This window comes from Gymnodraco acuticeps, unplaced genomic scaffold (assembly GCF_902827175.1).
Source record: "Gymnodraco acuticeps unplaced genomic scaffold, fGymAcu1.1, whole genome shotgun sequence".
Classification (NCBI taxonomy): Eukaryota; Metazoa; Chordata; class Actinopteri; order Perciformes; family Bathydraconidae; genus Gymnodraco; species Gymnodraco acuticeps.
This window is the reverse complement of record NW_022992053.1, coordinates 1271897-1343985: the sequence shown is the minus strand read 5'-3', so window position 1 is coordinate 1343985 and position 72089 is coordinate 1271897. Positions and strand designations below refer to the sequence as shown.

The window sequence follows — 72089 nt, the reverse complement described above, 5'->3', positions numbered from 1 at the left end:
TGCAGTCTAAGATGTGAATAGTTCAATTAAAAGCAGCGACAAAAAGAAAAGTCTTCAGCCTGGATTTAAAAGTAGTCAGAGTTGTAGCGGACCTGCAGGTTTCTGGGAGTTTGTTCCAGATATTTGGAGCATAATAACTGAACGCTGCTTTACCATGTTTAGTTCTGACTCTGGGGACAGAAAGCTGACCAGTCCCTGAAGACCTGAGAGATCTGGATGGTTCATAATTTAGCAGGAGGTCAGAAATGTATTTTGGGCCTAAACCATTCAGTGCTTTATAAACCAGCAGCAGTATTTTGAAATCTATTCTTTGACACACAGGAAGCCAGTGTAAAGACTTCAGAACAGGAGTGATGTGATCCACTTTCTTAGTGTTAGTGAGGACTCGAGCAGCGGCGTTCTGAATCAGCTGCAGCTTTCTAATAGATTTTTTAGTGAGACCTGCAAAGACACCATTACAGTAGTCGAGTCTACTGAAGATAAAAGCATGGACAAGTTTTTCCAAATCCTTCTGTGACATTAGTCTTTTAATTCTAGATATGTTCTTTAGGTGATAGTAGGCTGATTTAGTAACTGTTTTAATGTGACTGTTGAAACTCAGGTCAGAGTCCATGACTACACCTAGATTTCTGGCTAGCTGCCAGATAACAGTGATGAAAGTAAAAGTATATATTGCAAAGTTATTACAGATTGTGTTACAGTAATAATATGAATTATAAAGTGTTTTATATATATATTGCACATAAGTGAAATTGCACACCACATGAGGGGGTCTACCTGGTGCCATGGTTGTAAAGTCTGACTGCTGGCAAATTAATGAGCAAATATATTTCACAAAAATATACTTTTGAATGTAATTGGTATACACTGTCTTAATCTTAAACATTTGGTTTAACTACAATTGTTGAGTTAACATGAGGTCCAGTTAACATGAGTGGGTTTCCTATTTGAATTTTTCCTTTCTTTTTTAAATATAGGGAAATGATCACATGATCACGCAAACTGATGACATGACAACAAAAGTAGCTACATTTAGGGCAATACATCTAAATTGAGGGAGATTGGCACTTGGTATTTTGTATGAAACTGCCCAAGTCTAAGTGAACAACAACAGCATATTCTGTACAAACAAGGACTATGTAGTCTATTTGAGTCTAAAGGAATGTTTAACCTGTTAAGCCCCAAGCCTGTTTTTCAGGTCTCAGGCTCGAAAATGACATTCCCAGAACAAATGACCAGATCTTCCCTTCTAAAAGGGTTACATTAATAACTTTTTTTCTCAAAGTAATGATAAACCTGTGAGTTGGATGTAGAAGAGTCAGAATCAATATAGATGTTTTTTATTTTAAAGAAAATTCAGATTGAACATGTAAAATTCATGTAAATTATAGTGTCCGTCCAACAATTATTTTTTACTTATAGTGAAAACCAGGGTTCGAGTTATAAACTGAGCTCTATGGGTGTCAGGATTCTCATGTTTTGTCACGTTTGTAGTTTTGTATGTCTGGTTATGGGTATTTTCCTCCTTGTATATTGTCTGGTCCTTCTTCCTGTGTTTTTCCCCTGTCATTAGTTTCCCTGGTGTGTCTAGTTGTCTGATTGTGTTCACCTGTGGCCCTTGTGTTTCTCCTCCCCTGCCCGGCTGTTTCTCGTCTTGTGATTACCCGTCCCTGTATTTAGTCTGTTCTCTTCCTGTGTTCAGTGTTGGTTTGTCTTGTGTCATGACTAGTTCGTCGGTGAGTGTTCTGTTTTGTTCCCTAGCCTTGAAATAAAGGAGTTTTTTCAGTTTATATCTGCATTTGGGTCCTGCTTCCAACATACACCGTAACATTACGAACCAACCCTCAAATGGACCCAGCAGATGATCCATGGGAGGTAGAATTACAGCATTTTACCTTCTATCTGGCTTGCTGCTTCGATTGGTGGAAGGGAGCGTCCAGTGTTCGGCAGAAGAGGGCCGCTCTGGTAGAGGCGCACCGGTTGGCAGCAGAGAAACTATGTTTTGTTGAATTCTTACCTGACTGGATTTTGGACTTCCTTGAAACATGTGATTCCCAGCCTGCTAGCCCCAGGCATGCTAGCTCCATGTCTCCCAATTCCCAACCTGGCACCATACGCCTTGGTGGATTCCGCCTGAAGTCAACCCGTGCTTCTGCCCCAGTTCCTGCTCCTGACCAGGAGTTGTATTCCGGAACTCGTCTGGCTTATGGAGGTCCACGCAGTATTCAGGCGGCTGCTAAGAGGAGTCGTCGCAAGGCCAGGCTAGCAGCCCGAGCCCCAGCAGCCATGGTTCCGGCCCCAGCGACCATGGTTCCAGACCCAGCTCTGGCCCCAGTTGCCACAGTCCCAACTCTAGTCCCATCTCAAGTTCCCTCTCGAGTCCCCTTTCAAGACACTTCGCAAGTTCCCTCTCGAGTCACCTCTCGAGTTCCATCTCTAGTCACTTCTCAAGTCCCTCCTCTAGTCACTTCTCTAGTCCCCTCTCTGGTCCCTTCCAGAGTCCCTCCTCTAGTCCCTTCCCAAGTCCCTTCTCTAGTCCCATCTCTAGTCCCTACTCAAGTCCCTCCTCTAGTCAATTCCCTAGTCCCATCTCTAGTCCCTCCTCTAGTCACTTCTCTAGTCCCATCTCCAGTTCCCTCTCGAGTACCCTCTCCAGTTCCCTCTCGAGTTCCCTCCTCTAGTCCCTCCTCTAGTCCCTCCTCTAGTCCCTCCTCGAGTCCCCTCTCGAGTTCCCTTCTCTAGTCCCTCCTCTAGTCCCTCCTCTAGTCCCTCCTCTAGTCTATCCTCTAGTCTCCTCTCGAGTCTCCTCTCGAGTCTCCTCTCGAGTCTCCTCTCGAGTTCCCTCTCGAGTTCCCCCTTGGTTCCCCTCTCGAGTCTCCTCCCGAGTCACGTCTCAAGTCCCTACCCAATGTCCTGGTCCGTTGGAGGTTCCGCTGGGGGTCCTGCCAACTCCATGTCCTGTCCCGTTGGAGGCCCCGTCGACTACTCCTCTGCCGGGGGTCCTACCAATCGTATGTCCGTGCCGGTGGAGGTTACGCTGGAGGTGCTGCCAACTCTATGTCCCGTCCCGTTGGAGCTTCCGCTGAGGGTCCTGCCAACTCCATGTTCTGTCCCGTTGGGGGTCCCGCCGACTACTCTCCTGCCGGGGGTCCTGCCAACCCTATGTCCTGTCCCGTTGGGGGTCCCGCGGACTACTCTCCTGCCGGGGGTCCTGCCAACCCTATGTCCTGTGCCGATGGAGGTTCCGCTGGGGGTCCTGCCGGCTCCATGTCCAGTCCCGTTGGAGGTCCCGTCGACTACTCTCCTGCCGGGGGTCCTGCCAACCCTATGTCCTGTCCCGTTGGGGGTCCCGCCGTCTGCGCTTCTGCCGGGGGTCCTGCCAATCCCGTGTCCTGTCCCGTTGGGGGTCCCGCCGTCTGCGCTTCTGCCGGGGGTCCTGCCAATCCTGTGTCCTGTCCCGTTGGGGGTCCCGCCGACTGCTCTCCTGCCGGGGGTCCTGCCAACTCCTGGTCCTCTTCCGTGGGGGATCCTGCCGAGGCCTGTCCCACCAGCTCCGGTTCCTGTCCGGCCGACACCGGGTCCTGCCCGGCCTCCGGCGCTATCCCATCAGCGCCTTCCTGCCCAGCCTCCGGAGCTGTCTGGTCTTCGCCCTCGAGCCCTGCCCCCTGAGAGCCGCGGTCCTCGCCCTCGGGCCCGGCCCCCTGACTCTTCCTGCTGCTGCCTTCGCCCTCTGGGCCGGCTCCCTGACTCTTCCTGCCACTGCCTTCGCCCTCATGCTCGGCCCCCTGAGTTCGCCCGCTCTGGCCTTCGCCCCACCTTGGACTATTCCTTGCCCCAGGGCCGTCCGCCCGGGTCCCCCTTTTTGGACTCTGCCTTGCCCCCGGGCCGTCCGCCCGGGTCCCCCTTTTTGGACTCTGCCTTGCCCCCGGGCCTTCCGCCCGAGTCCCCCTTCTCGGCTTCTGCCTTGCCCCCGGGCCGTCCGCCCGAGACCCCTTCCTGGTCCTCTGCCGTGCCCCTGGGCTGTCAGCCCAAGACCCGTCCTCAGACCCCCTCTACCCACCCAGGTGGCCCTAGTTTTGCGCAAAATCTTAAACTCTGAATATTGATCATATTCTTTCCAGCCTGAGCATGAAACCAGCTATTCAATCCATTTTGATTTGCAATGATTTTTTTTAAAACTACACGTTTCAAATAATATACATTATTTACAAATGTACAACAAGTGTGCATCAATTTGCCATAGATATTATGGCCAAACTGATACTAAATATTTGCGTCACAAACCAATATTGATATGTGGGTATACTGTATAAAACACAGTCACACATAAACATCTCCTCATAAGCGCTCCCAAAGATCTGCATCTCATTGTGAGGACGTGGGAAAGCAGACAGCAGCATCACTTCACTTCCTCACTTCTCCTTGTTTAACTGGACTTATAACATTTACACTGTACATTTTATATTTATATTTAATTGAATATTCCATTCCATGCACACTTTATCTAAATAATATCCTGCTTATATTGTGTTAACGGAAAATTGGCCCTTCAACAGTGTAAGACAGTTTATAGATGTGTTATCTTCACGGTCATCTGTATATTTTTCTTACTCTCTAATTCTGGTTTATTTGTATTTCTATTTTGAGATGTTTAAATATTATAATTATTTACACTCTTTTAATCTGTTATTATGTGCAATGCAACGAAAAACATGTCCCAAATTTGGATTCATAAAGTACATCTTATCTTATTTTTGTCTTATCTTATCAGGAACATGCTAACTCTTTCCTGCTGCAGAAACCATGGTAACCATCAAGTGACCATGAGTCTCTGGAAAATAAAACTTGTGCCAGTCAGTTCCAGACATAAGAATATTGTTCCCTTGTTGTGTCCCTCAAGGAGGAAAATGGTCCCAGATGATGAGAGAAATAAGGAAATCCACCATGTAGTGATGACAGGAATATCACAAGGTAGTGCGGGAACAAAGATCTGGGAAAAAGTGCAGATCAGTGATGTAACAGAGTCAAAGTCTACAGAGGTTACCAAAGTAAAACCACTAGCAGCTCTGCGAGGCTGTACTACATTGCAGTGCTATGAGCTAAATGCTAATATTAGCATGCTAAGATGTGTGTGCAAAGACAATAAACACAACTATTTTAGTAAAAGGCTTACCAAATGTAATTCATAGTTAAAGCTGTTAGCAAACTTGAATTTGCTAATGACCGATAGAAACAAAGTACATCTGTAAACTGATGGCATGTCATCAGTTTTTTAGATATTTGGTCGTAAACTGAAGTGTTTGACCTCTTACCATCCGAACCTGTTTGTGTGCTAGTGGGAGAGTGAGAGGATCACTGTGAGATTGATCCTCCCAGGCCCATTTGTAAATATCCATCCAGTATTTTTTAAATTCTGGACCAAAGTGTAACATTTTTGAGAAATGTTCGATATTCTGAAAGAAGACATGTTTAGATCTTAGGGAAGCCAATTAGCCCAACATCTACAATAATTGACATGAGCTTCGCTGGCCTGGCAGAGGTCAACAACAGGTAGAGAAAAGGACCCTGTGTGAATCAGATGTTGGTCTTGTTCCAGCAGTGGGTCAAGCACCCTGAACCCTGCAGATAAACACACCTGCCTCACGCTGTGCTGCCCACTGAGCCAATGGACATTGTATTGATTTGAAACAGCTGTCAGATGTTTACCGTTTCATTCCTGGGAAACAAGGCCTGTCATTTTGGGTAAGGTGTCCAGGTCACCACAGCCAGACAGTGACCTTTGATGTTTATTGTCCTCTGGTGGAGCTCTCAGGCACATATCAAAGTCTTAGGGTCAGCGGTAGATATCCACAGAAACAAAAAGACCACAACACTGTTATGCTCCAAAAATGGGTAAAGGTTATAATTATAATCATTCTCATGTTTTTTCTATGGCTGAAATGGCGGTAGTCTTACTGAGCCCAGTGCCATGAGACCTCAGCAGCCCAGTCTTAGTTATTCCATTAAATATCAATGACATTGTTGAACCCAGGGAGTTGAACAGTAATATCTTTATTGTAACAAGAGCTCAGCACAAAAGAAGAACAGAAGCCCTGCATGAAGAACAGATGAATAACCTCACACAGCCACACGTACATGGTCCTTCAGGAGAGATTTCACATCCTCCCTCCACCTTTAGCTGCGGCTTGTGAGTGTCAGACATCTTAAGGCCACAGGAGGCAAGTCATTCTCATATTTTGGTACTGGAAGTTCAAATATAGCCGACGTAAACACCCCTTGTTGTTCCTCTGCCGGGCTGAAAAAAGATCCCGACATACCTGCAGGTCACATGGCCACAGAATGACCGAGCAGCAGCCGCCTGACCGCTGATGACAGGATGGTCCCTGAGCCGGCTGACACACTGGCCCACTAATAGTGCGGCTGCTAATCTGTTTGTACCTGCTCAATGTGTGCAGACTTTCAAATGGCCCAGAGCGCTCTGTGATCCTTGAAAAGATCACAAAAGGAGAGCAGTGCCTATTGTCATCACTTGGCTCAAAATATGGGCTTATGTTAAGTGTTGATTCTGTTCCTTCATAGGATGAGATGGCAGAGTAGGAGAGAGAGGAGGTCTACTTGTTGCTTTGGGCCAAAAAGAAACTTACGCTAGTATATTTTCAACATGTCCAACAATATAACACGTTTAGTAGTGAACCAGCAGACTTCCACAGGCATTTATGATACTACAGGCAAACATATAATACAACTTAATATAGCAGACATTGTTTAGAATTTTGGCAATCAAGCTTAATTGCTTTCTTACAGGGAGTTAGAATAGAAGATTGATAGTACTCTAAAGTCTTTCTGCTAAATACAGGCCGTCCTTAAAAATGCAGATATTTGTCTGTGCAAGCAACTTAATATGATCCATATTATCATTTTGTCAACATATTTAACTTAAGTAAATTAAGTATGGGGCCTAAATTGCATAACAAACATATTTTGACCCAAACCATGATTTTTCCCAATACGAAACCAAATGCTTTTGTTTAAATTCCCTACAACTGATTCATTACACATGACTGTTGCTGATACTCTCTGGCGGTCTTACATTAGATATCACTTTACGAGTCATTGGCAAACAACCTATTCTGTCTATAAGGTACAAAGACGTTTTGACTAAATAGAAAGCTACTTTCTTGCAATGGTTGCTTAGCTTAGCATAAAGAATCTAATTGAAATAAACAGTTGCCCTGACTCCAAAATATCCAAAAGGTTCACTATTTAACACCCTATAATGTGTTTGTTGTTGTTTTTAGTCTGTACCAAACCAAAGAGTAAACATTATAAACCGTAGTTTTATATTGGAACACGTTTTCTTGGCCTAACAGTAACTCTCCGCTGTGCCTATAGCAGTTGAATAGTGACGACGTATTGCAGTTGTTTTTACATCAGTCTTTTTAAAAGGATTAAAGAAAGTTTGATAAAGAGTTCTTTGGAGGTGCTGGCTGGAGGACTTTGTTATCTTTGCACAGAGCCAGGAGAGCGTTTTCCCTGTTTCCTGTCTGTCTTTACTCCAATGATATGCCAAAAACACATTCCTTGAGAGCAAACGTGAGTTTCCAGTATTGATATTAACACTAGGGATCTTACTCAGCTGACAAAGTGTGGTAAAGTCCACTGTGATTTGAGATAGAGTGTGCCGTTGAGGAAACATGTTGGCCATGTACCAGTGTTTTTCACCAAGGAGCACTCATCCATGCAGCCTGTAATTATAGCTGTGATTCTGTTCTGTTGACATAGGTGGACAAATGCAAGTCATCCAAATGTGTGATTTTACAAACATTTTCTTTGTTCACTTTAAGCTCTATTGCAACAGACCTCGGGTAAACAGCCTCACCAGGTCAAGGCAATGACCAACTGCTCCAGTTTGTGTTGTGTGGCATCAAATGCACAGGCGGGCTCAGTTCATCTTTAACCGTTGCAATCTATTTACTCTCTTAAATTTGTTTTTTTTATCACTATAATATTGTTCCGTTTTATTTCATACATACAAGGAAAGTGTAATGTGACAATATTGGTTTTGGCAAAAGAGGAGCTCTGAAAAGATTTAAAAAAATGTTATAGCTCTGAATGAATCAATTGAAGCGTTACTGATGATGGCTATAGTTTAATTAGTGACAAAGTCTGCTGTAAATTTGACCTATAACTGGCAACATAAAGTCATAGAACAACTGGAAACATCTGTAGTATAGTGTTACAGTCAGTCTGTTATGGAAAGTCACTGAGTACACTTACTTATTTAATACACATACTTTAAATATTTTAATTAAGAATAAAATATACCAGAAAAGAGGCAAATATACCAGAAAGAGGTAAATGTGGTGATTTCTTACTGGAAACGGAAATGTTACTAAATGAAACTTCCTGACAGCATATAAAGAGGTTACTCTTAATACCACCTTGACCAACTAAAATATTTAAATTATAATAGGCTACACATTATTGCATCAGCAATAATATTCAAATATAATGTAAACCCATGTTATTATTATATATACTTTTCTCTTTCTTTATTCCCTTGTTCCTCAATTGTTGTATCTGTTCTGTTGACTATTTATCTATATCCTTTTTCGTATGCTCTGTAAGTATATAATTCCACACACACAAAAAGAAGAAGAACACTGGGTGCCAGGCACGTGCACACATACATCAAAGTGGGCTTGAGCCCCTGCCCTTTTTCTTCCTCCAGAGAAAGTGCCCTTCTTTATTTTTTTTAAATAAATGAATATATATCTACTGCTGTTTGCGCACAGTTTCCCTTTCCAAAAAGATATTGATTGAATAGAAAATAAAAAGGTCAGGTCAAGGACCACTTAACCAATAAAAAAACACTCGCGGACCACCTAACTCCACAAATATCCAAAATCACATCGTTTTTCTAGAACAGATTACAAATAACCTGAAAATGGTACAAACAAGTGGCAACATGTGTGACGAAGGTGTTGCGCTGGGCTATATCATGCAATCGAAAGTGAAACTTAACGGCCCGTCCACACGGCGGCGTGCATTGAAGCTTGCCGTGTCTGAAACTCGACCAACAACCAATCACATGAATCTCCCGCCCCTGACACACAAGCAGCGGTTTCATTGGCTAAAGCTTGTATTGGCATATGATTCGATTGGCTGACGCTTCTGCCGAGGCTTAAAAAGTTGAACATTGCTCAACTTTTGCAGCAAGCCACGGCAGCAAAGCTCCGCGTCGCTTCCTACAATGCATTTTGACGAAAAGTGTCACGCCATTCAAAGTGAATGGTGAAGCTTTCAACGCACGCCGCTGTGTGGTAAAGGTGGGGTAGGTACGTTTGAGAAACCGGCTCGAGATACACTTGTTATATTCCATGGAATGCTCTTAACATCCCGATAGCAATGAATATCTGAAGTGCTTTGTGACTGTCAGCCTTCCATCTGTGCACAAACTTATCTCGTGCCCTCATTGGTCATGTGCGCGTTCGTGTGTGTTGGAGGAGGGGCTCTGTAAGGAAGTGGCAGATTTTTTCCGGCTGTGTATTTTCAAATTCTAGCGCACTCGAGCTGGTTTCTCCAAAATTACCTACCCCACCTTTAAGCTCGCTCCATTGCGGAGATATTTCCGCGAGAGTGCGGAAAAATTACATGTATTTATTTATTTCAAATGTGACATTTTACCAATATATTCACGGACCACTAGGGGGCCCTCACGGAATACCAGTGGTCCACGGACCACACTTTGAGAAGCACTGCTACTCCCTCCCTCCCTCCCTCCACGTCTCCTGCACAGCGGTGCGGACATCGGCAGTAGTTAGCAGCACCTCCCACTTTACAGTCCCATGTTATGTCGGCTTTTCTTGGGCTTGTTTGAAGTTGAGTGGTGATGAACAATTGACTAAGCTGCCAGTGCCTCGAGTTTACAACTAATTAGCTAAAAGACAAAAACAAGTAGGCCTAACTAAGGTAGGCTACTAGCTAATGGATACGTTAGCTCAAGGTTTAGCTAAGGCAATTTATCATGGGCATACAGGTTATGTGCTGTACTTAAGGAGAGACATTTAAAGTGAATACAGTAAAATGTGTATTGTAGTGCAGAGAGAAGGGAGTCGGAGGCGGTGCATCGAAGGTGCATAGTTGGCTTTATTGAGCAGCAGAAAAGCACATGTTGTCCGGTTGCAGTCCGGGAAGAGAAGGGGAAGAAGCCAGGAGGGCACACAATAAGTACAGTCAACAACATATATGTCCGTGCGGAAACAATACCCCCAACCTGTAGTTCCATGAGTGAATTATGTTAACTAGTTAATTAGTGATCACTACACAAGCCCTCCCAGAATTCAACCATGGACACAATCCTCGCGTCAGGGAGGAAGCACCACAGGGGCCGAGGAGGGTGGTACCACAGGCGAGGGCCGGGCCACGGAACGGGCCGTCTTAAGGGGGCCGCAAGGGGCCGCGGTATGCGTCGTGGTGAACGAAGAAAACATCTGCCAGCCGCAGAAAGCTGGGTCGCTGTGCTGCGACGTGGGGACGGGCGTGAATATCCCGGTGGTCCTCAGCAGGGAGGAGCGCTGCCCGGCCGCAGGCGAGGGCACAGCGGCGGCGGGCACAAAGTCCTCGGGAGGAAGGAGCGGTATCCCCGGGAGGCAGGAGCAGTCTCCCCGGGAGGAAGGAGCCGTGGACAGGGGAGAGGCGAGACGGGGTCCAGAAGAGCGCCACCCAGGCGGCGATAACAGCGTGGGCGATGTCCGAAGCCGCCGTCGAGGCGAACCGTGAGCCGCGGAGAGGAGAGGCCAGGCAGGGTCCAGAAGTGCGTCACCCACGGGCCGACGAAGGCGTGGGCGACGTCCGAAAGCAGTTGCCGAGGCAAGGGAAGAGGCCAGAAGTGCGTCACCCAGGCGCCGATGAAAAGCCGCATGTCCCGAAGAAATAGTTCCATAAAAAAGAAGTCGGGCTCTTCTGTACCTTGCAGGTCATGTATCGTCTCCATGTGGTCGGGAGGCTTGCTGTCCCCAAGTGCCGAAACGATGTGGGAATGGCGAGCGACGTCCTCGGCCATTCCGCGGAGGGCGCACCGAGCCTCAGTCCGTGTGCACGAGGCAGCCACGGACGTCTCCAAAAGTCTCCGGCAGTTTGCGAAAAACGGCGTTTCTCGCCATGTTCGGTCCAGTCTCGGAAACTTCTGCGAGACTTATGTCAGGGTCACCAATGTAGTGCCGAGAGAAGGGAGTCGGAGGTGGTGCATCGAAGGTGCAATGTTGGCTTTATTGAGCAGCAGAAAAGCACATGTTGTCCGCAAGCCCGCCTTAACCTGCCATCAGGCCCTGGGGCTGATAGGTTTTGTAGGCCCCCTATTTAAACAACAAATCAAAGTCATTTATAGCCTCGGCAGGCTCTGTGATCACACTTCTCCACTCTGCTCTACCTGCGCCTGGTCCTCTCCTTCAGATGAGTGATGTATCGGGCCTCCCTCATGTATTTGTCCGGTTGCTGTTGGCTCCCCTCCACGTAGCAAGTCCTCGTCGTCCTCTCCATCTCCTCCAACGGATAATGTCCCTCCTGTCTGTTTTTCCTCTCCCACTACTCCATCGCTATCAGAACCAGACGGCCTACTTGGCTCCGAGGCCCCGCGGCCGGCACCGCTGCCGCTCGGTACAGAACTCATCTGTCCTTCCTCCTCATCCTGGCCTACAGGTTTAAAATAACCTGTAAGCTTCGGCATGTTTTGTAATAGCTGCTTGTCTCGAAACTCCTTTTCCCTCAACAATTTCCTTTTCCGAGCGCCACTCTCAAACTTTTTCTTCTCCGACATTTTATCCTAAACAACCTTCATCTGTCACTCAATCACTCGCAATTTGAATAAATCACATGTGAAGCATATTCTCATTCTGATTGGCTGTTAAGTGGCGCCCACTGACTGTTACGGAGTCATAATTTTTGAGAAAAATCTCTGGAATCCATCGATCTGATTGATTAGCGGAGCAAATGATCAAAATACTACGGAGGGAAGATATTTGCGTTTGGATTACTGGTCTGGGGGAAGCTCACGAGTGTGTGTGTGTTTATACGTGTGTGTGTTTGTGGAATTTTGTGTTTTTGTGTATTGTGTTTGTTTCCCGGGGAAAACACTCACGAGAAACACCGGCTGTTGTTGTGCCTGCTGTGACGTCAAGTTACTCCGTTCTCCGCTTGTAATTATGCCGTTACAAGCTTCAAAGTTGTATTTATCATCTGAATTTGCCGAAACAAGTTTAATATTCTGAAAGCCAAGACTTTGTTTATTTGAAATCAGATGAAAACAAACTGTAACGGACCCTGCCGTGTTATATCTATGATTACTATACACCTTACATTCATAATTTCAGCCGGAGGGAGGGGGGGCAGCGCTTTGGAAGTGCAGGGTAGCGAGTGAGAGCTGTCATCTTCCCTTTACAAGCTTCAAAAATGTATTTATTGTGTGATTTTGGAAATAAAAGTTTCATATTCTGAAAGCCAAGACTTTGTTTATTTAAAATAAAAATAAAACACCTGAAAAAAAAATATATATTTGAATTTGTTTTTATTCTTTTAAATGTATTGGCTCATGATAGGCCCCCGATCTCCGTAGGCCCCTGGGCTTCAGCCCAGGTCAGCCCGTGCATTAAGGCGGCCCTGGTGTCCGATTGCAGTCCTGGAAGAGAAGGGGAAGAAGCAAGGAGGGCACACAATAAGTACAGTCAACAACATATACAGTATGTCCGTGCGTCCCCAACCTGTAGTTTCATGAATGAATTATGTTAACTAGTTAATTAGTGATCACTACAGTATCTAATAATGTCATCACAATCACCACATTGATATGCAAATTAGGCGTTAACTAGGCCTAATTAAAATTGCAGCATGCAGTTACAAAGGATAAAACAAAAAAACACATCACCTCACAACTTCCCCAGATAGTTACTTACTTTAAGTCAGTATTTTCCCCTGAAATGTTATGTTTAAATATGCAGATTAACTTTAAATCTATAGATGAATTCAGACATGGTAGTAAAACGTACACCATTTATTTGTGTTTTTGGAAGTTTTCTTTCCATTTGAGTGAAAGAAAACAGGGAAGTAAAATAGACCAAAATAACAACATTTACAAGTAGCCTACATGAAAAAACGATCTTTTTATAAACAGTAACTTCATAATTTTGATTGTTGGCTGCTCATTTAATAACTATTATTTCACTATTTTGTTGTCTGCTCTTGTGCGTATAGTGAATAATAAAGAAGACCGTCTGTGTTAGCTGATTATTTTGTAGAATTCTGTTGAGTATTAAACAATTGCGTGAGTGTGAAGGTATTCAAATAAATTGGTCAGTAAGTCAGAGAAGTGCAACTATATTTCACTTTTTGTTTTAAAACATTTTTCTATAAATGATTATGGGAAGTGCCCTTTTTCTCACTTGAGCTCCCGCCCCCCAAAATGTCGCGTGAGTATAAGCGGGAGGTAAACAGAGAGAGCACAACTCAACTAACCGTCGGCGGAGCGGGGCTCTTCAGCTGTTAATCGTGTGCTCGAGCGATCAACCGACCTTTTATCCTATACAACTATTTATTTCCGACTTCAGCTACAGTGATAGCTAAGTTTGGAAAGGAGGAAAAGGGAGAAACGCGGTGTCTTTTTGTCGCTGATAGTGAGACCCAGCTGGAGCCGCGGTCCACCACAAATCACAAAGAGAAGACAGCGTAAACAGAGATATTCACTCGGTCATTTCTGCCATTCACACAGCTTTACCATGGATAACTCTGGACCCAAGAAGACATGCTGTGGTAGGTTATGTTTCATTGCACTCTTTATGACAACATATTCCCTCACACCTTACATGCCTGGAGAGGATGGATAACGTCTTTATTCTATCCTCAGAGTCTGTCCGGGACTTCTTCACTTCAGCCAAATTCCTTATTTACATGGGACATGCCCTGTCTACATGGGTAAGAGAGACACACAATATGACAATTCACATCACATTATTGTCTATTTAAAAGACACTCCATCATATCTGTATTCTCATGATGACAGGGTACATATGTAGCGTTTCTGTGTCCAACATGAATGTGTAATTGTTGCATTGTGCCATTATACCTGTCATTACAAAATGACATGTTTTCCCTGTTTCGCTCAGCACACAATACAAATCGCTGCACAGGAAGGTGAAGAGGCTGTTGAAAACAGAGAGGATTATTATCAGCCCTAACCTGCATGTCTTATTAAACATCAGCATCGACTTAAAATAACCAGGATCTAACTTTCCAGGGGGACCGAATGTGGAACTTTGCCGTGGCGGTGTTCCTGGTGGAGCTGTACGGGAACAGCCTGCTGCTCACGGCCGTGTACGGGCTGGTGGTGGCCGGCTCCGTGCTGCTGCTGGGGGCCATCATTGGGGACTGGGTTGACAAAAATCCCAGACTTAAAGGTAAGACAGCACAAATCAAAGGGAAGATGTAGGGGGTGTTGTAACATAAGGGTGCAGGATAAACATGCCAAAAGTCTTTTCAGATCTTATCCTGATACAGCACTTTCAAAGGGACTGGCATTACAGTGTTGTATACAGTGTGAACATGAGCTATTATCCCCCTTTCCTCATGTTCACAGTTAAATGCACCTCGTGTGCCATGTTTATTCAGAGGAATGTGCCATTATTAGATCAGATAAGGGAGTGTGAAATGCAGCCAAGCATCTTGCTGAAGCGCTCTAATGAACTATCAGACAGACATCTGTTGTCTTCGATCAGGTTTCTGTCCCTAATGTCCGTCGTGGTGTTTCCACAGTGGCCCAGACTTCGCTGCTCGTCCAGAACAGTTGTGTTATCGTGTGTGGGATCCTCCTCATGGTTGTTTTCCAGTTCAAAGAACAGCTTGTGGAGCTTTACAATGGATGGATTCTGGTAAGGTCCCGCCTGTGCTGTTTCTAACACTCACACTGTTTCAATCACATCTGATCGGGGTTTCAACCGAAAGCTTTTTGAACCTTTTTACCTCAAGTACAACACTCTGACCCTGGGATTGAAAGTTGCTTTCTTTTACTGATATGGCTCCATGTGATTTTATGAGCACCTGAAGAGCTTTGACAGATGAGCAAATGATTGTAGGTAACTTCCAGAAGACCTTTAACTGTTCCACTCAAAAAGTCGTCCTTTTAATTACTGTTGTTATTGCTGTATCAAAGAACTTAGATCAGGGTGTACAGGATACTCTTGCAGTTCAACAATTACAGCGTAGCAGTCGTTGGAAATACAAATCTGATGAATGTACTTAAAAAAGGGAAATTCAAGCACAAAAAAGCAAATTAATTTCTACGTCTTAAATATTGCTTGTATTGAATTCATTTCATTCACAAACAGTTTAAAAGTAAAATTGTTGACATAATGGAGATGTGTGAAATGGGGCACGCAAAAAACGATCTGAAGCTTTAGTATAGGGTCCCAGACACTGAATAGTAACTAAATACAATAGATATTACTAACACTTCTAGAATTAGAAAGTGTTCATATATTAGACAAAAAAACATATTCATCTAAAACACGAACCAAATCATTCATTAAACTAATGTAACCGTAGTGGTCCCAGAACATCCATGTCATCAGTCTAAACACTAAACAAACTTTGTAGTCATTATTTTAAACTGTAATTCAAAGGTATAATTGACAGTATTGCAAATAAATAAACTGAATGTAAAAGCAATGTTGGAAATGTAAAAACATTCTCATTTTATTCAATTATTGCTGAACCTGAACTTTTTTTAACCAAAAACAGAGCTTTGTAAAGAATCCTAAATAATGAGGTAATGTTACAGACATGTGATGCCTGGGAGGTCATCCCACACCGGTTCTTCTTCTGAAGTGTGTGTGTGTGTGTGTGTGTGTGTGTGTGTGTGTGTGTGTGTGTGTGTGTGTGTGTGTGTGTGTGTGTGTGTGTGTGGATAAGGAGTGTCTTGTTTACACTTGTTGAACTATGTGTCCTGAGATCTGCCTCCAAACAAAGACCGGACTCTGCAGAGCCGTCGCGGTGTCAGGTCGAAACAAACGCCTTTCTGTTGCCCAGAATGTCTTCAGTGTGGCCCTCTGCATTTGTAGGACTTCCCAGAGAAAGAAGGGATTTCAGCCATGTGAGAGTGTTCAGAGGGATGTGTCTGTGTGGAGGAGTGTGAAACAGGAGATTGAGTGTGCAGTTGAAGGCTGTGTGTAGTCAGCAGGTTCTTCAAGACCCGTCACATGACAGAGGGAGAAATGTGGCCCGGCCTGTTGAAACATTTCTGCTGTTTCTGAGCTTCCTCACAATGTTGTCCCACAGTTTCTTTATTACTGCAGCGGTGGAGGTCAAATTCAATTAGCTGTTGTGCTCCTTTTTTATCAGCAGCTATTGTTCACAGTGGGTTATATAGATAGTTATTGATTCCTCTTTACATTACAGATGACATGTGATAATAGTTTGTGGGATTTGTATAACGTATCTTCTTTACTTGATTTCATTTAAATAAAAAGGTTCAATCTTACATAACACACCTCCAAAATGTAGGTTACTTTCACAGGAGTAAATACCACTTTTGTTCGGGACTATATTTAGCAGTGGATTAATACACTGTGCAGATTCACCCCACCTCGAGGGTGGGGTGAATCTGAGGCGTCCCAAGATCTTTTGCTTGTGATATACTGGAGCCTTTCAATCCATCCCTCCGTTTTGGTTCAACTCATTTCAATTCATGTCAAATCTTTAACATTGTCCAAAGGATATTTGAAGGGGTCACAGACCAAAGCGCTCAAGAAGTACAGCATTAATGAGTATACTTAGACAGCAGGAGAGTGTGTGTGGAATTGAGTCAAAAGGAGAACTACAGAGTGTTTTCATGGTAATGAAAGAATCCAGTGCAGCTTTCATGTGTTTTTAATAGTTTGTGGTATTAGCAATATAGACCATGCTGTATATATTAATGATATGTATTCGTCTTTTGTTTCATACTGACCAGATATTAATCAAATGTAATAGAAAACATAAAAATATCCTCTTTTTCTTTTTAGACCACGTGCTACATTCTGGTGATCAGCGTCGCCAACATTGCAAACCTAGCCAGCACGGCCACGGCCATCACCATCCAGAGGGACTGGGTGGTGGTGGTGGCGGGGCAGGACAGCAGCACGCTGGCAGGTCAGTGTTTCTGCCGGCTTATCACCCAACCTCATGTGACCTGTTATCAGATGACTTTAGTGAGCAGACTTTGAACCCCAGATATTGGCTCACTCTGTTTTACCCTTTATGTCCCTGCAGTTTCCCCCTGATTGTTATAAACTATTTCAAAGATTTGAATAACCTCCATGAACCTGATGAGCTATGACCATCAATCAAACCTGCTGTTATATGAATGTCAAACTTCATATGTGTTAAATCAGCTGTATGGAAACTCTCTTCCACTCTTGTACTAAACAGACATGAATGCCACCGTACGGATTATCGACCAGCTGACCAACATCCTGGCCCCCATGCTGGTGGGTCAGATAATGGCCTTCGGCTCTCCTTTCATTGGCTGCGGCTTCATCGCAGGCTGGAACCTGTGCTCCATGTGTGTGGAGTACGCGCTGCTGTGGACGGTCTACCAGAAGACGCCGGCATTGTCCATGAAGGGCGGACAGAAAGAGCAGCAGCAGGAGCTCAAACCGCTCAGTCCCCCCAAAGGTAGCAGCAGGAACCTTGTGTGGGATTTGAACCATTGTAAAACCGATTAGGCTAAGGTAGCCCTTGAATTTTATTTAAAGGGGACCTATCATGCAAAATGCACTCTTGTACGTCTTTTATACATGAATATGTGTCCCCGGTGTTCCAGGGAACTCACCAAGTGTCAGAAAACACAACCCTCTCTCTTTTCCTCCATACCCAAATCTATAAAAAAAAGGGGCTGCAACAGATCTGATACAGACTGATCCAGATTTGAATTATTTTACATCACAAAAGTGGTGCTCCGCTTAGTGGTCAATTCTCCACCTATCAGGGGAATGAGAGGTTGGGCCACGGCCGGCCATTGCCACTCGAAAGCGCTGAAGACGCTGTAGTACATATGCCAGGCCTGTAAGTGGCGCTGTAGTCTGCCACAAAAGCAGCGAAGAAGACTTCCCTTGCATGGTTGCCATGGTTGCCCTTCTGTTTATTCTCCGCTGTGGCTCTTTTTCTCCCTCCCAGAGGCAAGCTTTTGCTCCTCCTGCTTTAAAACAAATGAATAATGACTCTATATAATCATATAAGGGATAATGTGCAGCGACGCGGTCATTATGGGGAAAAGAACACAGACAGGCTGATCAGGAGCCCGACGCCAAGCGGAGGGATCTAGATCGGCATGAAGGCACATTATGCAATGTGCACATTATCCCGCTTATTACATGGCCACATTCTCCACAAAGTAACGACATGACTCCCAATATGAATTTAAATGCTTTTATGGATTTAGAAAATGATTTTATTGATTTAAAAAATAGTTTTATGTATTGATTTAAATTGACATGCATCCGCTAAGAAAAGTAGTCCGTTGTTACCGTTTGAACTGACGTAACAACGGCAGGAACTGCTTCAATAGCGTTTTTGAGGAGCTTTTTGATTACAGATTTGAAAACATCGTTGCTTGCTTTAAAAGTAGCACAATTCATTATGTCAAACCTTGGAAAGTATCTAGATATCCCTGCCCTAATGCCAAAGTAACTGCACACTGAATATGTGTCGCCGTTTGATGTCTATGTCTGGACCGCTGCGTAAAAAGGAGGGTTTCTGCCCCGTTACTTCTCTTCTTACTTCTATAAGAATAAAACACAGAGGACGGAGATCTCTTTTTCTCCCCGCTGCAGCCCAGCAGCTGATCTCAGAGCACGCTCCCCTCTCCTGCAGGGGGGCGTGGTCAGCTGCAGCTCACAGAATCAGCCCCCTGCAAAAACAGCGCTGGAAAGAGCAAATGGAGCGAAATGAGGCATGGCTAAAATGCAGGATCTGTTTGGTATTTTGAAAAAAAAACTATATTTATATACTTTATATAGGTATGGCCCTACAATATATTGTTCAAATATAGCATGATATATTATGTCCCCTTTAAGGATGTCTTAGATTTTTTTTTTTATAAAAACAAACATCTTAAAGACCTTAGGATGTTTTCAGGGAAAACCCTTTAATTTCCTAGTGTTTGCTCTTAAGTAAGCTACTTAAGTATTCCCTTATGCATAGCTGGAAGTCTTTACCTCTGAGGTAGTTTGTGCAGCCTTGCACTGGTATTTATTTTTCGTACCAAGTATCTCATGAGAGTTTTGTCCTGTGTGGTGATTCAGACTGAATATAACTGCAGCTCTCCCTGTGTCCTCTCCTCAGAACTGGAGAATGGCCAGAGTCCGGAGGAGGCCTCCCAGCCGCTGATGATTGAAGCCTCCATGGTGAATCCCGGGGCCCCAAAGCAGCGCAGCTGTTGCTACCAGGCGAGCGAGCCGCTGCGCACCCTGAGGGCCGGCTGGGTGGCCTACTACAACCAGAACATCTTCTTTGCCGGCATGTCCCTGTCCTTCCTCTACATGACGGTGCTGGGCTTCGACTGCATCACCACGGGCTACGCCTACACGCAGGGCCTCAACGGCTCCGTGCTCAGCCTGCTGATGGGGGCCTCGGCTGTAGCGGGCATCTGCGGCACCGTCGCCTTCACCTGGGTCCGCAAGAAGTGCGGCCTTATCCGCACAGGCTTAATCTCCGGCACGGCCCAGCTGTCCTGCCTCATACTGTGTGTGGTCTCCGTCTTTGCTCCCGGGAGCCCCCTCGACCTCAGCGTTTCGCCTTTCCAGGACATATACTCCCACCTGATGGGGGAGACGGTGCTGCCTGAGGCCGAGCACTCCCTCACCAGCCTCCTCACTGCAGTCAACGCCACCACTGCTGCCCCCGCTGAAGAGCTGCCCCCCCTGCAGTCCTACATGTCTGTCAGCCTTCTGTTTGCTGGAGTCATCGCTGCTAGAATTGGTGAGTATAACAGCTCCCCTTTTATTTGTCATTGAAATTCAATTATATATTTTCAAATACACAAATAAAGTACATTGAAAATGCCTATGCACAAACAAACAATAGAAGAATGGTGGGGAGGGTTGAAAGTGCTCATTTATTGAATGAATGTGTTTCTATCTAACATGTAGTGTAAGAACACGTGCATGCACATGGTCTTGCATCAGTAGAGTTACTCCACAACATAAATATACTTGAATTATAATTGACTTTATTTATTTGTGTCCTTGCACCTGAAGGATTCTCCGTATTAGACTTATAGTACTCAAACAGTGAACATTATAGGTCCAATTGTGTTTTTTATTACAAAATCATAGATGATTTCTGTTTCTCATAAACTATGATCTCTCATATCCAGATATGACAGGAAGGAGGCAACTTTACAAATGTTCCCCTTGCTTATCTAAATGCTGTGACATTGCAGTGATTATGATCCCAAAGTGCAAGTGATCATCGCTATCTGTGAAGTAAATGGTGCATATTATTGGTTTTATTCGAAAGGAAATTGTGTGTAGGTATTTCAGTGTCCATGAAAACTTTGTAGTGTTCACTTCCTGTTTCCTAAACGATGACTTCCTAACGGTGAGTCATGCTGGTCCACAGGTTGAACATCTTCATAAATAACTGGAACTTCACACAAACCTACAGATGTGTCAGAGCAATATTTGCAACCTTTGCTTCCAATCATTGTGTGTGGTAATTGCTGCAGCAGCTACTGTGCTGTTAAAGTGCTGACAGTGAGGCTGTAAAGAGGCTTTAGCCCTGATTGTTGCTCTGTTCTCGCAGGCCTGTGGTCTTTTGACCTGACAGTGACCCAGCTCATCCAGGAGAATGTGATGGAGTCGGAGCGCGGCGTGATCAACGGCGTCCAGAACTCCATGAATTACCTCTTAGACCTGCTGCACTTCATCATGGTGATTCTGGCCCCCAACCCAGAGGCTTTCGGCCTGCTCGTCATCATCTCTGTGTCCTTCGTGGCCATGGGTCACGTCATGTACTTTGGATTTGCCTTCAAGAGCCTGGGCAGCCGCCTCTTCCTCTGCTGCTCCCCGGAGCAGAAGGTGGAGGAGGTGGAGAGCCCCTCCCTTCCCACCACCGTCTAACCCCACTGAAGACACTCTGTCCTGGGTACATATCTCTCAAACCTAACCGTACCCCTGCTGCATCGTACCAAACTAACATCTTAGCTTGGAGCTAGCACAATGCTAACCATATAAAGGTAACTTAACATGCTATGCATACTGTAGCCATTAATCATTAGTAGAAGGAGGTGAGTAGAAAGCTAACAGTCATAGAAAAGTATTCTTTAGTAAACCTTTGGATTATGTGGGGGTCCCTGCTCTTGGATACACACATGTACTGTCAAACAGGGATCCATCACTTCTAGGCTCGCGACCCAAATGTGGGTGCTGTTAAAGAAATCAGAGGACTATAAAACAGTGTCCCCTGACAGCCTGCATCTACCTGCACAGGTGCTAACTGCTGGAATGCAGAAGGAAGGAGTGTTGCAGGGAAGAGCTTTCACTAATGCCATCATACACTTTGCCTCTCAGATTAAAGGGGGGCCATATCTGTATGAGACCCCTAAGGGGAGAAGGCCCCCCCCCCTCGTTGTCTGACACTTTGCTACTCAGTGACTTCATTGGTGCTGTAGCTGTGTCTTTGATAGCCTAGCTTCCATGTTCTTGTATGATGAGCAGCCTGTGGATCTTCTCTCTTTAATACTTCTGTATAAGGGTTATGCAGTTAGCTGTATTTATTCAGGACATACAGATGGTGTTTTTTTATAATTATCGTGTCATCAGTATTTTGTTGTGCCATAAGTAATAATAATAATCCTATGCATCCTTGTCAACAGCTCTCTCAGTTACCAAAGTCAAAATGTGGCATAGAAGGAAGTGAGGGAAAGCAGATCTCTGTCTGCAGCATTCCAAACACATACTTTACTTCAGGTGAGAGTAGTGGTGTAGCCTCATGAATGCTTTCATACACCCTGGATATGTCTAACCTGCTCTGAGATTGTAATTACATTTCAGATAGTTTACATTAATAGTGTCACCTTTTTAATTGTTATTTTCTCTTGAGTAATTTTTCAATCGTGATTGTTGTTACACAGGCACTTTAAGTGATTGACATCTGTCATTACACCGAGCGCGTGATCAGGCATTTGATCAATATTTTTGCACAAGGCTGAAGTCCTGAACCCATTAACCCCCGCACAATCTTTTTTGAATCACTTATGTCTCTCTGTCAGTTTGCTCAGGCGCCGTGCAGGGACTGTGGTCAAAATAATGGCACATTGAAAGCGTTTTGAGGAAATACTGCAGAGTTGACCTCAGACACCCCCACCCAGTCAGCCAACGCTCAGCCGCTGGACCTGCAGCCGTATCGCTGCCAGCTTCATGTTTAAGTTCTGACAGTTAACATCTTTGGCCTAACTCGAACATTCATTTCAGTAGTTCTTCTGAAAGTTTGTGGCTTTTTGCATACCTCTTCTCTTGTGAGGTGATTTTGTTAAAGAACAACTGAAAATCTGAAATCTCAGACATTTGGAAAGTAGCTTTCAAGAGAGACTACTGTTGTTAGCGTTTACTAAACAGTTGGCCACAGTAGATACCTATGACAAATACAGGATAATGATAATACAGTCATAATGACAGCAATATCGAGCTGAGCTTTTCCAACATTAGCTAACATTAGCCGAGTAAGGCTTTAGCTGCAAAAGCCCTGCAAGCACTGTACTGCTTTTGAATTCAACTTTTCTTTAATAAGTGAATTGACCTGAGCTCACTTGATGTTAACTAATGTAGCTGACACTAGTTCCTCTCCACCTCTGATTCCCGCTGCCTTATTGTAAATGAGCCTTGACAGCTGTTAAACGCACACGAGTGGCTTCTTCCAGACCAGCCGCACCCTACCAGTGAAAAATCTAGGCAGGATTTGGGTAATGATGTGGAGAAATATTGGTGTTGGAACCAGAGGCAGCGAGCAGGAGAACAGAAGGCCTCTTCAGCTGCAGATGCTGAGTCAGGGCGTCTGCAGGTGCATGGAACCCAGCTCTATAAAAACAGCTCTTGCTTCGGCTGATTCAGGAATATCTCACATTGACATTGTTCTCAAGTTTTTATGTAAATAACTATATTGGTCAGTCAATATAAATATACATTAGAAAATGCTAAATATATATATATATATATATATATATATATATATATATATTGTGTTTACTGTTGTCTGGAAATGCTGACCTTTTTTTACATGTTTTTATACACCACGGCAAGATTTTTTTTTAAAAGATTTATCAAATGTGTGCATAAAGCATTTACTTTCTTTCATTTGAATGCATCTGTAAAATACTGCTTTAATGTGATTATATACATATATTTCTCTTTTTTATATATACAGTATTTCAGTGTTATTGTAGTTGAATAGAATAGCGTGAAATCAGTAAGAAATCATTTATGTAATGATCGCACTCCAAGGTCGTTGGTACTGCTTGTAATGCATCAGATCTCCTAAATAAAGAAAACCTTCACAACTCTGTGTGTGTGTGTGTGTGTGTGTGTGTGTGTGTGTGTGTGTGTGTGTGTGAGAGTGAGTGAGTGAGTGAGTGAGAGAGAGAGAGAGAGAGGGTGTGTATGTGAGAGTGAGGTCACATACCACAGCAGAGTTAACTGCTAATTCTTCCCCAGAATGCCTTTCTTCCAGGGGCCCGACTAAGCTGAGCTGGATGATCTGGACTTCCTGAAAGACAAACAGTGCTTTTAAGAGTCAGAAGACTCAGCATGTTGTGTTCATGTTCATGTCTGTGTGTATATCTGAACCGTGAGCATTTTGGGATGGTCCTATCCGGAGTTTCTACCACTGATGGAACACCAAATACCAAAGCACTGCTAATCAGTCCAGCAGCTCATCAAAATAATAGTCTGTTTGAGTCTTAAATGTCCCAGCATCAGATATTTGATACCCAAACATCTCAGCTTTCAACAGCCTTTAAAGAACAAAAACAGCGAGAGCACAAAGCAAATGAGGAATGATGTCTGTAGGAGCTTCAAGAAAATACAACTTTGTACGAACAATACATATCGTGATCTGTCCAGCAGCACCTTACTGCTTTACTTGCATATCCTGTTTTGTTTGAAATCATTTAGACTCTAAATGTACTTTGACTGATTAGATTTAAGAGCATCATCTGCAGAAGGTATGAAATGCACTGTGTTGTAGACTTAGCATGTTTTCTTTTAAAGACTGCAGGGTTAGTCAGTTTCAGCACCTTACAGAAGCCATTTTGGCCCCCGTTGGTTTTTGAAGAACCGCATGTTTGAGAGGGAAAAGAAAGCTGACTAGTCCATTGGCTACAGACAGGAACTCGACAAGTGCGCACAGTGGAAATATCTTCCATGTGCCACATCTCTAGTAAACTCTGATCTATGAGCATCCACAGGAAGGAAGATTCTCATGTGCATGTTTGTGTCAAGGCCTCGTGTTCACTTGTTTCTTTGAAGCCGGAGCTCCCATGAAAAGCTTTTAACTGTAATGTCAAAGGTGATATCAGAAATAATGTTTAACTGACACAATTGCTGATAGGGAGTCAGGGGTTAGAAGCTCAGGCATTGCTCAACATCACAAGTCAGTCATGTAACATAGGCTATACTGCACATTGGGGCACATTTAACACACAAGTTAACCCTGTTTAGATAGCTGAGTCTGGTTGCCTGATTACCTCACCATGACAAGACACCTGGAAGTCACTACACCCAGCCAAGAAATAGTGCAGTAAATCACTGAAACCGCTGTTTCACGAGTGGCCATGCTAACCTGCAGATTTTACATGTCAAAGTATATCAAAGGTGTTGGTAGAACTATATGAAACAGCATATGAAACCTTTTTTGTGGCTTCAAGGGAAGGATGTCTCTTGAGTCGTGTCAGTTGGGTCTTGGAGACAGAAAAATATGTATGAGTTTATAATAAATGTAAAAAAACAAGACAGTCAGCATGTGGCCGCTCCTTTCAGGCTACGTTGGCTGATACTAGTATAGGAATAAGGTGGAGCCAATTAAAAAAACTGCCACAGAAACTCTAGCTTTAATCCCAGAACCTGGGATAATCTGTTATTTATTCATATTGCAGTTGATCTGTTGCTAAGTGTGGTGCCTTGCTCAGTGGAACATGTGAGTAGGTCGTGAATAAAGAAGTTGCAGGGTTTGGTTATTAGGTTTCTCTTTTTCACCCTAAGGCACATTTCAGGAGAAGTAAAGTGCACCATGACAAATTAGATAGGTCAATAAACTCAAGTTAATAAAAGTGACAGATGAACATTTTAGGACTTGATAAGCATATAAAGTGACCTAGTTTGACCACTAAAGCTCAAAGCTTGTCAAACGTAGAGATGGTGACAGGGCATGATGGATCCGTCCTCGTGGTGGGAGGCTTAGTGTCGGAGCGCCTGATACAGAGGAACTGAAACATGCCGAGATGAAAGTGCGCGTTCTTATCCAATCATGGACACTAAACGTGACCTTCTCCTCAGAGACAGCTTACTCAGGACTTTAAGATGTTACTCAAGAGTCCGCCCTGACTTTACAGCACCAATAGCTTATGTGGAAGATTTCCAAGAACCCAACAGAAGCTGCAATATGAAATACCATGGAATGAATTTCAGGGCCTCAATTCAAACAATATGTAATAATTATGCATTGTTTTTTTTAATTAAATTCATTTAACGTCAATACCTGATCCTAATTGTTTTTGAGAGCAGCAGTCCGACTGTGTGTCACAGCTAACTTATAAAACAGGCTGTGAATTGTCATTAAAGAGCAACCTTCCTTCTGAATTACATCACATACATGACGGTGGAAAAAGGCTGCGAGTTTGGACTCTGGCTCTCGTTTAGAAAGTCATGGACGAGGCAGAAAGCTTTATGAATGCATCTTTTTATTACATTTATACAAACCGTGCTAATAGAAAGTCATTACCTTGCCCTTTCTCTGATTTTGTCAAAGAATCACAGTGGACATGATATGTTTACAAAACCCACAACAAAAAACATCCCAGTGAAAGTAGAAAAAAAAAGTTATAAATAAATAATTACATAAGTATTCAACCCTTTACAGCGACAGTCCAACAGTCAAAGCTGCACCGCTGTCAACATTCTGAGAGGCAGAGTCCACAGTTCATTGGAGAAACTGCTGTTCACACATGATCCTCTTTTCCATCTCACATTATTGTATTTGTGTTATTACCTAGTTATTGACTGTGATTCATTTTGTTAAACTAATGTTTTCTTAATACAAATATGAAACCAAAAACCTGTTGAACAGAACCTGTTAATGCTTCTAAACGAGTGAATACTTATGCAATCAGATATTTCGGTTTTGTTCCCTACCAGGGGAGATGCATTCTGATTTAATGGAGTAACAATACAACTTTCTACAGGCAGCGTGTCTGTGTGAGTGTCTCTGTGCAGGCTCGTGTTCATTACAGGAAGCCTGCACTCCAGCTGTGGTCCTGTTTCCTGACCCTCCTCAGCTCCCTGAGCTGGGCTTTGGTCAGAGAACAGGCCTCTGAGGCCTGTTGTGGTCGCGGGTTGCTGGGTTCCATTTCCTCCTCTGAATCCTCTTCCTCTCTCTCGCTATCCATTTTCTCCTCTGCATGTTTATTTTCCTCCCTGGGACCAAGAGTTCACAAATGGAAACAAATGAAACGTTAACATGACTCTACATATTTTCAGAGATGAACAAGAGTCCACATTTGCCCAAGTACAACATTTTAGAAAGATCCTTGAGTTGCTGAATCATGCCAAGCATGAATTCAAGCAGCGTTTTGTCAACTCATGCTGACATTAGATCCACAGTGCTGAGGTTAGTGAAAAACAAATCCTCTTTACTCATATTTACCTTCAATCAATATTAACATCCTAAAAATACCCAAATAATCATTCAGTGATTCAGTTGTTATTCATTATTTAGGAATATTTAAGTGGATCTCTGACCTGGTGTCTGTGACGGAGATGAGCAGAGACTGCACAAACATGGAGCAGAGGTAAGAGGTGGAGGGCATGACGTGAGCCGGGGTCTGCAGCAGCTGAAAACAAAGAAAGCTCTCTTTAGTGCACTTCAAGAAAACAAAGACCTGCAATCAGAGAAGGTCAAGTTGCAGGACACTGAGTGGACACACGGCGCTGAACTACAGACCTGTTTGATGGCAGCAGAGCTCTGAGGCACAGTGTCAGAGGACAGGCTGCTGCTCACTGCGTCTTCAGTCTCCTGTTGGCGATGTTTCCCCAGCAACAGGTAGAAGGGCGTCATGGCAACACTGTCATCCACCACAAGCTAGAAGACAGAAAATGTTGGTATTAAAGCTCACCTATTGTGCTTTATTTGAACACTACATTATAGGGCTATATCTATACAAAACATGTCTCTGAAGTGTTTTGCTCAAAGTACCAAACAGATCACCCTTTGTAGCATGCCTCATACCCAGAGATGGGGTCGTTACTCAAAAAAAGTAATATATTACAAACGCGTTACTTTACTCGCAGGGCCACCCTCCCTACAGGCAGATCACGCAGACTGTGGAGGGTGCTTCATTTTGCGGAGGGAGCCTCATCTGAAGCGCAAATGCGGTGCACCTAAAGTACTCGTTACTTTACTCGACATCCTCACTCTGGATTCGGAGGTCCTCCTTAGCTATTAGCTTCACGTTAGCATGTTGTCTTTGCAGGTGCTTGTTGAGGTTTGACGTGGTGTTTACAGCAGTGGATAACAGCTTCTGGCCTGGACACAGTTTGCACCTCACCGTCACATTCCTGTCTATTCTTCGGACCAACTCAAAGTAATGGGCATACCTCCACCCCTCGGAAATCCCTCTTGTCTGTCAAAGGGAGAATCTAGTCATTCTTTATGTTAGTAGGCTAACTGTAGTGTGATTACTGATTTTATAAAAGTAACGCGTGTCGGGCAATGTTAGTAACTGTAGTGGGATTACTGCGTTACACTACGCGGTTACCGACAAAAGTAATATTATTACAGTAACGCGTTAACCAACTCTGCTCATACACCTCTATTTCAGCCCTGTTACTAAAGTGCTGATTCTAGGTCTGGCCCTTTAAATGTAACCAAGCTGCTGTGGCCACGCCCCTTGGGAGCTGCTGCTGGCCACGCCCCTTGGGAGCGTCCCCATGCAAACAGTTAGCTCTGTGAAGAGAAGGCTGTCTCCCAGCAGAACTCAGCTAAACGCTGCCGTGATGAAACGCCATATTATGTTCCAAACCACATCAAGGATTATTTCTGAAACAGTATGGAGCTCAAATGCTTTCTCTCTCACTGGTTTACCACAAGGACACTACCTTTTATATACGGCTTCTTTACACATACTCTCTCCAGTACAGAGTTAGCTCTGAGTGTTAGCGATGCTTGCTAATGTAAACACAGACCATATTACTTCCAAACACGTCGAGCATTGTTTCTGATACAGCAACGTTTCTGATAGGGGACGATAGGTTGGGGCGGAACGTTGCCAGGAATTCAACGTAAAGCCAGCCCACATCTTAGTAATGTTGTCATGCATGGGCGTAGGAAGCATCCTCAATGTGGGTGGGACAATTTGACAGGGGGTGTGGGCAGAAGGTGGACCTCACCTCCTCTAGGGGGGGCCGGGAAGAAGATATTTTAAATGTTGAAGTTAAAAGCATCAATCTGCTGCACTTTGAGAGCAACATTAGGGACTAAATCTATGGATACCTCTCTCAACACCCAGATGAAACAGAACAGATTTACTTTTTCTTTATGCATATTTTACAAATCACTCCCCATTTCAACTGTATTCTTGTGTTACTGTCCTATAGTATGAGTTGGAATTATTTCATACCTGTTATTCTCTTGTTTTTTATAACGATCATATAAAAGTGTGCCTTGGAAATACTTGTTTACATAAATGATTACCAAACCGTTTGAGACCCACTACTTCATCTAAAGTTAATCGAAACACTCAAGAGTCCTTTAACTCACTGAGCTGTAGTTATCAGAGAGGACTCTCCCTCCACCTCTTTAATAACAGCGCCTTACAGGAGCCTCGCAGCGTGGAAACTGTGGCGCGCATCATTTTACAACTAAAGACACAGCTACACAAAAAACGCAGCATGTGTACGGCTCATCTGTACGGCTCTGAGAATCTGCCTTGGTACAAAGTAGCAGTGAAAACATGGGACGGAGTTTCATTGATTTGGGCATTCTCTCAATAAGCAAGTGGAATGGATTTGATAGTGAAGCACTGACACAGCGCTCTACAAAGTGCGGCGAGTGGATAGACCGATTCACGGACTTTCCACACGGTAGAAGTGGGGGGGTCTAAACTAATCATTTGAAAAGGTGGGGGGGACTTGTCCCACCCTCATATAATGGCTGCGTGTTGTCATGACCTCAACAAATCTGGATCAGTTCCGTTGTACCTCCGTTTTTAGAGATGTGGGTAAGGAGGAAAAGAGAGAGGGTTGTATTTTATTTTAAGTCTCCTTACGCACCGGGGACACATATTTATGTATAAAAGACATCAAAAAGTGCATTTTGCATAAAAGGTTCCCTTTAATATCTAAAAGATCCCTCAGTGATCTGGAGGTGTCTCTCAGGTGTCCCTCCAGGCTCCCTTACAGTACAAAAAAAACAACTTTGATTAGTGTGTGGGTGTGGCATGAGGGTGTGGCCACACACAGTTTAGAAAAAGTCTATATTGACCCACAGATAGCTCATTTATTGGACAGAGCCTGTAACTTTAGGTAAAAGAATGATCTGGCTTCTCACTCTTCCTCTTTGAAGAAGACTTGAAGGAACGCCTGAACAGGCATGAGTCCAGCTCTCAGATTTCATTGCTTAAGTTTTGTGATCTTCAGACTGTCAAGCATGAGGAACTGAGTTCAGAAAAAAGAGCTAAACATGTAACATGCTAAGGAGTCAAATAATGTGCACCCTTTGATGTTTGTGCTCAGGTGTGTGTACCTGTCGACTGGAGGCCAGCAAGCGATCTTCCTCCGCCTTGGTGGTAAATGTCATGAGGTCCTGCAGAGGAAAATCATCATCAGCCAACAGCGCAGACAGTTACAGCACACAGATTAGCAACAAGGTCATTATAGAGCAACATCATTTTGACTGCAATGTTACTTTTTCCCCAATGGCATCCTGGATCATCATTGACATAAGTATGATAGCTATGATATTCAGGTGAAATTAGGAGGTGAGGGAATTAGGGCTGTCAGTCGATTAAAATATTTAAATCGCATGATTGTCCATAGTTAATCGCAAATTAATCGCAAATGTTCTATCTGTTCTAAATGTACCTTAGAGGGATATTTTTCAAGTTTTTAATACTCTTATCAACATATGAGTGGACAAATATGCTTTATGCTAATGTTTATTATCATTTGAACAATGACAAATATTCTCATGAATATTAAACACAACAACCTCTGAACATTAAAAATATTCGCCTCAATTCAACCTGGAACCTCTCTCGTGTGTGTGTGTGTGTGTGTGTGTGTGTGTGTGTGTGTGTGTGTGTGTGTGTGTGTGTGTGTGTGTGTGTGTGTGTGTGTGTGTGTGTGTGTGATCGTTGGAGCTATGTGCAACTCAAGGCATATGCTCGAACGGGAGCTGCCTGGACGCTGCAATCATGTTGCGCACTATCCGTGCTGAGTGTGCTGACTTTTCGTACAATGTCCCACTGTCTGGCTTCCTGCATAAAGTCAAGTGCTCGGCGCAGTTGTGGTGAAATGTCGCTCCTCTGTTTTCATTTAAACAGCTCCTTATATCCGTTAGCGCAGCTAGCTAGCACCAGATTAGGGTTCATACACTTTTTCACCAATGACTTTTCCATGACTTCTCAATGACCTTTACCTCATTTTCCATGACCAAAAGCAGGTAACAGAAACGCCAAAGAGTCACATCTAATAGAAATATATAAAAGCATTTATTTTAATTGTGTAGCAGTCAGTTTATCATTTTGGCAGCACTGTTGAGCATTTTGAAAATGTATTTTCATGCCTCTGTGCAAGGCTTAGTCTTTCTATCTTTATGGCATCTGGTGTTAAGTAACTAAATTCATAAACTCAAGTACTATACTTGGGTACAATTTTGAGATACTTGTACTTTATTTAAGTATTTCAATGTTTTGCTACTTTGTTCTTCTTCTCCTCTACAGTTCAGAGGTACCTGGTGTACTTCTCCTCCACTACATGTATTTAATCCCTTCAGTTACTTCACAGATCTGGATGAATGATGTGAAATCTAACCAAGTGTTGAATCAGACTTTAGTTCCACCTGGAGTAAATCCACAAGCTACCCTGCAGTATACAAAGTCATTCAAACTAGCTGCACCTTCACCAGCTTTGAGAACACTTTAATGATCAATCATTATAAAACATATCATATATATTATTCTGAAATGGACCAATCTGCACAATGACTACTTTTACTGTCTTTCACTATATTCTGATGAGAATACTTTTCTACTTTCACTTGAGGAACATTTTGAATGCAGGACTTTTACTGTAACAGAGTATTCCTACAATCTAGTACTTCTACTTTTACTCAAGTACAAGATCTGAGTACTTCTACTTTTACTCAAGTACAAGATCTGAGTACTTCTACTTTTACTCAAGTACAAGATCCGAGTACTTCTACTTTTACTCTAGCACAATATCTATACTTATACCACCTCTGTTTATAGCCTATGAAAAAAACTAATAGAAAACGAAGGCTAAAGCTAACGTTAGCAGATAGTGACAATGTATGCTAGCTAGCTAGCTCAAGGATTCCTTAAATGATATTGCGACAGAAAAACGTTTCAGTTCACATCACGCTCTGCCGCTCTGCTCTGAACACCTGAACCAGCGGTGCAGTCTGTGCCACAGTGACTCCGCACAGTTAACGAACGCACCGTAGATAATGTAGCTGACCCTCATCCCGGAGCAGCAGAGTTCAGCCGACAGGCAGGAAGACTCGAGCACACAGCTCGCGCTTCATATATTAAAAAATAACACCATGCGCGTCATGATGGCACATAACAGCTCGCGACCGCAGATTATTTCGGCGATTAGATTAAAATGTAAATAAAAATTTGACGCAACTTTAGTTACATTTCCATGACTGTTCCAAAACTTTGGGAAAAATATTGTTTTCCATAACGTTTCCAGGGCCTGGAATTTGCATTTGGAATTTCCATGACATTTCCAGGTTTTCAATGACCGTACGAACCCTGCCAGATGCTAACAACAACAATACACATAAGGTGTGCACGTTCTCGCTCACGCCAAACATACACACACCCTCCCGGTCCTCCCGATGGCCAGTCGGTGCCTGCCGGTGAGCGTGGAAGTGTGGTCTGCAGCAAGCGGGCAGCAGGAGCGGGGCTGTCAGCATCAGCTTGTAGATGGCATTTTAAAGTCGATGCGCTCTGAAACTACGGGGCGGCCGAGGACAAAAAATACACATGCGTTAATCGCGTTAAAATAATTAGTGGCGTACATTTTTTTTATTTTATTTACTTGACAGCCCTAGAGAGAATACATGGATCCTTTTGGTTTGATTCATTTCCACAGTGAATTTTTTTTATCAGAAACACTAACAAATGTAAGGCTGCAGCCACACGAGGACGATAGCGGTCATATCCGCTATCAGATAGACAGTTCGGCCACACGAGGCCGACATGGAAACGCAGAAAACGATAATGATAACGGGTCCCAAGGTGGGTAGATCTGTGGACGACACGCTCTGGGGGCCCAAACGGCGCCGTGATTACGCCCTATAACGATAATTTCCTGCTAACGATGACGCAATAGCCCCAGTGTTTCGAGCCAGGTCCCGGTATATCGCAGGGCAGTGCACCCAGCAGGAGCTTCCAGCTAGATTTGATCGATATGGACATAAACGCGAGTGAAGTCTAATCGAACAGGAGACACGCAGCTCTGCATGATAACCTGCAGCTCCGCCCGCTGTAATGTAATGAGATGTAATGAGTGGAGCAAAACACCCACTTCAAGTTAGATCATCACCCTTAGCTATTTTAATGACCTCTCAAACTACCTAAACTAGTTATAAATGTTTATTTTGACTGTCGGGTAGGGTTGTAACGGTACACGTACCCGTACCGAAATTATTCGGTACGGGCCCTTCGGTTCGGTACAGGTGTGTACCGAAGTGTACCGAACGAATATAACGTTAAACGTAAAAAATTGAGAACGTGAATAACTTTTTGGAAGTAATCTCAGGTGCTGCGTCGCAGCATTCAGAGTAATTTGCTCACATTGGGTTCAACGCCTCATAGAGCGAGCAAGTCATTTAATTGGATGAGAGGCATAGTATGAGAGCTGGTCAGAGGGATGCGTTCATATGTAGTCAGTAATTTGAGGAACTGTCAAAAATTAATGGCGAACGCAGATAAAGTTGAGCTCGAAAATCCTCCAGCATCATTGAAGTCTCCGGTTTGGGAACATTTTGGTTTCGCAGTTACGTACAAGGATGACGGACAAAGACAGGTGGACCGAACCAACGCTGTTTGTCGGCATTGTTCAACTAAAATTGGTTACGCGGCTGGCAATACATCAAACTTGCACACTCTTGAAAAGGCATCACCCGAACATGAATATCACCGGTACCAAAAGAAAAAAGACTGAAGTGCAAACCCAACTCCCACTAGCATGTAAGCCTCCACCACTCGCAGAAAGATCAGACCGAGCCAAAGCTATTACAAACGCCAAATATCCTTATGTTGCCATGTTAGCAAAGCGCTACCTGGCTGTATCTGCTACCTCTGTCCCTAGAGAGGGTTTTCTCCACACAGGAGACATTGTTAGTGCCAGCAGATCTGCCCTTTCAGCAAGCAATGTGGACAAGTTAATTTTTCTTTAAAAAAACATGAAAATACAATGACAAGCAAGTCCTAATGTCAAACTGGCTGCTTAGGTGCTAGTACAGTTCAAATACAGATTATTTCAGTTCATCGAAATGCTGCACCTTAATGTTTATTTATTATATTTTGTATTTATTTGAGTGAATACATTATTCACAGTTTAATAATAATAATAAAAAAATATATATATGTTATGTTTTGTGAAAAAAAATTCTGCTGTACCGAAAACGTACCGAACCGAACCGTGACCAAAAAACCGAGGTACGTACCGAACCGAAATGTTTGTGAACCGTTACACCCCTACTGTCGGGTCATTACTGGATCAGCCAGCTACATGAGACCACGGATACTGACGGGCTGTCAGGAGAGGGGGAGGAAAAGAGAGGCTCCGTCCTCCGTCTATTAATCTTATATTATTATATAGAGTCGTTATTCATTTGTTTTAAAGCTCAATAAATAACAAAGAAGACCTTTGACCGGCACTTTTCTAATTTTGTCCGGAAGATTTCAACTTTAACGGACATGTTGACCGGCGAAACCCCACCTCTGCTGCTAAATCCAGCACGGAGAATAAACAGAACCATGGCAACCAAGCATGCGCGAGAAGTCTTCTTCGCTGCTTTTGGTGTATTTTGTGGCAGAAGTACAGCTCCACTTACAGGCCCGGCATATGTACTACAGCAGGCATCCTCAAAGTCCGGACTCCGGTCCGGATCTGGACCGAACCACAACGGTCTCTGGACTCTGAGCAAATTATACTTTTCATATGTATTATCTGTATTATCTGTGTTATCTGCGAGACATCGCCACAACGCAACAAGTCAAAATGATCCGCTATGTCCATAGACTGCAAACAGCGCTCTGCATGTCCTGTTCCACTGTCTGTGTGTGTTTGTCAACGCATTGGTCCAATCACATTCAGCATCCCGTCAGCGTTTTTCCCCCCAAACAATCTGCGAATCAGAGGCACAGTAGGGCGGGTCTTCGCGGAATGCGGGTGGGAAAAACGTGTGTCTCGTCTCTTTCAACCTGTCTAAGTCAGAGCGAGAGTTTAAAAAAAAAAAATTCAGAGCGAGAGTTAACAGCTCATCTAGTTCCATCTGTACTGTAGCTAGTAGCCTAGTTTCACCTACCGGGGTGGCAACTGACACCCAAAAAATAGGCCTTGCCACCCCAGCTGCCACCCCAGTTGGCAGCTTTGTTTTGAAAGAAAAGTTGTGGCTCATCGGACATTTATGAGAGAAAGTCTCTAATGTCCGAGTGCAAGTGAATGCAGCACAAGATGCACGTCATGTAACCCCTCCCCCGGTCCTGGCGCGAGCGTGGACATATGATTGGCGGCGATTTCATTTGAACTGGACGGCGCAAAACGAGAAGCATTCGGACCCAAGCACTGAAGGAATGAGGTATTTGCGGTCTACACTGACAGAGAAGAGACTGTCAGTTTGGCTGTACTCAGCATTGAATCAAAACGCACTGAAGCTGTTGATCTTAATACGTTTGTGAGGCGTTTTGCTGAACAAGATGGCAATCACCGCATTCAGCTGTAATAGACATGTCAACTTGATGCTCTGCTCACGGATGAGCATACACAACTGTTAAGATGATGACCTTACGTGTGTAAATATATTTTTTTCTTTGAGGGGGTCTGCCCCCAAAAAACTGTTTTAAGTCCTGAGAAAGTCAAATAAGACGGTGTTTAAAACTACACTGCCCAGCCAAAAAAAAGTAACCACTTTGATTGAACTAGGCCAGTAGGTAAGGACTTTCCACTGGATAATAACTGCAGTATAAAAGAATGCATGACTGAAGTGATGGACACCATGTTGAAGGCAAACAAAAAGAGGAAATAACAGGTCAAGCAAATCCCCCTCTCAGATTCCACAGCAACCAGAAGAACATAAATACTGGCTGGTGATTTGATTCATCAGCTTTGTGATGGAATAAAAAATGCACAGTGCATTTCCTTAGCTGTGGGTGAGTCCACTGACACCACTGACAATGCTCAGTTGCTGGTGTTTGAGAGTTGTTATGATGAGGCAAAGGGGGAGTTTGTTGAAGATGTGTTGGGCCTGACGAACCTCAGTGGACACACAAGGGGGCAAGACATTTATAAAGCAATAATGGGAATGCTGAATGAAAGAGGGTGCAGCTGCCTTTATTCATAACTGTGCAGCTCTGACACTGCGACTCTGAGGGGTCAAGCACAGACACAATAACAATGAAAACTGCTGCATACAGATTATTTTTGTTTTTGCAACCTCGTGTTAAGAATCTTGTTGCAATTGTTTAAAAGTTTGAATGACCGTAATAAACGGACCTTTGTCTTATTGAAACATTTATTTTGGACCTTTAAGATTTGTATTTGAGTACCCCTGTACTACAGCGTCTCCAGCGGTTCGAGCTGTCTCGTGTGGACAGACACGTTTCTGGTGCCTATTGCGTGTGGGCGGAAGATTTTTTGACAACGATTTCGGTGCCTTTCCGTTATCGTCCTCGTGTGCCTGCAGCCTAAGTGTAGCGCCCCCTTTGGACCAACTCAACAGCATAGTGACCAAATAGATCATTATCCAACAAACAAAATGTCATCAGCTGTGTTCAAGCTGAATATAACTATTCTACATGTTTGAAAACTGCCTCTGAAAGCCTACCCGTAACTCTAAGGGTGAACACAAGTATATGAGTATTCCTTTGTTCTGCTCTTTGTTGTTAGGTAAACAGTCAGTATGGAGAGATGTTATGGCCTTACCATGTACTGAGTGAGGAAGTGGAGCTGGGAGCGGTTGAGCCACTGGCTGCTCTCCTCACAGCTCTCCAGCATCTCCTCCCGCGGGGAGAAGATGGCACGAGTCACCTTCCCTGAGCACACGGCCTTGTGGGAAAACAAGGGCCGAGGCTCGCTGGGCTTAAACACAAACACTGGAAATAAAAAAAGGGAAAAAAGTATTATTAAAAAGAAAGTATTATAAAAAAGAAAGTATTATAAAAAAACCCTTCCTACCCTTCCTTTAACCTCTTAAGCCCTGAGCCTGTTTTTCAGGCCTCAGGCTGGAAAATGACATGCCCAGAATGAATGACTATATCTTCACAACTAAAAGGGGTATATGAATAATCTTTTTTATCAAAGCAATGATACAACTGTGAATTGGCTGTAGAAGTGTCAGAATCAATATAGATGTTGCTGTGTCAGAGTACATTCAGATGGAACATAGTAAAACAATTTAAATTCTAATCTCCGCCTAAAAAAAACACATTATTTATAGTGAAAACCACCCTTGAATGATGGAATACTAGCCCAGAACCTTTAGGGATCCAAACTATAATATATCATAAGTATACCCTGTGTCAGGATAGATGCTAATTAAGTGAAACTTGACTTTCTTTGAGAGGTTTAGCAGGTAGGTCCAGGCGCACTAATATGTGGGTACATTTGGGTACCATCGGTGCCATTTGACCTTTCTCAGGTACCACACTGTAAAACTCATTTTATTTCATTGGAATATCACTATAGGTGTCACTGTTTTTGACCTTTTTGGAAAATTCACCATGACCTCTATACCTTTTTTCACCACAAAGCGTGATGGTGCGCCAGCTGCCAGTCTGACCTATGCATTACGCATGGCCGCATCTCTGGAACCCATTGGTCAAATTGGGTGATTGACACCTCTTTGTAACCGTTAGAGCAAATATAATCGAGGGGCAGTTCGTAAATCCATGTAAACATTACCATTGGTCAGTTAAAATGACGCACACACATGCCCTAAAGCAGATGCTAAACATTATATGCCGTTTATTACAATACATGTAATGATGGATTATCAGTAATCATTTCAAAGTGACACGGAGACATTGGATTAACCTTCAGCAGCGTTTTTATGCCCTTGAACACAACTTTTGATCACAAAACAGCAAAGGTAAGACATATTTATAAATATTGCTCTTTCCTGGCTGCTAGTTCAGTGAGTTTTTGGTCATACAGTGATGAGACTTAAACCAATAGAATCTGTGGAATCTCAGCTTTCATATGATATGTCGTTTGTGCAGATAGCATGAAGTAGAAAAGATTGCTATCGCCAAATATGTGCTAATGTAGCTCAAGCTCGTTTAAGACGATTTAGACGCTTGGTGTTGGAATTGTGTTTCGTTTAGGTAAAAATTGTTAGTATCGTCTGTTAGCTGAGTTGCTTCCTGTTAAGTGGATATGCATCATTAATAGGTTGTTAAATGTTAACGCTGTTTCTTAAGAGATGCTGCGTCTGCCCCCGGTACCGGGGGCAATCGGACTTCCTTTAAAGAGCTGGTGGCTTGCCAGCGAAGAAATCGGCAAAGCACACTAACAGACAGTCTGCTCACTCTCAAAATAAAAATATTTATCCACAACAAGGCAAATATCTGCCTGGGTTGTGTTTCTGGATAACTTGTTATTTAGTTTTGTGAACAGATGCAGCAGCTGTATCTCGGATCAACAAGCATTTTGGATTTGTTTCTTGGAAGAAATGTAGTATTTTTAGATAGCTGCATGATTCCAGGAATGGAAATGTTGGTGGGTCCTTTTGATCCATCTCTCAAAGACTATCGGATCAGATATTAATGTCTCCCTGGAGTAAAACATTATCATTATAACTTTGGTGATTCCGAGACAATTCCTCTTGCGCCAGCATTAGGTCAATATTTTGTATTTACCCACAATTTGGTTATGACCTGCTAAACGTATGACCTTCTCATTGAGCAAATAGCATAACAGTAGGCTGGAATACATTTCTCAGATCTAATCTTTAGGACTTTGATACTATTACTTTCAAGTCATTTCAGATTTGTGTTAAAGGTTGTCGTTAACATATTACTTGCTTGGTTTTCAAATTTGTTTTTTATAAACTGTTTTTGTGCCTTGGGATGTGAAACTTGGCAAAGCTAAAACCCAGATTAAAGCTTACAGTCGGTGCCTCCAGCCTGAAAGCAGAAGGCGGCCATGTTCTCAGTGAGGGGGTCAGCCAGCAGCAGACTGACGTCCATCGTGGTGCTCCACTCCACTGCCGGGGACACAGCACAGAGAGGTATAATTATATAGGAACAAAACCTACAAAAATACATACATTTCAACAAATGCTTTGAGCAGCAAAAGTTTTGACAGGTCCTCTGAAGGTGCAGCCTCACATGAGCAGGTGAGCAGGTTCCAGCAGCAGAGCAGCTTGCTGGCCGTGGTTCCCAGCAGATACTTAGAACAGCTTAGGCGCCCAAAACAAAGATCCCTGTTGGAGAAAAAAAATCCTTTTTATCCCTGGTGCTATAAAGAATCCCAAGTACACCAGCTCCTCACACCACACATATTTCACAGGATTAGCTTTTTAGGTGTTTTCCGCTTAAAAGGGCTTCAAAATGAAACACGCAAGCAGTCTGAACTCCCACCAAGAATTAGCATTCAGAAAATGCTTGTCTCGCACAAAAATAAAAAAAGAAGGCCAACATTGTCTGCATATTATTTAAAGTCATTGGTGACAATGACTTTTCTTGGTAAAGAATGTTTAGTTTTTTTATTTCTCTAGTTACACGTGAAAGTGTGGAGTTGGTGAGGTTGGAGGTCAGCACATATCCATAGGTGGTAGTTATGTGAGGGTTACCAGGCAGCTGTCAAAACAGCTGGCCATTAACATTTCCCTCCCTCCAAACGTATTATCTTCAGCAGCCAAACGACACAGGAAGTGGCTTTCTGGATTTTTAGAACAGTTAAGCATTTTTTAATGCGGACAGGTTACATTTGTGGAAAGTCAACATAACTAAACCAAAAGTCTGCCTGCACCCACGCATCACAGAGTTGTTCTCTTTTATGCTTTTCAAATGATATTTAATGGTTTGAAAGGTTTTTCTCACTATTTGATACATCGCAAGTCGTCTCTCTTTGATGGTTTTGGAAAAATGCTTAAGCTGACTCAGAGCTTATTTCAGAAAGTGGAACAGAAACTAGCAACAGGACATTTGTCCTCAGTGACCCGAGGGCCCCTTTTTGAGAGCAGGGAAGGGGGGGGGGGGGGGGTCTGCAGAACATTTCAGAGACTGGAGCAACGTTGTGAAGCTGCAGCCTGTCCCTGTGTTCCTCTGGCAGACAGGCGGTAACGTCCCCTGTCCGGTGAGAAACAGCTCTGGACCACTGCCAGGGAGCTAACAAGCTCATTTAACTGTTCTTAGACATCCACTGCTAAGGAGCCAAACTCTCAAACAGCTGGTTGCTTAGTGAATCTGTGTGTGCAGTGATACTGTTCTCCCTGAATGTGTACCCCAGTGTGTCTATTCTGCGCTTACTTGGGATGTACAAATCAACAAACCAGTATTTCTTTAGTGAAGCTACAGTGCAGTTAATTGCAAGCTATGATCAATTTGAGACCAACATTTGGATGCATATTAAGTTTAACTTCTAGCAGCGGTCTCTCTATAACCCTATCTTTGCTAAATCACTTACTTTGTGTTTGTCTTGTTTTTTTTATACATCCGTTTAAGACACTTAATAAGATTCTTGCTTAAAAATTAATGATTCTTTGCATTAGAGTGTTGTGTTGGAAGGGAATAAAACCAGCCATATCCTTTACAAATATAATGTTAACTGAATGTTTTACTGGGTCAATTATCCTCTTATAGTCATAGTCTTTGATATTTCTGTTACGTTTGTAATAAGCACAGGGTTTCCCACACAGACTTTACTTGGGCGGGCCGCCCAGGTATATTAACGGCCACCCATTTCGTTTTGTTTTTTTCATCCACGACCACAACGCCAACTTTTGGACAATCATCCCTCGCTCTACGCCTCCTGTACCCTGTCCCGGACTGGCCATCGGGAGGACCGGGGGGTTTCCCGATGACCTGGCCTGTTAAGTGGCCTGCCTCACACAGGGTGACTGGCTGTCTACATGATGTGGCCTGCCGACATGGCCACTGTCATACAGATCATAAATCAAAGCCCTTGATTGGTCTCTGTGTAATTCAAGCTCGGGATAACCTCAGCTCAGGTGAGGTGAAGCACTCTCTGAGTGTTTCGATAGTTAACTTAGTCTAAGTTCTCAGTGGGTCTCAAACGGTGTGGTCACCATTTATGTAAACACATATTTCCATTTGAGAGGGTAGTGATCAGTAAAATATGCATGAATAAAAAAATTAAAAAAGTTAACTAGGGGAAAAAAGGTAAGATACACTTTTAAAACTAGTCTTTGCTGCTGCCTCAAAGAGGAGCAGGGGGGAGAGGAGGGAGACAGGAGAGGCTGGTTCAGGAGCACAGACACACTCACAACTATAAATGAACCAAAAACAAATAAATAAACAAGTTTTAGTGTTTTTTTCATACTGGAAATGGTATGTTATTGGTTATGGCCATGATTTTATGATTTTTGAAATGTATACAGTTCTGTTTCATATAGGTGTTTCCATAGATCTAGTCTCTTTATTTCCCCCTCAAAATGCACCAGATTGATGCATTTAACTCCAAAATAAAATCTTACCGGGGGGGCATGCCCCCGGACCCCCTAGAAGTTTGAGGTCCACCCCCAATCACATCGATAGGTTCCTAAATACATTTACCATTTTTTAAATAGTAACCCATGTCCATATGTTCATGTGTGGGTAGTAGATTTAAACTATAGGGCTGTCACTATGAGCCCTGCCTGTACCTGTTCGCTCTGCCATCGCGTGAAGGGTCTGCCAACAAGCGACCAACAGAAAGGTTCATGTTGTTGCACGTCACAAAGGCAAGTCACCTCAACCCCCCCCGCACCTGCTACCAGCACCCCCCCAAATATATTTCAGATCTGTGGGAAACACTGAAGCATACAAACTGGCTGATGTTCAGACAAATTCTGTTGTTTTGTATTCATTTGCTGTCTCTTGTTTGGGATGAGTTAGCCATACAAATTATAAATCCAACTGTAACCATACTGTGTAATATCATCATAGATTTTTGGACAATTCTATTAAAAAAGTGGCACAATAGTAGTCAGGCATGAAAACAGGTCAGGGGTGAAAAAGGTGAGAAGGATATTATCCCTCTAGGGGGGTCCGGGGGCATGCTCCCCCGGAAGAACATTTTGAATATTCCATATTTTAAAGCATCAATCTGATGCATTTTTTTGCCAACCTGGGGAGAGCTGGAGAAACTTAACTTCAGCCATGAGTCAAAAATATTATGGCCTCCTTACTAAGTATTATCAGGGATGCAAACTCATCAGGTATGGAAAAGGTGACAAGGACCCGAGCCCCCCGACCCCACGGAATATCGGCTTTAAAATGAGGAACAGAGCATTTTAGCAGTCAAAACAACTAAAGCAGCAGTTAATAATAACAGAAACGCCAAAGAGTCACATCTAATAGAAATATATAAAAGCATTTATTTTAATTGTGTAGCAGTCAGTTTATAATTTTGGCAGCACTGTTGAGCATTTTGAAAATGTATTTTCATGCCTCTGTGCAAGGCTTAGTCTTTCTATCTTTATGGCATCTGGTGTAAAGTAACTAAGTTCATCAACTCAACAAGTACGTGGGTACAATTTTGAGATACTTGTACTTTATTTAAGTATTTCAATGTTTTGCTACTTTGTTCTTCTTCTCCTCTACAGTTCAGAGGTACATGGTGTACTTTTCCTCTACTACATGTATTTAATCCCTTTAGTTACTTCACAGATCAGGATGAATGATGTGAAATCTAACCAAGTGTTGAATCAGACTTTAGTTCCACCTGGAGTAAATCCACAAGCTACCCTGCAGTATACAAAGTCATTCAAACTAGCTGCACCTTTACCAGCTTTGAGAACACTTTCATGATCAATCATTATAAAACATATCATATATATTATTCTGAAATGGACCAATCTGCACAACGACTACTTTTACTGTCTTTCACTATATTCTGATGAGAATACTTTTCTACTTTCACTTGAGGAACATTTTGAATGCAGTACAGAGTATTCCTACACTCTGGTACTTCTACTTTTACTCAAGTACAAGATCTGAGTATTTCTGCTTTTAATTAAGTACAAGATCTGAGTACTTAATTAAAAGTACTTTTCAGTTTACATCACGCTCTGCCGCTCTGCGCTGAACACCTGAACGCCCCGTTCTAACAGCTGTTCACCAGCGGTCCAGTCTGTACCACAGTGACTCCGGACCGCACAGTTAATATTAACGAATGCACCCGTAGGTAATGTGGCTGCTGAAGCTAGACCATCATCGCGGAGCAGCAGAGCCGACAGGCAGGAAGACTCGAGCACACAGCTCGCGCTGCATTATAATATATAAAAAAAGAACACCATGCGTGTCATGATGGCACATAACAGCTCACGGCCGCAGATTACTCTGGGTCCCAGACCCCCCCATACCCCAAAAAATATTTGTATTGCAGATCTACATGAATCACACAAACTACCTATTTTGGATTCAAAACGGCAAATTTCGCCGAAAGGTGAGTGATTGTCATGCCTGAGTAGTACAAAGTAACACCAACAGCTGGCGGTTAACTAAAATACAATGTAAAGAATCTGAGCAATCACAGCTGCACGATGAAAAAGTTACTAATCGAGCTGTTTTGATTGCTATTGCAACAGCAATATGATTTACAGTAGAGGGATTGAAAGTTTTGCATCATTATTCTTATTAGTACTGATGGTGGATTTTTGTAAAGAGGATCTGACCAAACAAGTGTTTTTTAGTCAGTCAGAATATAACCTGTAGGCTGTGATGTCTCTGCACATAATCAGCCTTAAAGGTCCCATGTCATGCTTTTCCGGTTATTACCCGTCCCCTTGTGTTATGAAGCTTTTAATGCATGTAAACGGTCTGCAGAGTCAAAACCCCTCAAAGTACACCCTGTAGGGAGTAAAACTCCCCAAAACGCCTCGTTGGAGATTTCTCATGTTCTTCCTGGGTGTCACTACGTAGGGATACCCAGTAGCCACGCCCAGAGCTATGGCCGCACCCTCTGCCAGCCTTTCACGAAACAAAGCTTCCCAAACCTTTCAGCAATTCATGCCGGATATGTACAGTGTAGGGCACTGAAGAACGATATGTCATTTTTATTATGCTACAAACATTATATTGCAGTTTTGGCGTATCTAATATGCAAAAAGACTGCAAAAATGCATCTATGATTGTTTTTAGTATTTTCGATCTTTCCAATCCTGACGAGAGATCTCTCTCTCCCCGTCTGTGTGTGAGGGAGCGGGGCAGTTTGCACACATGCGGCTGCTACATGCAACACACACACTACTCCTGCTTTGTTTGGACCAGTGGGAGATTCGGGTACACAACCTGTAAGTATTCATTGTGGTTTGTGTATTTAGGATGTTTAAAACAAACAAGGTATCTACCATGACTGTTTAAATGGGTAAACGTTTTTCGGGCTGCTACGTTGGGATGGCGGAGAAATGCTCTCCGCAGACCCATGCTCACAGCGTTCTAAACCTTTTTCTTTCTCAATATCAAGCCACACTTTTTGTTTTTACTTCGGCTGTGACTGTTTGTGTGCTCAGGATGAGTTTAGCTTGTTCTCGCTGTATCTATCTCCGACACAGAAGCCCTGTCTGCTCCTCACAGCAGCTCCTCACTGCTCGTGAGCAGTGCACGTCCCGACCAATCAGAGCACACTGGGCTAACAGGGAGGGGGGGGCAGGAGCTCCAACAAGCCGTGTAGGACAGAGAGTGAATACACATGCTATACAGAGATGCTGTTTGAGAAACCAATGTGAGTTTGGAACATTGCACAATATAAATGTATTCTAGTCGACCTCAACCATGGAATTATGATCGGTAGAAATGACCATGATATGGGACCTTTAACACATGTTGTGCTTCTTGTGATTTGAACATTGCACGGTTCCATACTGCAGTTTCATAATAATTTGGATTCATTGTGCAGTCCTACGAGCAATAATTTTTTCAATACTTAACAACGCTTCAAACATAATCAGTTCCTCACAATCAACACACAAGTATTGAGGTTCCACAGGCAGCCCTGGAGATGTGTGGGAGGCGAGTACATGTGTGTGCTCTGACCTGATAGCTTGAGGAGGCTGAGACAGAGTGGTGAGGAGCTCCCAGGAAGCCGGGCTCCACACCGTCACCACCTCCTGAAAGCTGACTGCCAGCAGCGAGCCATCGGCTGAGAAACAGCAGCGCTCAGGCACCAGGCTGTGATAGGCTCCGACAAAATCACACGACCAGGAAGGACCTTCATCTGAAAGGGGGGTTAGAAGGAGACAGGCACCGGGGTGTTAGATTAGTGACAAATGTACTCCCCAATTTGGCTCCAACCCAACAATCAAACTGATGCTTTGTAAAGCCATCATAAAATAGTGAAAAAAGTGCATTTGCAAAGTGCTGCGTTCACTGGTTCAACCTCGACTGCGCCACTTCCGCTACGAAGCCAAGAAGGTGTTTGATTGCACCAAGTGTTGAGTGCTCCACTCTCAACTAATTAAGACACAGCAATAGTTCTTGGAGATGCACATCAACAACCAGAAGTCTAACCCTCTACAATATTAATCAATCAATGTTCATTTATATAGCCCAATATCACAAATGTTACATTTGTCTCAGTGGTCTTCACAGTGTGTACAGAATATCAGTATGACAATACAAGGAAAAACTTCCAGATGAAAACCCACAGTTTAAAGGGAACATGGGAGAAACCTCAGGGAGAGCAACAGAGGAGGGATCCCTCTCCCAGGACGGACAATAGATGCCGTGTGTAAATCCAAGAGATTATACATTACAATAGAGAAGGTAGATATGACCACAGTCGAACAGAGCAGAACCAGGACTGCTCACCCTCTGTGTGGGCCGCTGCACTCAGCTGCCAGGCTTTGAAGTGTCCGTCCTTGCTGGTGGAGACCAGCATGGTGGTCTGGCTGTCGGCAGCGTGGCAAAAGCACATGTCTGTAATCCGGGCCTCGTGGGGGGTCGAGATAGTCGTGTTCAGAACAAAACTGCAGGTGATACCATAAGCATGATATAGGGTTGTAAAAATAAAAATGAAATATTCATACTAAACACTGACCTTTCCTCAACAGTGTGATTCACAAAACTACAATGTTGAAGACACTTTTGGAAAGTCTACAATTGAATTGTATCTGTTTAAATGAAACAGCAGAATATAGAAATGTCAGATGTAGTTTCGCTGTCTGTACCTCTGTGTTTGTTCATCAAATGCCCACAGTTTCAAGTTAAGCTCCAGCTCAGCGGCTTTCTGATTTCTTTCTTCTACTGTTGCCATCCAGCTGCCAGAGGCATCAAAAGCTGCCTTGACCACCTCAAACTGCTCCAGGCCCGACTCATGGATGTACTCCTGCTGCACTATATCCAGCTGTGGGAAACACAGCAGATGACAAACCTCAGGATTATGTTATTAAAACAGTAAACTGTACTACTGGACTCAGTAGACTGTACAAATGTGGCATAAAACTGAAAAAAAGACAATTTATGACTGGCAGACAACAAAAATACTGATTCACAACAATCAGAGATATTTCATCATAAAGCAGATCAAATAAAACTGAGTGTTAACTTGATTATAATTAAAGACTTATTTGAAAATTCTAAATATATAACCTAGGTCTTGTTTAAATGCTCAAATGTTACATACATGTTTATAAATTCAAAGATAATTCACAATGAGGATCAGTATATATATATATTTGTGTTTAACTCTGTCTGTAATCAAAATATGTTACTGCAAGCCCCCTGGACCCTATTTGAGTGCTTACGTTGTACAGCAGTTTGTCTCTCTGGAGGGAGTAGAACTGCAGTTGGCCTGGTTTCCCGTTCAGCACCAGGGATTTGCTGCGAGGGTCCACCATCAAGTCTGTCCTGACACTTTCTCCTGTACCAGGACAAAAAAAGGAGTGAATATCAATTGCTTCTAGTTTATTCTAGGTTGATTGAAAATATAAAGTGGTTTTACAGGATAAAACATTTTTACCCTGCAGACTGGCACAAACGTATGCAACTACAACAGAATACTTGTTTTACACCATGTCAATCTGCTTGAACAAAGATACAAAATATAAAACAAGATATACCTGGTGATAAAAGACACAAAAAACCCACTGCATAGGAGTCGATTAACCAGTTTAGCACTGAGCCTGTTTTTCAGGTCTCAGGCCCGAAAATGACATTCCCAGAACAAATGACCATATCTTCACTTCTAAAAAGGGTTAAATGAATAATCTTTGTTCTCAAAGTAATGATACACCTGTGAGTTGGATGTAGAAAAGTCAGAATCAATATAGAATTGTTTTATTTTAAAGAAAATTCAGATTGAACATAGTAAAACAATTTAAATTATAGTGTCTGGCCAAAAATAAACCATGACTTATAGTGAAAACCACCCTTGAATGATGGGATAGTAGACTAAAAGCTTTAGGAATCCAAACTATAACATATAATAAGTACCCTGTATCAAGATTGATGCAAAACAAGTGAAATGTGACCTTTTTAAGAGAGGTTTAGCATAAAACAAAACACCTTTTGGGTAATTTGGGTGGATTTGCCGTTTCTCTGGAACCCATTTGTCGATTTTGGTGATTGACACCTCTTTTGAACCGTTAGAGCCAATAGAATCAAAGGGGAAGTTCCACATACACACACACGTTACTATTGAGGAGTGAGTGTGACGTGCACGCAGTCGAAAGCTATGTTACGCTCTGAAAACTAGGCTCAAACTAGTAAATATGAAGATGGATTATCAAAAATAATTTCAACGTGACAGACACATTGGATTAACCATTGGATTAGCCTTCAGCAGTATTTGTATCGTTTTAATGCCTTTGAACACAACTTTTGATCAGAACAACAGCTTAGGTAAAAATATATCTGTGTGTCCTCCGTGAAGCTACATGTTGTGATGTCTGTTTTCGCTTGCCCTGTCGCAAGTTCGGATCGCTCAGTGATGATACTAATATTTCTGGAATCTGTGGAATCTCAGCTTGCTAATTGATATCTTGTTTGTGCAGATACGATAAGTAATAAGGGTATTTATACCTAGAGTTCTGTGCTAAGTGCGATAGCATTTTTTCGCTTAGGGCTCATTTAGACGCTTCTTGTGAGACTTGTGTTTTGTTTCGGTAAATGTTTTCGTATCGTCAGTTAGCTGAGTTTCTTCCCGTTAAGTGAGTATGGAAAATTAATAGTTTCATAAATGTTAAGAAGCCCTGAGACACAGTTTCTTAAAAAAAAAAGCCCCGTGCACTCTTGTTTGATTTATTGCTAATGTTTATGCCAAAGTCATGCCAGGGCTTTGTTATTCTCTTTTGGTAATCAAAGATTGTTTTCCAAGAACTGTAATGAAGATATGTATCATTTATGAGCGAATACAGCATATTTATGATCGACCTCGAGTGTGTACTCACCTTTGACCAGGCCCTGGATGACAGCCGACACTTTAACACTACTCTGGATGATCGTAATCTCTAAAAGAGGAAAAACAGAAATCAGTTACCATGGCCTGTATTTGATACTGAAATCTCTTAAACCGTTCTATCTTAACATTTTAGCGCTGCAGCCATTTGCCTTTCTTAACTCCATCAGCGAACTGCAAGGGTCAAAGTGTGTACTGTCAAATGTAAAGCTCTCAGGGTTCAAACCAGGTGGCAACCAGAGCATTTGAGATGTAGTACCACGACTGGCCACTAGATGATGGATTCAAACACTATACAACTCGATGTGCAATAGGGTTTCCGTTATCTGGTAAAAAAAAAAAGACATGTATTTTTTTTTTTTTAAGGAAAAAGTGTTGCCATTTCGTCATATTTAAATATCTCTGATCACAACGTTCTCTTAGGAAGATGTAATATAGACCCCTGCAGTGCACATAGGTGGTGTTTATCACAGGTAAACTAAGACTGTCAGCTTTGGTTTTGGACCCAGCACCAAGTACTACAAAACTTTTTCAAGGAGTTTGTGTAATATGGGAAAGTAAACCTACAGGCTATGTAGAGGATAAAGTTGATATGAAACCACCAGCTGGTAATAGTTTCAGTGATTACAGCGAAGTGTAGAGTTGAATAAGCCACTTAGTGAGCGTTACGTGTTCAGTTGGCCTGTATTTGGAATTTAATGTATAAGCAGCATAAGCCAACTTTTCAATACAGTTTATTCTAACTCTACATGCTTTGACGATTTCATTCTTTATATAGCCTGCCTACCAGTTGTTTTTAAGCTCAGTAAACACAGACATTAGACCGGTATTTATCACATTTGTTTGTGACACAAAACCCTGGTGTCCACCGTCAAAACATTCCCAACAGCTTGTTGCGAATTGTGTTTTATCCAAGTGAATAATACAGGTTATAGCTCCTTACTATTGTCACTGTGTGAGGTACAGAACAGTGCTCCATCCGGTGAGACTGCGATGTGTGTGATGGCAGAACCCAAGCGGGGCAGGAAATCCCGCTGACTCTCTTGGTTGTACCGCCACTGGACGAGCACTGACTCCAAGCCTCCACTCAGTAGGTTAGTGCCTAAGAAAGCAAAGACCAAATGGATACAGAGGCAGGACCATCCGGAACTAATTAAGTCATTCAAGCACAACATTATTTTCAAAACAGGACAAAAACTCTAGTTGCCTGTCCAAGATCTTAAAATAGCTGTATTGAAAAGAATAATCCTGTCTGAAATAGATGAAGAAAGAAAGGATAAAACAGGTGATGTGTGTGTGTACCTTCTGGTGTGAAGCACAGTGAGCTGACAGCACTGTGGTGCCAGTGCAGGGTGGAGTACGTGTACTCCTTCTTGTGGTTGAAGTTCCTCCTGAAAGGACAAAAGGGTAATGTAAGAAAAGCGTGCATCTTCTAGATTCATACACGTCATAAACATCACTACAGAGACCTAATGTGCCTAATCTGTTAAGAATATCAATTTGAAATCAACAAAGCACTGGACGTGAGGAATATGCTCCAAGGCTATGTTGCTGCTGCACTCACCACAAGCGAATCTTGCCGTCCTCATGCCCGGTGGCAATGCAGTCCTCTTTCTGGTGACAGGCAACGCACATGAATGTGTTCTTGCCTCCCTTCTTGTTGTCTTCTTTGAGGGAAAACCTATTAACAGGCCGCACAAGGACAGACATGCAGTATTATTGATCATCCTTGTGGCTTAGTTGGCAGATGTGAAGTGTTTCATGATCTTTACTCTTGAGTTCTACATAACTTTGTGTCTGGAACAAAATAAATGGTGTTTTTGGCCTTTGCAATCCGTAGCTGTGAATGGTTTTACTTCGCAATTTGAAACTCAATGTGTCAATTGATGGAAAATAATGAATTTGCATATTCAAAAACTACTCCACAGCTGTTAACCTGTTCAGCCCTGAGCCTGTTTTTCAGGTCTCAGGCTCCAAAATGACATTCCCAGAACAAATGACCATAACTTCACTTCTAAAAGGGTTAAATTAATCATCTTTTTTCTCAAAGCAAGGTTACACCTGTGAGTTGGATGTAGAAAAGTCACAATCAATATAGATTTTTTTTAATTTTAAAGTAAATTCAGATTGAACATAGTAAAAAAACTAGGGCTGTCAGTCGATTAAAATAGTTAATCGCAAATTAATCGCACACTTTTTATCTGTTCTAGAGGGATATTTTTCAAGTTTTTAATACTCTTATCAACATATGAGTGGACAAATATGCTTTATATGTTTGTTTATTATCATTTGAACAATGACAAATATTCTCATGAATATTAAACACACACACTCTGAACATCACAAATATTCGCCTCAAGTGTGTGTGTGTGTGTGTGTGTGTGTGTGTGTGTGTGTGTGTGTGTGTGTGTGTGTGTGTGTGTGTGTGTGTGTGTGTGTGTGTGTGTGTGTGTGTGTGTGTGTGTGGAGACACTATGATGGATCGTTGGAGCTATGTGCAACTCAAGGCATATGCTCGAACGGGAGCTGCCTGGACGCTGCAATAATGTTGCGCACTATCCGTGCTGAGTGTGCTGACTTTTCGTACAATGTCCCACTGTCTGGCTTCCTGCATAAAGTCAAGTGCTCGGCGCAGTTGTCGGCGAAATGTCGCTCCTCTGTTTTCATTGAAACAGCTCCTTATATCCGTTAGCATCTGGTGCTAGCTAGCTGCGCTAACAACAACAACAACACGTAAGGTGTGCCTCGCTCGCGCCTCACATACACACACCCTCCCGGTCCTCCCAACAGCCAGTCGGTGCCTGCCGGTGAGCGTGGAAGTGTGGTCTGCCGCAAGCGGATGGCAGGAGCGGGGCTGTCAGCATCAGCTTGTAGATGGTATTTTAAACTCGATGCGCTCTGAAACTAATAAATTAGTGGCGTTAATTTGTTTTGCGTTAACTCGTTATTAACGCGGTAACTTGACAGCCCTAAAAAAAAAACGTTAATTATAGTGTCCGTTTAAAAAAAAAAAAAAAAACATTACTTATAGTGAAAACCACCCTTGGATGATGGGTTAGTAGGGCTGTCCCGAATACCATTTTTCGGGCTCCGGATATTCGGTAGTAATCAGCAGCGGATATTCGGCCGGTGGGGGCTATGGGGCTTAACAGGTTAACTGAAGCAGTGTGGCTCACCTGTATGACTTCTGCTTCTTGAAGAAGAAGACCTCCAGATGCAAACCTTTAGCTGAAGCAATAAATTCCCCCTGTGACAGATAATATTTTTGTTTAAAAGACATACATGGTGGAAGAAACCAAGCAACAACAGGGAACTTTACTCAAGTGGTAATAATGCTAAAGCTGTATATCTTATTGTTTAAAAGGGTAACACTTGCGATTAATATATATATCTAGATCTCATTGCCAAGAAATGTAATCTCCCACAAAAATGTTTTCTGCCACGGCAGAAAAGTCAGATAAAGTTTTGTCTAATATCCCTCTATACGTTGGCAAGTATGGGACATCACTTTTGGGAATGGAACAGTTCCAGATGATGTGCAGATCACAGTAGTGGTGCTGTATTTACCCCTTTGCCAAAGCAATTGGCTGCTGGGTTGGAGCTGACGTCGCTGATCACAGCAGAAAGCTCTAGGGCCTCCACCAGCTGATCTCCGCTTTGAGGAAGATGCACTGCAACCAGCTGGAACACCTCTGCAAACACAGTGTTGAACACATCCTCACCCAGTGAACTCTCACCCAAATTCTACTACACACACGTTAGGTCCACATGATTTAACATTTATGTGCCTCCTAGTGTAAAAAAAGTGTGCCTAAGTAAATAAACACTAGATAAAATGAAAATGATGCAAGTCCTGATTTGACCTGCTGACACTGAAATTAATGGGCTGAAAAAAAACACTTGGGAGTCAACAATTTCCATCTAGATCAGTGCTTATCAAAGTGTGGTTCGTGGACCACTGGTGGTCCGTGAGTGCCCCCTAGTGGTCCCTGAGTATATTGGTAAAATTTCACATTTTAAATAAATACATTTAAGTTTTCCGCACTATCTCCACAATGGAGCGAGCTTGAGTTTCAATGTCATGATATAGCCCAGCGCAACACCATCACACATGTTGCCACTTGTCTGTACCATTTTCAGGCGATTTGTAATCTGTTCTAGAAAAACGATATGTTTTGGATATTTGTGGAGTTAGGTGGTCCGCGAGTGTTTTTTTATTGGTTAAGTGGTCCTTGGTATGAAAAAGTTTGAGAAACACTGATCTAGATGATCTAACTTTGCTATTTGGAAAACTTCTACTACACGCACATAAGTATTCCACAGAGAAAAGTTTTAACACATCTCAGTATGAAATATTCGTGTGAGATGTATGTATGTAATACATATTTATTTATGCCACTACAAGAATGAAAACACCTCTTCCCAACTGAATAATAGGGTGCTGTAAGTAGTGGTGTGCACCTTTTTGGTTACATTTTCTATTAGGGCTGCTCGATTATGGCAAAAATCATAATCACAATTATTCATTGAATTTGAAAACATCCGTTTATTGAACTTTAAAAAATAAAAAATAATAATAATTTGAACAGTATGTTTTTAACAGTTGATTACTCTGAACTTTAAGTATAATTCCACTGAAAAACCAATACAAAATTAAAATAAAATAAAAGTATACATTTATATCTACATTTAAATAAATAATATCAAAAATAATAAATACCAATAAAGATCAACAAATATCTTGGAGCGCACTTCCACAACCTACTAAACATATATAAATATGATAACTAATGCCACTCACAAACTGTAATGTTTAATTATACTGCTAACCACAGTACTCTTATTTTAGTAACCCCTTATCCGGAAACCGGAAGTAGCGAGCTAAGAGGCTCCGGCATGACGACTTAGTAAAATGTGACTGTACGCTAGAGACCGGAGCATGGAGGACCAGAGAATAAAGACACGGCAACGTATTATATGGATTTATTAAACAGACTGCAAGTCACAACCTTTATATATATATATACAGTCTATGGTCACAACACAACCTGGCCGAGAGGGCTTTTAGGGAGGGGCGAAAGCGCATGCGCGGGCAGGACGTATAATGCAAGACAAATTGAGAGCATTATTGCGAAAGGGAATGAAGCAAAATAATCGTTTTATTTCGATGACGCTGTTTTCGTAATCGTTGCCAGCCAAAATCGTAATCGAGATTAAAATACGATTAATTGCACAGCCCTATTTTCTATTATATTATTGTGGCTCTCTCCAAAGTGATCTTTTTACATGCAGTGCTTCTATTGTTTTTTTTTTATAAATCTGTTGTTATTTTATGACATTCGACCCTAAAATAATGTTTTTCCTATTGTGGTTATAATAGGAGATTCATTGTGCTGTTCGATTAGAGTTTGACCAGCCAGTTAAAGCAGTTCTGCACCCCTTGTTTTTTGTTTTGTTGGATTTTTTGTGAATGGTTAAATGTCAACAAAAATGGATTGAAACACAACGTTACGTAATGTAAAAAACATAAATGAGTAACTGCATAGCAGTACTTTTATTGTTGGTTTACACTAGTAAAGTCAAATAGTCAAAATAAGTCAAATTTGCCAAAGCACACAGGTTGTCTAAAGGCTGCTGAGACAGCTTGGTCATCATATCCTTTTCACAGCAGACTTTTTTGCCCCTTTCACACCAACGCAGTTCCAGGGCCGGTTCAGAGCTAGAGCCTGATAAGCACCGTTTTTTCCTGCCCACACCGCAGCAGAGCCGGCTCTTTTCCCCGAAAACCGGTTCTCACCAAGCTCCAAAAAATTGTCGGCCAAGAAGCAAGAACCGCATAGTCGGAGGCAGGGCCGAGATCAACCTGAGCAACAGTTTATGGCGAGAACGGCAAATTAAAGTTGAAACAAGCAGTAGCGCTGAGCAAAGTGACTAGAACGCAACCACACACTTTATAAAGTCAGGCAACACTCACCAGGCTTCGTGTGATTCTGTTTATTTGTACCTTACTTTGACCATCCGTTCACTGTTATTGATCATTGTGGAGAGAGGCAGACGTGTTGTTTTGTATTATAGCAGCTATCGGATGGAATCAATACATGGGCTGCACAGGTTGTCGTGTCCGACTATCACAAGTAGAATCATAATGAAAAATACGCCGGTAAAATGTGCCTGTAGAAAACGGCTTATGCCACAATAGGATAGCAACAAGTAGTCAAGATAGTCAGTTTAGCTTCGGTTGCTATGCTAACATCACCACCAGAGAAACTTTCATAACAGCCATCATTAAATGTTAAATAAACTGTAATTTTCCTACATTGGCCATTCTAAGTTTCTGCTGTGACAAAGGTCAAGACCACGAAGAAAAAAGGTGTCAAACCTACCAGATCTTTTGTCATTTAGCATGGGGGTAACGACGAAGATAACTCCTCCATGGTGTGCAGATGCATAGATGGAGTAGACCGGGTATCCAATGACGTAAGTCTGGAAGAGATCAAGCAATAGTCATACATGGCTGCCAAACATCAGAGAAAACATAACAAGCTCTTTCCCAAACTGATCTCAAACTAGTCCTTCCCTATTGCTTTGTTGTGCATCAAGTCACATTATGTGGGGCTCACTATACGAAGGTATAAATATATAGGAAAAACTGTGACAGGGTACCCACTCCACAATATGAACAACTTGCTTACGCTGCTGTTAGATAAGAGGATTTCAAAGTGTGAGAGGGTTTTTGATCAGTGGGGTTTCTGTTACAGCTAAGTTGACTCGTTTGCATTTTCTGGGCTATTCTTTGTGTGGCCATTGTGCCTGGTCGTGGTCCCTTTAAGAATCAGGATGACATCATCAGATGGGTGTGTCAGGTGATCATTAGACAGGAAATAGGCAAAGCATGGCTCTGTGAGCAATGTGTTATTGTTTGTTAGAAATCCAGCTATATCTGCACACGTCTTAATGCCTTTGATCGCATCGTATGTAAGTATTGTTTATGTTTGTGTTATTAACAATTACAGATGATTATTTTTAGGAAATATTGTATTCTGTGGTGTTTAATGCTGGAGATCTTCCGAGTTGTCTCAATATTGTACAAGGCTAATGCAAGGAGAGTTAAATGAATAAATGTACAAATGGCTGATTATATGTTTAAAATATGAGGCCATTTATAACTGTTTAAGTTCTAGAATTACAATAAATACATTAAAAAGATTACAGTAAATATAACAAGGCAATTCAATTAATGTTAAAGCTGTGTTGATTTATATCCATTGTGCATATTTGTGTATGTAGAAATGATCATAGAATTGATTATATTTTGTCTTGTTTACTTTTAGTTCCACACCTTCCTTATATCATTAAACCTGTGGGCAAAGGATTCACGTCTTCAGAGTCTTGGTGTACGGAGAGAGTTTATCTGGCTGTTAAGATATATACACTACATATACCGGGGACAGCACAGTGAAAATACGGCATTTTAGCGGGCAGGACAACGCAGTGTAAGCTGGCAGACAATGACAGCATCTTCACATATAGCCACTGGATGACCGTCAAAACAGTGTCTAAAGAGAGGAACACTATCAGACGGTGCTATGACAGAAAAGGCTTCTTCGCTAAACACGCGCTCCCGTGTTTCAGGCTCCCAACTACGATCAAGAGCATCATCAACTGGGTCCGCTGCAGTCAGGGCACGAGCGAGAGCAGAAGCAGCTAAAGCACGTCTTTCCTACGCCGAAGAGGAAATGAATCTAAGGCTGGAAAAAGCTAAGTTGGAAGCATCTATGGAAATGCTCAACATACAGAAAGAGACAGCTGCGGTTATAGCTGAAGCAGAAGTATTCGAAGCTGCTGAGGATTTAGATATTGAGAAAGAAAGGAGTAAAAACTGTTTAAGCTCTGTATCATTGGAAGCAGCATTACGCACACAGCAATATGTTGCTGACCAAGCCAAAATAACGGAGGCTAAACCTCAACTAAGTGATCATTATGGACCAGCAATTACAAAGCCAAGTCCTGGCGACAGCATTTCACATTCACAGCTCAAACCAGAAGCCAAACCTTTCATTCTCCATCAAACCAATCCTGGATCCCAATCACCTCATATTACCTCACAGCAGCCTGGCATCAACGGAGACGAGTGTGCTCGTGGTTCACGCAATGTAAAGTTTGAGAACAACCGTTGTACTCCTGGACAGTATTACAGGCCTCAAAACCATAGTGGTAATCCTTCCTCATCACCCCATCCCATGTCTCCAAATTACAATCACGACGACTCAAACCTGAATGACTTTGTGAGATATTTTGCACTGCACGAGCTTGTTGCTACAGGTTTGCTTCAATTCAATGAAAAACCTCAGAATTACAGAGCATGGAAACGGTCTTTCCAGACCGCAACCCGGGGTTTAAACCTGACACCAAGTGAGGAGATGGATCTTCTGCACAGGTGGCTTGGTAACGAGGCAAGACAACATGTCGAACAGATAAGAGCAATACACATAAATCACCCTGAAGCAGGATTAGCAATGACATGGGACAGACTCGAGCGAACATATGGCTCACCAGAAGTCATTGAAGACGCTCTGTTCAAACGCATTGACACCTTTCCTAAAATAACAAATCAAGATTATTCCAAACTGACAAAGTTAAGTGATCTATTAATGGAACTTCAATCTGCCAAAGCAGAAGGAGACTTGCCTGGTCTCTCCTTCCTCGACACAGCCAGAGGCGTCAACCCAATAGTTCAGAAGCTTCCATTCGGTCTGCAGGAAAAGTGGGCATCAGTCGGTGCATCCTACAAGCGGCAAAATCTTGTCCACTATCCACCCTTTGACTTCTTCGTGAACTTTGTCAGCCAGGAGGCTATCATGAGGAATGATCCGAGCTTCAACTTCGCCTCCCACACAGACACAGCTAAACAGAATGATAAGACAGGTTGGAAACCAAACAAATATCGGGAGGTCTCTGTCCACAAAACAGAGATCTTCCCCGGAGTCGTTACTGAAACCGGTGAGCCCCCAACGAGATCTGAGGACTTTGATAAAATGTGTCCGATACATGAAAAGCCACATCCACTCCGCAAATGTCGTACATTCCGAGCAAAGCCCATTGATGAGCGTAAGGCATTCCTAAAAGAGAATAATGTGTGCCTCAGATGCTGTTCTTCATCATCACATTTCGCGAAGAACTGTAAAATGAAAATGCAATGTTTTGAATGCAAAAGTGAAAGACACCATACAGCACTTCACCCTGGACCAGCACCCTGGATGGAGGAGGTGGTCCCTGCTCCAGAGCATGGCGGGGAGGAGGAGAAAACTTCACCTCCTCCTCATGTCACCACCAAATGCACAAACGTCTGTGGCGGAGATCTGGCAGGTAGATCCTGCTCCAAAATATGTCTTGTAAATGTATATCCATCAGGCCACAAAGACAAAGCAATTAAACTGTATGCAATTTTGGACGAACAGAGCAACAGATCATTAGTTCGTTCACAGTTCTTTGAAATGTTCAGTGACCAAAGTCCGAGTGTTCCTTACACATTGAGAACATGTGCTGGAGTGAAGGAATCAGCAGGAAGAAGAGCCAGTGGCTATGAAGTTGAGTCTCTGGATGGAACTGTCCACATCCCATTACCCAGCTTCATAGAATGCAATGACATTCCTAACAACAGAAATTAGATCCCAACCCCTGATGTGGCTCTCAATCATGGACACCTCAAGTCAGTGGCGCACCTCATCCCAGACATTGACCCACAAGCACCTATCATGCTTCTCCTGGGTCGGGACGTTATCAGAGTTCATAAGGTTCGCAAACAGATGAATGGCTCACACAACCAGCCTTATGCTCAAAAGTTAGATCTGGGGTGGGTCATTGGAGGCAATGTTTGTCTAGAAAGCGTCAACAAACCATTGACGATCAACAGCTTCTACACGAAAACCACAGAACTAGAGTATCCTATTCTCCAAGTCACTCAGGATTCAGATGGGAAAACCTCCTGTGATGCTGACCACCTTGGAAGTACTGTGCCCAATCTGGACCATTTGCCTTTTGTGCCGACAGATCAGAACCCCACAGATCATGTAACACGTTTGGTGGCTCCAGGTCATTTAAAAGACTAACTGGCTGACTGGACCCAAGTTTCTGTCTAAGCCAAAGCCAAGTATCTCTGAGAGCACCTATGATCTTGTGGATCCGAGTCCAGACCCAGATATCCGGCTTCAAGTGTCTACTTTGAGCACTGCAACAGCTCACAAGCAGCTTGGTTCCCAGCGATCTACCAAGTCCTCTTTATGGGAGTCACTCACTCCTTCTGTTACTCGCCTCTTGCACATCGCATGTGTGTTCAAGGCAACCCCAAAAAAGAACAGTTATCGTAAGGGCTGGCATTGCTGCGAGGCAGAATTCACTGTTGAGGAATCCAATCAGGCCGCAGATATCATCATTCAAGCATGCAAGAAGTGGCAGTCAAATCACGTACCAAGATATGAATGGCCTCTTCGACTGACAACACAGACTGTTCCTAACAAAAACGGGAAGTTGCATCAGGTCGAGGTGAAGGTCATCGAACCAGGAGGGACTTCGCTCTTTCTTAGGCCTGTTGCAGAGATGGTGCCTCTTCTCCCCCCAGATGGCTAGGTAATGGAAGTGTTCTAGATTTGGGTGACGTGTATCACGCCAGACGGGGAGTGTTCTGTTACAGCTAAGTTGACTCTTGTTTGCATTTTCTGGGCTATTCTTTGTGTGCCCATTGTGCCTGGTCGTGGTCCCTTTAAGAATCAGGATGACATCATCAGATGGGTGTGTCAGGTGATCATTAGACAGGAAATAGGCAAAGCATGGCTCTGTGAGCAATGTGTTATTGTTTGTTAGAAATCCAGCTATATCTGCACACGTCTTAATGCCTTTGATCGCATCGTATGTAAGTATTGTTTATGTTTGTGTTATTAACAATTACAGATGATTATTTTTAGGAAATATTGTATTCTGTGGTGTTTAATGCTGGAGATCTTCCGAGTTGTTGTACAAGGCTAATGCAAGGAGAGTTAAATGAATAAATGTACAAATGGCTGATTATATGTTTAAAATATGAGGCCATTTATAACTGTTTAAGTTCTAGAATTACAATAAATACATTAAAAAGCTTACAGTAAATATAACAAGGCAATTCAATTAATGTTAAAGCTGTGTTGATTTATATCCATTGTGCATATTTGTGTATGTAGAAATGATCATAGAATTGATTATATTTTGTCTTGTTTATTTTTAGTTTCACACCTTCCTTATATCATTAAACCTGTGGGCAAAGGATTCACGTCTTCAGAGTCTTGGTGTACGGAGAGAGTTTATCTGGCTGTTAAGATATATACACTACATATACCGGGGACAGCACAGTGGGGTTTCAGCGGAATGGATATATTACATTTAGGGCCGGGACTCGATTAAAAAAATTAATCTAATTAATTAGAGGCTTTGTAATTAATTAATCGAAATTAATCGCATTTTTAATCACATATAAATATTTGACCTGAGAACAGTGAGAAGCAATTTTTTTCACATGGATTTTAGTATACCATTAGGCGCATTCACACCGCAGTACTTTTCCCACAAAGGTTCATGAGAATTTAGTTCATGAGAACTCTTTGAACCTGGGGGTGGATTAGGCAAATGAAGCCGCTGACGTCACTTCTTCTTCTTCTGCTTTGGGTTTACTGGCAGGCCGCAAACCACTTCACGGCGTATACTGCCGCCCAAAGTCCCCGGCCGGAAGTCCCCGGAGTTGGGGATTGGCTTCAGTAGAAGCTGCTGGGACTCCCAGCAGCTTCTACGCCGACACCTCCTCATCTCCACCGCTCCCATGTTTTATTTTATGTTGCCATAAGTTAGTCTCTCTGCGTTTCTGCGCTGGGCTAATGCTAATAATGCTAATGCGAGGATAATAAAATGGCAGCTTCACAAAACTTTTTGGGAGTTTTACGGGGCGTGGTTTGCAATCCGCCCAGCCAATCAGACATATAGCTCTTTTCTCACAAGAGAGCCGTACGAAAGTCCCTGCTCTCTAGCAGCTCTCTGCTCTCTAGCAGGGACTTTCGTGGGGTAAAAAGGTTCTCATGAACTAATTTTAGTACCGGCTCTTTTTGGTGTGAACGCGATAAATGAGGCTAACGTCCACGCTAGCTTCCACGCTAGCTGCTATATGTTTTGCATTGAGGTGATACTTGAGGCTTGATGTGCTGCGGTGATATGCGAATTCCTTTTTGCATAATTTGCACACAACCGTGCTCTTATCGACGCTTCCATCCATCCGTTTTTTAAAACAACATTTCCCACTGTTGTTCACTGTGGTTTGTTGTTGTCTGAAGTCATGAACGTTAGTTGGTGCTCCAGTATAATCGGTACGCCTGAAACTCATCCAGTGAGAAACGTTCCGCGGTGCAAAAATAGGTGCGATTAAAATGCGTTAATTTTTGTGTAATTAATTAATCTTAATTAACGCGTTAAAGTCCCGGCCCTAATTACATTACATTTTTACATAGAATAGCTTAAATGTGTGAGAAAGAGGTGGTTTAGAGATGCAGTTTTTTTTTTTTAGGAACATTTTTCTTTTACCTTCTAAACTAATACAGGTTTTTGGACAGTCCTGTTTATAAACTTAGTAGTTTAAAATCATGTCAATCAAATTTTTTTTTGCTATGGTGGCTCTTTTTTTTTAAATGTCGGGATGATCCACACTGATTCTAAAGCATGGAGCGTAAACAAGACAATAATCAAGCTGTACCTTGATGTGGATGCCCTCTGTGAAGTCCCAAAGTCTGACAGTGCCATCTGCTGAGCAAGAGTACGCCTGCAACAAAATATAACAATAAAATCATTATACAAGCTTAAAATAACAATGTTAGTCCTATGAAGCAAGTAATGTCTGAACCAACAAAATAGTGTAACCAAGTCTTTCAAATTTGAATAAATAAAAAAAGAGTATAACAGCTTAAAAAGGTGGACGACCATACAATCATACTTACAAGACTAGAGATAACGCAAAAAGAAAAAACGATATCGTTTTAAGGCGAGACACGGCAGGCAAAAACATCGTTTTTCAAGTACTGGTCAATTTTGAGATTTTGTGCTATTTTGATTCCATAACATGTTTTCTTTCAGGCTTTTGGAAGGAAAACGTACAAAATACACATTTAAGTGTTTATTTTACTATAGTTTGTCTATTTGCGTCTGTAGATTTCTCCTAAATTCACCAAAAGTTAGCATTCTAACGTAACATAAAGTACCGCGACCGCTGTGTGCACCATGTCATCAGAGGTATCGCTGGAAAGCTCCGTCTCTCCTGCACAATCTCATCGGATCCAAATATGGTCATTTCCTTTGTATCAACAACCAATCGTGAAAGCACAAAGGGGTCTTAAACCAAGAAACGAAATCTCATTGGCTGGTGTCAATTTCTGACAATGTGATTCGTTCAGATGCGTCACGTGGTGTGCTAAAACACTTCCTGGTTAGCTTTCAGCTAGAAATTGAAATCTCAAAATGCCAAAAGAACGGGGAAAAAAACGTTCACAGAGAAGACGACAACAATTGTCACTTGCACGAAGCAAGGTTATACAAAAAAAAATGACCCTGAACATGAAATACCTTCACGGATTGCGTCGATGCGCAAGCTGTCATCCAAAGAACAGGAGGGTTTAGCTAGCGCCTCACTGCAATCTTTAAAGGTCGTTTTCTCAAAATGAGTTTTTTCTCCTACTCTGAGTTCGAAATTTCAACTTCAGTAGCACGTAGATACACAAAACCTTCCAGTTATATTCCTATCAATATTATGAAGGCTTTTACAGAAGGGTTTGTTCATATATCATTCATAGCCTGAATTATACAACATTGTATACCTAAAAACATGGCGAAAATGGATATTTTAGGGCTGTTGACAGTATTTTCTGATTTATGGAGTGATAAAAATAGATATCCAATATCCCTTCTGTAAAAGCCTTAGATACTAATATGACTACAAAATGAAACAAGAATTTTGAATCTGGCTATATCCAAAGTTCAGATTTCGATTCCTGAAATGTGTTAAAATATGTGCATATTTAATGAAATAATGGATAATTTGCATATTTAAACATGCTATTTCAGAACACTTGTAATACAAAAGACAATTGCCTTATTGTAAGTAATTAACTGGAGAAATTTCTAGCTGATACCTTTAAGTTAAAAAAATTACCCTATTCACCTGGGGTGTCTCGCCTTAATGCATTTTAAAATGATTTGTTAATGATTTTAAAACGTTTATTCACAAATATTGTGCTAGTTTGGACATCATCACTCGGGAGAGAAACTATATGGTGACTTGAATTTATATTTAACATTTTAAGGAAACCCCCTTTTCCATTATCAATTAAGTAAACTAAAAATCAACCTTACAGTGAAAATGTTTTACTTTTATGGTTGTTCTGAAGTCGGTTTCAACCACGTAAGAATTCGTCTTTTTTTAAGGCAAGTAAACAGTCTGACTAAGATGGATCTTCGTTCACAGGGAGGTGCATGCCGGATGATGTACCTGTAGGTGGTTGGAGGGTTTGAGCAGTACACCGGTCACTGCGTCGGTGTGTCCCCGCAGGTCGTGGACACACTCTTCAGTGGAGGTGCTGAACACCTTCACACACTCTCCTGAGGCGCACAGCAGGAACCTACACACACACACACACACACACACACACACACACACACACACACACACACACACACACACACACACACACACACACACACACACACACACACACACACACACACACACACACACACACACACACACACACACACACACACACACACACACACACACACACACACACACACACACACACACACACACACACACACACACACACACACACACACACACACACACACACAATAATATAATCATTTTAACGACATTTTGCGTAACAGTTTAAAAACATTGCTAAAGTGTCAGAGAGATTAGCTGGTGATACTTTGTATCAGCAGCAGCTTCAACAGTTAGCTAGCAGCTTGTGTTGCTAATGCTAACGGCCAGCACCGGCTTCAGCACGCTGGCTAACTACCACTGGTAGATTCGCGGGAAAACCTTCCACCGAATATTAAACATTACCGGGATGAAAACACACCCTCACCTTGAGTCCTGGGTTATGACAGGCTGCCTGGAGTTAATTTTAGAGCCACCTCGATGAACCACGCGGATATCCCCGTGTCCAACCATGTTTTCATTGAATTCAACTTTCACCTCTGAACGCGTCACTGCGACCTGGTCGCGACACTGTGTGTGAGTGCTGCACTGCTCCCTGCTGCACGGGAGGGGCGCAGCTACTGGTAATACATAATGAGCAATTCCATCATGCCTTTTAAAACACTTATTATATCTTTCCTTTTTTAATCCATTATGTTGCATTTATTCTTAAGTAAGCAAGTAAGTAATCACTACTACAAGTACTATTACTATTTGAGTCATTTCCTCGCTCCTCGGTCTCGGTCTCACCGGAAGTTGATTTGTCTGCGCCATCTTGAGTAGCGTCCCAATGGCCTTATTTTTGCCGGAGGACCGAGGAGCGATAATGGAGGAGCGATAAAGGAGGAACCACCATCCTCCGATGAAATCCTCAGACACTCGCGCCGCCCCCTTACTGTGTATCGCTCACTGATTGGACGATGCAGCGCATGCACTGATCTGATGCTTCTTGACATGAGAGCAGTTTCCCAGCGGAGTGAAGAAAACACATGAACCTCACGGTAGTCACTCCTCAGTTTATACCGTGTTTTGTTTCAATTAATGTATAATTTTGTTACAAATATGTGATATATCTGAACAACAAAGTGGTCAAAAATCATTTTATTCATTTTTTGGAAACATTTTCATGATCGCTTTTTTCGTTTTACATTTTCATTTATTGTCATTTCCATTCAGTCAGTCATTAAGTGCTATTAAAATGTTAATGTGCTACATATCCAAGCAAACAAACAAAGTGTGCAATCCAATGAATGTTAATCTAACTGGGTTTTGATAGATAATATATCTCTTTTTCTTCTCTCAATTATTTTATTTCTATTGTGCACTCTAATCAATATTAATCAAACTATTGTTCGTTTATACATTTTAAGAATGGCGTTTATCTTTTTTGAGAATTAGTTCTTATTTTATTTTATTTATTTGGGTCTATAACAGATGATACAAATGTTTGTGTCAGTAAATGTGTACTAACAGAGGCGGGGGTGTGTGTGGAAATAACGGGGACAGAGCTGGCTGCTGTCAGACGATCAGCTGTGCGGCGTCATCACAAACGGACGTCGCTTCACGTGACGCTCCAGAGGAAAGGACGTCCCATTGCTCTTAAAACTCATTTCCCTGCTTCTCGTGGTTTCCTTGCGTCCCTCCATGCTTCCCTGGTGGGAGGGACTAGTCACAGGGAAACAACGCAAGTGAAGGAAGCAAGGATTCCATTTAACCGAAGTGAGAAGGGCACTGAGCAGAGGCGCGGGAAGGTATTTTGAGTGGGGGTGCTGAGGTGCTGGACTCCAGTGAACACTATTACGGGCACTATAGACAGTTGTGCACATAACTTTTTTTCCCTAGTTCGCAAAGGAGCACCTGGAGATGTTGCTTGGTGCGCATCCTTAAAATGAAATAAACCGGACCTTTTGAGGGGTACTTGACTTTATAAAGGGGGGGGAGGTGCGCTAGTGAGCACGCCCATGAACTGTTCGGCCGTGCCTCGCAGCAGGGTTACTGTGCGGAGCGCATAATGCAGACCTTCCACGCGATAGCGAGGGGTAGAGCGAGGGATCTCAGATGCCGTCACGCTCGCGGATGGATTACAAAAATTAAACCTAAATGGCTCGGGAATTATGCTTTGGCGGCCGGCTCCCGGGCCGTATACGGATCGCTAGACCATTTGGTACGGCCTTCGAGGTAATTTATAAACAAAGTGGCCTGTGCCTGGTGGTGGGGCCCAATGTGATATATTTTCATGGGACCCAAAATCCCTGGCAGCGCCCCTGGGTGGTTGCGCACCAGTTATGTGCAGCCCTGACTATAGAGCACGCACAAAAGCACTCCCCACACGCAAACACACTACACCCGCGACTGTTACAATGAAGGCTCGATAATCAGCTCACGGCATAAAGGCAGGTGTAAAGTGCTATTTTTTACGAGTGGGGAGCGGACCTCACCTCCTCTAGGGGGGTCCGGGGGATGCTCCCCGGGAAGATTTGTTTTAAATATTGAAGTTAAAAGCATCAATCTGGTGCATTTGAGAGCAACATTAAGAGATCTATGGATACATCTCTCAACACCCAGATGAAACACAACTGTAAGCAGATGTTCTTTTTCTTTATGGATATTTTACAAATCACTCCCCTTTCAAACTGTATTCTTGTTTTACTGCCATATAGTATTTCATAACTGTTTTTCCTTTATTCTCTTATTTTTTTTATAACGATAGTGTTCATATGAAAGTGTGCCGCGGAAATAATCTTTTGAATAATTTGTGACCAAACCGTTTGAGACCCACTGAGATAACTTAGACTAAAGTTAACCATCTAAACACTCAGAGTCCTTTAGCTCACCTGAGCCTCTCAGTCTGAGAGGAGAGCTCTCCTCCAGCTTTTTGTGGAACCAACAACAGCTCCGTATGTCCGTTAGTGCAGCTAGCTAACCAGATGCTAACAACACGGTCCCTGCTGCTGGCACCGGTCCCTCTCTCTCTCTCACACACACTAAATGCGCTATTTCCGCACGCACACGCACACACACACACACACACACACACACACACACACACACACACACACACACACACACACACACACACACACACACACACACACACACACACACACACACAGAGAGCCGAGTTTGAATGACACAAGCACACTTTTATTTCCATGCAACTCTGATTGGTCTGGTGTCTTGCCTCTGTTGCATTCACTGAACACAGGAAATCACAGTCCTGCCGTCCTCTCGAGTGTCATGATGAGGTTCACGTAAAGCACGGTTAATGTATTATATTATTGAGGTAGAATTGTCCGGTGCTACAGAAAAAACATTCGGAGGCCACTGGTTTATTTTCACCTGAGTATTGCGAAGAAGCACCAGGTATCCTTGCTTAATGTTGTGATGGCTCTTTTGCCACTTTGAGCGACTCTGAAGAGTTGAGGGATGAAGCCAAGTTGACGACCTCTCAAATTGCTGAGAGCCTTGGTTTCTGTTGCTGCATTCTATGAATTGAGTTTGAACTTCTGCGTCAGAGTCTGGCTCTATGAGGTCATAAGATGTTTCCACGTTGTCCTCTGTACGTTGGAAGATCTTACTACCCAGTGAGTCGTCTTCGGTGCGCTAAGCTGAACCACTAGCGAGCTGTGAACTTTCCACGTCAAAAGAACTGCGGACCCTATGTTTATTCTCAGCGAGTTTCTCTTTCGGAGTAAGATGGTTCAGACAGGGCATGAAGTGAGAGTGATGCCCGTTCTCGAGGATGTGAGTGCGGAACACACTTGCATCTTTGGGTTTGTGAGCTGAGCCTAGACAGGCTTCGCCAATGATGACCCAGCCAAGATCCAAGCGTTGGGCATATGGTGCCTCATTGGGTCCATTGTGCTGGTCTCTCACCTTGTGGACTTGTAGGACGTCCAAGGAGAAGAAGGATCTGAGCCTCTGGATCAAGTTGTGGAATGTGCTGAGCAATGGAGTGGAGGTGAATGTGACATTCATCCACCTCTGGCGTAGGTATCTCTGACCTGTCTTTCGGGATGTAGTTGCATTCTATGAGAGTCGGGAGATTAATGCTGAGACTTCCATCTAAAGGTTGTGCAATGAAGCTTATGGCTCTCCTTCCAGAAATCTCAGTGAGACCAGCGCATGTCTGTAGTGTGTAGGGAGTATCTGTGCCTTCAACGCCAAAGAGGTAAAAAAACTCTGATCTGGCGAGTGATGGATTGCTCTGGTCATCAAGGATAGCGTAGAGTCTCACTGACCTGTCAGGTCGTCCCTTAGGATACACTGTGACGAGACAGGTCTTTGAGCAGGAGCTTGGCCCGTTGTTTTCTCCACAGACCTCCGTACACTTAGAGTTCACTGTCGGAGATGACTCAGTGTCATCCTCCCCGCCGTTCTCTGACTCAGGGTTCTGGTTATGCCATGGAGCTGGCCCAGGATGAAGAGCTGCTATATGCTTGTTGCTGTTGCACTCTTTACATTGAACTGCAATATTACAGTCTTTTGCAAGATGTTTGCTAGAAGAACAACATCTAAAACATATGCCACCCTCCCTAAGAAATGCCTTGCGCTCTTCTAGTGTCTTGGTCCTAAAGCCTCTGCAATATTTAAGAGGGTGAGGCTTTTTGTGGATAGGACATTGCTTTTCGACATCAGGCTTGGCACTGGAAGTCTCTGTATTGTCAGAGTCAGACATAGACAAGAGACCTCTGTCATGTGTGAGGAGATGAAGTTCTTAGAGCTGTCCATCTTCTTAACTGTGTTATCCTGCTTCACTATTGTAACAGTTGAAGAAGAGAGAAAGCAACTTGGGTCGTTACGGATGTAGGCCTCTCTGCAGAATAAGTCAGCAAAGTAGGTGAATGGGGGGAAATGCACATGGTTCTGCTCTTTGTACATACTCCCATGAGACATCCATTTATCCTGAAGGTTGAATGGCAACTTCTCCACAATAGGGTTTAGGGACTTGAGAAGTGTCTTGAAAGAGGACTTGAGACGGTCGGTACGCCGACAGGACACGGGGAGCTGGCGTCGGCCGGTACGCCGACAGGACTCGGGGAGCTGGCGTCGGCCGGAGAGCCAACAGGAGACGAGGTGCTGGAGTCGGCCGGTACGCCGACAGGACATGGGGAGCTGGCGTCGGCCGGAGAGCCAACAGGAGACGAGGAGCTGGAGTCGGCCGGTACGCCGACAGGACACGGGGGGCTGGCGTCGGCCGGAGAGCCAGTACTGGAGCCGAAACCGGAGCCGGAACCATGGCTGCTGGGGCCGGAACCATGCCTGCTGTAGTGTTGTCACGATACCAACATTTTCGTTTCGATACCGATACCAAGTCAAGAATTGCGATTCCGATTCTTTTTCGATACTTTTCTTAAAAAAAGGGAAACAGTCTTAAATGTAATTATTGTGCTTTATTTCACACCAAAACCATAACCATAACACACACTTTTAAACAATGAGAACAATAAACAAAATAAATGACAAGAATTCGTATTAAATCAAATTAAGCATCATCTCAAACAACTTTTTTGTTTTATAAAATATAATTTTAAAAATATTTTATTAACATGTAATAGTACAGTAATATAAATAATTATTGACAAAATGTATATTGCAGATGTTAGCCACATTGGTAGGTTAGCTAAAAAGATAGCCATATTAGACAGTTATCATTGCCATTAATTGCCTCGTCAAACTACGAAAACGTTCGTTTGTCACAAAATAAATTACACTTGTTTGACTTAGATGTGAGGGCTTGAGCATGATGTAATTATGTTATCTATCACATTCGCTAACCTGTCTGTCTTTACATTCTTTAAACAGCTCTGGATGCCGGTCGGCGGGTGCTTAGCCAAGTCTGATGTGTTGGCTCCCTTGGTTTGCAGGGATCTAAAACATGTCTCACAGACAGGCCTCGTGGTGTCCGTAGGCTTGCCCTCACTGTCAGAGATATCGCTCAAATACTTCCACATTTCGCTTCTGGCGTCTTTTTTGTCAATAAGCCGAGGCGCAGCGGCAGTTGCACTCCCACTTGCAGCCATGCTTCTCGTTTTCTCACATGCTCTGCCAGCTAGCACGTGGCCGCGTGCACGAGAGAGGGGAGGGACTTAGAGCGTGCTTGAGAGGGGCGGGACTGCAGACATGGCTGCAGTGCAGGGAGTGGAAGCAGAGCGCTGAACACACACGGCTCTTATTAAAACGGCGCTTTCTCACCGGAGTACTTTTCCCCGTGATTCTTAAAGAACCGATACTAATGAAACGGAGGAATCGTACCGTTTTTAACGGCAGGGTATCGCGGTACCTTTCAAGTATCGGTACACCGTGCAACACTAGCCTGCTGGGGCCGGAACCATGGCTGCTGGGGCCGGAACCATGGCTGCTGGGGCCAGAACTGGGGCTGGAGCCATGGCTGCTGGGGCCAGAACTGAGGCTGCTAGTAAAAATGCTTAGCTTCTCAGGCAACAAGCTCCTAAGCCAGGGCCTGCTGTCAACCTCCCTGCGTGCCTCGTTAAGGGCAACATCTTTGGCCTCTCTGGATGAGGCCCTCCTCCAGTCATTGAAAATACATTCCAGATTGTATTTAAGCTCATAAAGCTCTCGGCTAAATGAAAAAACTGTTGGGTCCATATTGGTCTGTTCGTACTGTCAGGTTTGGGGAAAATAGGATCCAAATGCAGTTAAAAAATACAAAAAAAGGTTTGTTAACAAAAAGCGAGCTTTATTATAAAAAGCCGAAGGCATGAAAAAACAAGAACTAATGAACAGAAACAAAACCGGGGAGCACGACAGACAGGAACAAACTTACAGACGGGAACAGGCAGGAGACACGGACACGCATAGGTGACAGGGACATGAAATGACGACGAACAGACATGGAGCACAGGGGAAGACAAGACTAATACACATAAGGGTAATCACAGGACAAGACACAGCTGGCAGGGGAGGCAGAAACACAACGGCAACAGGTGAACACAATGAGGCACAATCAGACACAGGAGGGAAACTAACGACAGGAAGGCAAACACAGGGAGTAGGATCAGACAAGACACAAGGAGGAAAACATTTCAAAACAAAAGGTGGAAAATGAAAACAAAAAATCCAAAACCATGACAATAGGTCCCCTTTAACTAACAATAATGCTTAATTTATTATATCAAAACAATGCCTGTCTATCTAACATAACATCCCAATAAGCTGCTAGCAACTGTAAAACACTAGTGCTAGCTAATCTTTTGCAAAATATTAAAAGTGAGGCTATTACAGTAGACCTAACGTTAGTCTAGTAGCCTCACTTCTAATATTTTGCTAAACATTTGCTAGATACATGTTGGCTAGCTAATGAGCTTCACATATCAACCTAAAAAACGGCGAGGCTCCACTCGCAGCCCCCCCCCCCCTCCGCACCACAGTTACTCCACTGCGAGACGCCGCACGCACCCCCAACTCTGACTGACTTCCCGCGTCCCTGTGTAACTGGGAAACTGATAGAATTGGATCATAAAATCGTGATGTTTTTGCAACTTCAGCATAGGGGATTGGGATGTTTATTGAACTTCGGCTTTCAACTGACTTACCTTCGAAACACATGTAGGCCTATGGCTCTGCCGCTCAGCGCTGCTGCTTGCCTCTGTCTGTGTCTGCGTTCTTCGCACCTGCCTGTAATCTGAGAAGGTCCCGCCTCTCTGGCTGGCTCCCGCCCGGAAAATCTTCAGTGTTGATTGACACTTCAGTAATAGCCTATCAGATAGCGCTGTGGGCGGGACATTGCTCGTATACACAGAGCGGTGACTGCAGCCAGAGAAACGGCCGCATCAAAGCCAAAGTTTTATCGGCAATTTGATAAAAAAAAGGCCGATACCGATAATCGGTCAAATGCGGAATATCGGCCCCGATAATCGGCCAGAGGGAAGCAGTTCTCGTAGAGCAAGAAATCTAACTACATCACCGAACCCTGAGCGGTCAACAGAGAGAGTTTGTGGAGCTGGATTGGGAGAGTGGACGAGAGTGGCTGATGTGAGCCCATGGGGTAGGATCCATCAGGGTTAGCATCCGGCTTTATTAGCTGGGATGGTAAGATATGTGTTCTTTTCCTGTTAAGGGCACTCTCAGAGTGATCAAAAGCAACGTTATTGAGAGCAGTAGGATTGTGTGGCTGAGGCTGATGATGTGCAAGATCTACGAGTGTATGCTGCGAGGCAGCTTTAGAATGACACTGAACGTACTCGCTAGTAGTGATGGCAAAATGAAGCTTTGAATGAAGCGTCGAACCACTTGGACAATTGTGTCGGAAATAGGTTCATTTCTCGAAGCTTTAGTTACAGCGACCTCTCCTGGCGAAGTGCAAGGCTGCAGTGGGTTTAACGTATCTTTGCCTTGAAAAATATTCGATGCACACACACAATGAGACTGAATATCATGTTCTATTTGCAATTAAAGATTGATAATTGTGTGTATTGGGTTATTGAGAAGAGACTAGAGAGTGCTAGACATGTTTTTGGGCGGAGAGGGCATTTTATCAGTTATTAAAGTTGAAAAGCAATGATTAAAATACTTCCATTCCGGGATTTGAACCAGCTGCGCGGAGGACATCGCCGCATTCGGGCCGCCGGCTGTACCCACTGGGCTATCTATTGCTTGAAATATTTAACTGTTTTTATATTACTGATAATTGTCTTTTTGTTCACAACTTCTCCACAGTGTTTCCCGAGCCAGAACGACCTATCTTTCTTCCTGGCTTGCTCTATAATGATATCAAATGCAATACCAACAACAACTCAACAGCAACAACGCAAACTACGACAACAACCCACACATTGTGCATTGTTTAGAGCGGTCTTAAAGTGTTGAAGCGCTCAAATTTGAAACTGTTTCAACCTGTCACCTGTCAGAATCGAGACGAGGCAGTGCATTGAATCGCGTGAATGGACCGTGAACCAGTCAAGTGATTCATTCAGGAAATGAAGCAGTTGCTGCTTCGGACGTCACATGTCACGTGATTTGAAGCAGTTGCTGCTTCG

The 72089-nt window shown here is 43.0% G+C and overlaps 3 protein-coding genes across 3 annotated transcripts; 2 read left to right on the top strand and 1 right to left on the bottom strand.

The window, feature by feature from the left end:
- Window positions 1-13465: 13465 nt before the first annotated feature.
- On the top strand, window positions 13466-23582 carry slc40a1 (solute carrier family 40 member 1). Its single transcript, XM_034202028.1, has 8 exons — window positions 13466-13803; window positions 13898-13965; window positions 14288-14447; window positions 14803-14918; window positions 17049-17175; window positions 17455-17700; window positions 19369-20004; window positions 20830-23582. The coding sequence occupies exons 1-8, from the start codon at window positions 13770-13772 to the stop codon at window positions 21144-21146; spliced, it is 1704 nt and encodes a 567-aa protein (XP_034057919.1). The 5' UTR covers window positions 13466-13769; the 3' UTR covers window positions 21147-23582.
- A 2378-nt stretch (window positions 23583-25960) lies between these two features.
- On the bottom strand, window positions 25961-63656 carry wdr75 (WD repeat domain 75). The gene is made up of 21 exons (XM_034202026.1): window positions 63479-63656; window positions 62881-63010; window positions 61096-61161; window positions 54713-54812; window positions 51897-52021; window positions 51506-51576; window positions 49894-50010; window positions 49632-49720; window positions 49273-49431; window positions 48322-48381; window positions 46678-46793; window positions 46102-46277; window positions 45743-45900; window positions 44969-45149; window positions 39098-39192; window positions 38878-38973; window positions 36693-36862; window positions 30037-30096; window positions 27238-27375; window positions 27036-27127; window positions 25961-26711 (listed from the first exon to the last, which is right to left on the bottom strand). Exons 1-21 carry the CDS (start codon window positions 63562-63564, stop codon window positions 26522-26524), a joined length of 2475 nt encoding a protein of 824 aa, XP_034057917.1. The 5' UTR covers window positions 63565-63656; the 3' UTR covers window positions 25961-26521.
- On the top strand, window positions 55132-59611 carry LOC117536928. Its single transcript, XM_034202027.1, has 2 exons — window positions 55132-55304; window positions 55661-59611. Exon 2 carries the CDS (start codon window positions 55916-55918, stop codon window positions 57995-57997), a length of 2082 nt encoding a protein of 693 aa, XP_034057918.1. The 5' UTR covers window positions 55132-55304; window positions 55661-55915; the 3' UTR covers window positions 57998-59611.
- Window positions 63657-72089: the final 8433 nt, after the last annotated feature.

Excerpts from the sequence above, each read along its gene's own strand:
- LOC117536928 (XM_034202027.1), top strand. The coding sequence starts at position 55,916 with ATGACAGAAAAGGCTTCTTCGCTAAACACGCGCTCCCGTGTTTCAGGC.
- wdr75 (XM_034202026.1), bottom strand. The coding sequence starts at position 63,564 with ATGGTTGGACACGGGGATATCCGCGTGGTTCATCGAGGTGGCTCTAAA. Across the intron at positions 36,863-38,877 it reads TCAGGCTGGAGGCACCGACT|TGTTTGTGTTTAAGCCCAGC; the intron begins GTAAGCTTTAAT and ends TTTTATTTCCAG. Across the intron at positions 27,376-30,036 it reads TGCTGGCCTCCAGTCGACAG|CTTGTGGTGGATGACAGTGT; the intron begins GTACACACACCT and ends TCTGTCTTCTAG.
- slc40a1 (XM_034202028.1), top strand. The coding sequence starts at position 13,770 with ATGGATAACTCTGGACCCAAGAAGACATGCTGTG. Across the intron at positions 14,448-14,802 it reads CAAAAATCCCAGACTTAAAG|TGGCCCAGACTTCGCTGCTC; the intron begins GTAAGACAGCAC and ends GTGTTTCCACAG. Across the intron at positions 20,005-20,829 it reads AGTCATCGCTGCTAGAATTG|GCCTGTGGTCTTTTGACCTG; the intron begins GTGAGTATAACA and ends CTGTTCTCGCAG.